The sequence below is a fragment of the Manacus candei genome, unplaced genomic scaffold (assembly GCF_025592945.1).
Source record: "Manacus candei isolate 608988 ecotype Guabito, Panama unplaced genomic scaffold, ASM2559294v1 h1tg000117l, whole genome shotgun sequence".
NCBI classification, from domain to species: Eukaryota; Metazoa; Chordata; class Aves; order Passeriformes; family Pipridae; genus Manacus; species Manacus candei.
Genome location: NW_026138165.1, coordinates 562660 through 633119, shown reverse-complemented (window position 1 = coordinate 633119; position 70460 = coordinate 562660). Strand labels below are relative to the sequence as shown.

Genomic DNA, 70460 nt, shown 5'->3' with positions numbered 1-70460 from the left:
GGATTGGCAGCACAAAGGAGAATTATTTCTGGCTCGATGGGCCCATGACGCCTCCGGTCACCAGGGGAGAGATGCAACATACAGATGGGCTCGTGACCGAGGGGTGGACTTAACCAAGGACATTGTCTCACAGGTCATCCATGACTGTGAGACATGTGCTGCCATCAAGCAGGCCAAGCGGGTGAAGCCTCTATGGTATGGTGGACGGTGGTCAAAGTACAGGTATGGGGAAGCCTGGCAAGTTGACTACATCACGCTCCCCAAAACCCGCCGAGGCAAGCACTACGTACTGACCATGGTAGAAGGAAGCACTGGATGGTTGGAGACATACCCCGTGCCTCATGCCACTGCCCGGAATACCATTCTGGGCCTTGAAAAACAAGTCCTGTGGCGACACGGCACCCCGGAGAGAATTGAGTCTGATAATGGGACCCATTTCAAGAATGGCCTTATAGACACCTGGGCCAAAGAGCACGGCATTGAGTGGGTGTATCATATCCCCTACCATGCACCAGCTGCTGGAAAAGTTGAGCGGTGCAACGGACTGCTGAAAACCACTCTGAAGGCACTGTGTGGGGAGACTCTCAAACACTGGGAGCTGCATTTAGCAAAGGCCACCTGGTTGGTCAACACCCGAGGTTCCATCAATCGAGCTGGCCCTGCCCAATCAGAACTTTTGCATACTGTAGATGGAGATAAAGTCCCCGTGGTACATATGAGAGGAATGTTAGGGAAGACTGTTTGGATTAGTCCCACCTCAAGCAAAGGCAAACCCATCCGAGGGATTGTTTTTGCTCAGGGACCTGGTTCCACCTGGTGGGTAATGCAAAAAGATGGGGAGACACGTTGTGTACCACAAGGGGACCTAATTTTGAGTGAGAATGGTCTGTAATGTTTCATTGTATATATATATATATATAGATAGATAGATAGATGTATATAGTTTTAAAGGGATATAGTTTTTAAAGGGGGTTAATTTGGGCATGACATGGATGGCATAGAATAAGGGGTGGATAATGTCCTAGTTAGGACAGCTGAGATCAGTTCATCATGGTGGGTGTAACCCAAAACTGTATTCTATAGCCTTCCATGTCATTTCCCAGAAACTAGACTATTGTTGTCAATAGACCATTCGCACCCTCTGCCCATAGAGCATGGTGGGTGTAACCCAAAACTTATTCTATAGCCTTCCATGTCATTTCCCAGAAACTAGACTATTGTTGTCAATAGACTATTCGCACCCTCTGCCCATAGAGCATGGTGGGTGTAACCCAAAACTGTATTCTATAGCCTTCCATGTCATTTCCCAGAAACTAGACTATTGTTGTCAATAGACTATTCGCACCCTCTGCCCATAGAGCCTGACTCCTCAGGCTATAAACTAGGTGTTAAGAGGCCTGTGAGATAGAAGGATGTTTCTGTCCTCACACCCTTTGTGAACTCCCCGCCCTGAGGAGAGTACCAAGCATTCCTGCCTGAACTCGTGGGATCCAGAGGACGGCTGCATCTCATCGCTCTCAACCAGACTTAGACCACCACTGGACTGCGATCACCACTTCTGGCCAGACTGCAGCAGCTCTCCCACCAGCAGGTTCTTCCCCTCTCCCTTTACTTTGGACTCAAACAGGGCCCAAGGAACACCACTTTGTTCAGGCCCCAGGGTACTGGGTTACACATTTGGGTTTTTGTGGGTTGAGACCAATTGTTTGCTTGTATTATTGTACTTACTGTATTATTTTAATAAATTGTTATTCTGACTTATAATCTCTCCTTTGAGTTGGGTTCATTCCCCCTGCTGGTTAACTTTTAAACCAGCACACCATGGTAACTGACCATTGCAATGGGAGTGTATGATGGTTGCCATGGTAACCGACCCTAGCAATCTCTCCTAGTTGCAAGAACCGGGACCAGTTTATCACTGGGTGGCTACAACCAAAACTGTGTATTCTACACCCTCTGTGGCATTTCTGATGGACTCTTAACAATGGATCTGTTGCAGCAGCTGCCCAGGGACCACCTGACACCTCAGCCTACCAGCTGGCTGGGAAAGAACTGTGCAAGGAGTGTTCCTTTGTCTTCACACCCAGGACTCAGCTGGGATAACTCCCCTCGGGGAGGCATTAGCACCTTCACCCCCAGCCTGAGGGGTCATCTCTGCCAATGGGCCGCCTTGGACTGGCAGAACAGGCAGCTGCACACCCAGACCATCACATGCTCCAAAAATACCCCGTGACTCACAGAGTTAAATCATCCATTGGGAAACTCCCCGCCCTGGGGGAGGTGCTGGACATCCCCACCTGAACCTGAGCACATTTACTCTTGGGCTTTGGGGACTTCTGCTACCACTCGTGGGATGGAGAGGAGGACCAGAACTCCAACAGGACTGGGATTGGCACTCTCCACAGGACTGCCATCATTACCTCAACACAACTGCCACCATCATCTGCACCAACAGCTTTCCCTTGTCCTTTGCACCCTGGGGGGCCACGTGGTGCTCAGCACTGTTCTGTTCTTGTCCCAGGGTGATAGCTTATACAGCTATTTGTGTGGGTTAGAACCAGTTTTCTCTGTATCATTGTATTTCTTGTCATCTTCTCAGTAAATTGTAAGTCTGACTTGTAATCCCTCGGGTGGGTTCATTTCTCCCTCCGGTTTACTTTTAACCCAACACACGATGGGAACATACGATGGTTGCCATGGTAACTGACCGTGGCAAGGGGGCTCAGTGCCGTTGCCCACGGCTTCCACTTCTGCAAATTGGCTTCATTCACCTTCTCCTTCAGCAGCCTCAGCCACTCGTCATGGGGGGCCCCACACAGCAGCTTCCCAGCTCCGTGAGGTTCTGCAGCAGCCCAGGGTTCCTTTGGCCCCACAAGGTCCTGCAGTGTCCCGATGGCCCCTCGATTTCGTGAGGCTCCACAGTGTCCCAGGGTCTCCCTGCTTCCATGAGTTTCCCCAGTGTCCCAGGTTTCCTTTGATTCCACGAGACCCAGAGGTGAAGCAGTGGTCCCTTCATTCCACGAGGTTTTGCAGTGTCCCGAGGGCTCCTTTCTGCTGTCAGGTTCTGCAGAGTCTCAGGTTCCTCTGTTTTCAGGAGTTTCTGCAGTGTCCCGATGTCCTAGTTAGGACAGCTGAGACCAGTTCATCACTGGATGGGTGTAACCCAAAATTGTGTATTCTATGGCCTTCCATGCCATTTCCCAGAAACTGTTATCAATAGAGCATTTACACCATCTGCACATAGAGCCTGACTCCTCAGGCTATAAACTAGGCATTAAGAGGCCTGCAAGATAGGAATATGTTCCTGTCCTCACACCTTTTTATGGAATACCCCGCTCTGAAGGAAGGACTGAGCATTCCTACCTGAACTGGAGAATATATAAACTTGGAGTTTTGGAACCTTTTTTACCACTCGTGGGATCCAGAGGAAGACTGCAGCTCACCACTCTCAACCAGACTGAGACCACCACCCTCAACTGGACTGCAATCCCCACTTTTGACCAGACTGCACCAGCACTCTCACCACAGGTTTTCCCCTCACCTTTTCCTTTGGACTCAGGGGGCCCAAAGAACACCACTCTGTTCATGCCCCAGGGTGCTGGGTTATATATTTGGGTTTTGTGGGTTAAAACCAATTGTTTGTCTGTATAATTGTACTTATTGTATTATTTTATTAAATTGTTATTCTGACTTATAATCTCTCTTTTGAGTTGAGTTCATTTCCTATTTATTCTTGCTTTGGTTTTCTCCTTCTTTCATATGCTCTAGTTTTATGGGAGAAATTTGCTTGAACCATGCATCACCACAGAATTCCAACATTTTACTGAGGGGAATATCTGGAGGAATATAAGAGTTGTCACCCTTTTTGCCACATCCCCTATCTGGATTTTTGCCCCTCATGGGCACTGGCCTTTTGTGCCCCTTGGGCATTTTCCTTTTGCTTTCCCCCAGTTCCCACATTTACTCACTGGTGAGATTCCTCAGTCTTTCCCTGTGGACTCCTTTCCAGATTATGACATTTCCTTACCCTTTCTTCCCCTCTCGCCTGTCTCTGGACCGTCTCAGGAACCCGATGAACTGTCCCATTCTGGCCACAAATGAAGGGAGTAGATCACCAAAGCTTCAAAGCAGGGGCTTCCCTATCCCTTGCAGCTGCTGGGTTCTCTTGTTCCTCAGCAAACTATACAGATGCTTCAAAATGGGGGTCAAAGGCTGCTTCAAAATGGGGGTCAAAGGCTGCATAAACTGTAACTTTCTACTCTACTGCTAAACCAATTAGGACTGTAGTACAACTTTTGCAAGAACAGTCTTATTATTACTTATACCAGGCAGGAAGTTTCCAGCACAGGATGAATTGTCTTTGTTAGTCTCTTCTTTATCTTGTGGTTACTTCACATGTCCTTGGAGGGCTCTAAATTCTGGATTCCATGTGTCCAGATTTTAGTTCCCCCAGGATTTCTTCATTGAAGCTTCTCATGGTTAGTTTGGCAAAACTTAAAGTTTCAGTGGTCTAATGATCAACTCTGACAGTAACTGTCTGTGAAAACAAGCTTGGCACCAAACTGACTGAAGTGGGAAATTTCTTGATCGAGGTGTTTGTTCCCTCTGGAGCCTCCTTTTGCTACGAGGGGATTTCTCTGATGGTTCCCTGTTGGCTTCCATTATCCCAGGAGTCCCTGGCTCATCTCTGTGAGACATCAGCTGTGCTCCAGTGTGGCTGTTCCATCTCAGAGTCACCTCAGAGGGGCCCTCACGGGTACCTTGTCCCTCTAAGTTTTTTCATGTTATCCCACAGAATTCCCAGAACAAGCCTGATCTTGTGCCCCTCCCCCATCATGTCCAGTGTAGAGCCCTGGGACACTGTGGAACCTCATGGAACCAAGGGGCCACTGTGACACCACAGGGCTCATGGAACCCAAGGGACCCTGGGACACTGTGGGGGCTCATGGAACCAAAGGGACCCTGGGACACTGTGGGGGCTCATGGAACCAAAGGGACCCTGGGACACTGTCAGGAGCCTCGTGGTGCCCAGGGCTGAGGAATCCCGTGGGTGCAGGTGGCTCAGGGAGCAGCTGCAGTTGGAGCTGTGGGATGAGCTCTGGGTGAGGGGCCTCAGACCAAAGGCCGTGAGCTGCTGACCCTGGAGACACAGCAGGAGCCCAGGACTCAGCAGGAAGAGCGTTTTATGTGCTTGGAGTGTGAGGGAATAAAACCTCATGGAGTTTTTTTAGGGGGTCCCTCCTTGACGCACCAGCTCAGGCTGTTTTTGTGTTTCTTCACAAGAAATAAATTGTTTTATTGTTTCTAAGACATGAGACTCTGCCATGGGAAACCTGGGGTGGAAGCAGTGAGGAAACCTGGTCTGACTGTGAGAGTGGGGGGTGTGGGGAGTCACAGGGGACCCGTCGGGTCACTGGAGCTGCTGCTGCTGGGAAGGGGCCTGAGTGTCAGCAGTGCCAGTCTGGGCTGGTGGGAGAGTGACTGCCAGGGAGTCCTGGGAATGGTGAGCCTGGGAAGTTCCCTTAAGAGTGTGAGGGGGATCTCGTGTGCAGAGACCCCCAGGAGCCCCCTGAGCCGCTCTGCTCATGGCAAGGATGCAGAGGAGGCAGAGTTACTGAACACCTTTGCACTGACAAGACCTCAGGGATCTCTGGCCCGGGAGACCAGGCTATAGGAATGTTGGAAGGAAGATCTTGCCTTGCTCAAGGAAGATTGGGTCAGAGAACACCTCCAAAAACTCTACCCCAAGTCTGTGGGACACTTGATGAGCTCCTGTCACCAAGGGGACCCTGTGACACTGTGGGACCTCGTGGTTATCAGTCTCTTCCAAATGTTCTGTGCAACCACAGAGAGGCAAAACAGTGGAGCTTGAGCGTGTTGATCCAAACTACTCCCATCTCACCTGAAGATGTCCCTGCTAACAGAGGTCCTGTGTGTTCCCTCTGCTCTCTGGGCACTTGCATCCTTTGAGAGCTGCCCATCACTGTGGTAGCCAAGAGCACAGGGCAGGGGATCCCCTGGAGGGGGAGCAGAGACATCTTTCATGGATCACCTTGCTCAGAGCCCCATCCAACCTGGCCTTGACTGTTTGCAGGGATGGGGCATCCACCACCTCCCTGCAAATGTCTTCCTGTGTTTCATTCTCATCATCAAATGTTTATTCCCTCTCTCTAGTTTGAACCTCCCCTCTTTTAGTTTAACTCCCTCACCCCCTGTCCTATTGTGACAGGCCCTACTGAACCCTTTGCCCACATGTCTCTAAAAAGCTGCCTTGAAGTACTGGAAGGCCCCAAGGAGGGCTCCCCACAGGCTTTTCTTCTGCAGGCTGAAGAGCCCCCACTCTCTCAGTCTGTCTCCATGCAAGAGGTGCTGCAGCCCTGGGATCCCCTGGGTGGCCTCCTCTGGAAGTGCCCCAAGAGGTGCGTGTCTTTGCTGTGCTGAGGAGCCCACGGAGCTGCAGGAGATGCCAGGGCTGGCAGGGGAATCCCCCCAAGCCATTGCCATTGCGGGTGGGTGCGTTGCAGACAGCCAGAGGAGCCCAGAGCTGGAGGCAGCACTGCAGGGGGGTCTCAGCTGAGCAGAGCAGAGGGGCAGAACCCCGTGGATGTGGGAACACACACACCCAGACAGACACAGAGCATTTGTTTTGCTGCAGGGGTTTATTGATACTTGCAGGGAAATTGCCAGGGCACCCAGGGGATCAGGGGGGTCCTCCAGGGATGATCATCTCCTCATGCCACTGGAGGGGGCCAGGACAGGGGTGTCACCACCACTTCCAGTCCTGAAAGACAGAGCCCCAAACGTCACCCCCGGTGCCCACAGGGACATGGGAGGGGCCCTGTCCCCACCCTGTCTGTCTGCAGGGAGCTGGGGCAGGAGAAGGGAATTGGATGCTGAGATCCATGTGGCCCCCAGAGCCCCCCAGCCCAGGATGCTCTGACACCTCCCCGAGCCCCTCCCTGCCCTCCCGGTGAGCCTGGGGGTCTGCAGAGCCCCCAGTGCAAGACCAGGCTTGGGGGCAGCTCTGTCCAGCTGCCCCGGGACACGGAGCAGGGACAGCCCCCTGCGTGTCCCTCTGCTGTCCCCAAGCTCTGCCCACTGCAGAGGGCTCAGGGACCCCCCAGGGCCCTGCCAGGCTCCTTTGGGGGGCTGAGGAGCCTCCCATATTTCTCACCTGGACATGCAGAGAGGCAGCCGAGCGTCACTCACGCAGCAGTTCCACCAGGTCAACTATGGGGGGCTGGGGACAAAGGCAGGGTTAGAGACACACTGGGGTAAACTGGAACACACTGGGATGTACTGGGGCACACTGGGCTTGACTGGGGCATACTGAGATGGACTGGGGCACACTGGGCTGGACTGGGACACACTGGGATGTACTGGGGCACACTGGGCTGGACTGGGACACACTGGGATGCCGGGGAGGGTCATGACCATGAGAGGGGAGGGTCTGGGCCCAGCAGAACTCGGGGTACCCACCTCAGACCTCTTCACTCGATGGAGATCCAAGGTTCCCTGTAGAGAAAGCGGGAGGTGTCACTGGTCACTGGGGTGTTCCCAGGCCCAGGAGGGATGGGGGGACTACATTTCCCCCCATTTCCCACACTGGGGACATCTCAACTCCAGGACTTACCCCAATACATCCACCTACTTCTATTCGCCCGATTGACTGGGGAAGGAGAGCAAAGGTTTAAGCAGGATTAGCCCCTGTGGGGTTGTGGCAGACACACGGGTGTCCCCAGACCCCCTAGCCCATGGTTGGTTTCTCCTCTGAGGAGGAAAATCCCTTCTGCTCCCCCCAGCCCCACTGCACCCAGTTTCCCCCGGGATCCCTGTTCCTGCAGGGCCCAGGGTGGGGATGGAGACAAGGAGAGCCAGGGGAATTCAGGGCCTGCAGGAGGGTGGGGGGAGGAGGAGGGGACCCAAAGAGGGTGAAGTGGGGGGAATTGGGATCCCACAGGATGGGCATTGGGGTGTGGAAGGGATGGGACTGTGGGGGATGCGGGTGAGTTGGAAGGGATTGCAGTGGAGGGGACCCAGGGAATGAAGCAGGGCAGGGGTGGGGGCAGGAGAAATGGGGAAGGGGAGAAAACTGGAAGGGACTGGGAGGGAGTTTGGGACTGAGGGGTCAAGGAAGGGGATTTCTGAACACGAGTGTCATGGGCACTGGGAAAGGGAAAGGATTAGAGGAGAAAGAGGGGAAGAAATGGTGTGGGAATGATGCCCAGTGTGTGTGTGGTGGGGTGGACTGGGGTGTGTGGGAATAGAGTGGGGGCCCTGAGGAAGGGGCCTCCCCAGTGCACACTGGGGTGGACTGGGGAGCACTGGGATGGCCTGGAGGGTGGTGGCCACCAGAAGGGAGGGTCTGGGCCCAGCACAAGCCCTGGTACCCACCGGGACGTCGATCCCGAGCGCCTGTAGAGAGACAAGGAGACATCACTGGTCACTGGGGTGTCCCCAGTGCCAGGAAGGGATGGGGGGCCCAAAGTGCCCCCCACTTCCCACACTGGGTGCCCCCCAACTCCCAGACTTACCCCCCCGCATTGGACGCCACTGGCCTCAATGGGCTGCAGGAGGAGAGCAAAGGCTTGGTTGGGGTTGGCCTGGTGGGGCTGGGGGGACACGGGTGTCCCCACCCCCTCCAGCCCCGGCTGCCCCCCGGGCTGAGCGGGGCTCTTTGGGATTGCGGCTCCCAGGCAAGTTGGGGACACCAGTGCAGGGGGAAAGGCAAGGCATTGAGGGCAAAGCCTGGAGGAAAGGCCCTGGGAAGGGGCCATGGCAGGGCATTTCCCAGTTGGTGCCAGTTCAGCCTGGCCAGGCCTTGTCCCACTTGAGCCCAGGGTGGAGCTTGGGCCTGTTTGTCCTCCTTGGACTCCAGTGGGGCTTGGCCCAGTTCCACCCAGTTTGGGTTGGGCCTTTGCCTTGGCTGGGAAAGAGAGGAGATGGTGGGGAGATGCCCAAGGGGACCAAGAGGATGGGATGGGGAGGCCCAAAAAGGTGGGATTGGGGGTCAGAAAGAGCAGGAAGCGTTGGGACTGTGCCAGGACGGAGCCGAGTGCAAGCATCCCGTGAGGAAGTGGAGCTGCAGCAGCAGGAGTTGAATTGTGGGAAGGGGAAGGATAGAGGGAATTGTGGCCAGAAGAAAGTGGCCTGGCCCGGGGCTGGGGGTTCTGAGGAGTGCTGGGGGAGCCCCTGGATTGGGAAGGGGCCCATCCCTGAGCCCATGGCCGTGGCATGGGGACCTCACCTTGGCATCTGCCGGGGGGCTCAGCAGGATGGTGAAGAGCAGGGCCACGCTGAGCACAGCGACCTTCATCTTCCTCTGGGCCTGGGCAGCGCTGGCTGAGGCTGCACAAGGGCAGGAGCACATTTATCCCTGCCGGGACTCCTCCCTGCCCCCTCCCCGAGAGCCCCCGGGGCAAAGCCCGGCTGGGCACAGCCCCCAGCCCTGGCCACAAGCCCAACCCTGGCACAGAGTCCATCCCGCCTGCGGCACCCATCCAGCCACCTTCCCCGGCATCCCTCCAGCTTCCTGCACGGGGCAGCTGCCCCTGGAAGGGCCCAGGCCCCAGGGGGTGCCAAGGGGGTGGGCAGGGAGCTGAAAGCAGCTGTATACCTTTGGGGACAATCCCACACAACACAATCCATCCTCCAACAGCCCCCAAAGCCTGATCCCCCCATTTCCTCCTGCCCATCCCTTCCAGAGCTTCCCCTCTGGGACACCCCAAAGCTCAGCCCAGCCCTAAACCCGGCGTGTCTGAGCACAATTGTCCCTGTTCCCACTCAGCCCCTTGGTTGAACGCAGAGCTGGCACTGACCCCCTTTTGGGGCACCAGGAGCCCGGGATCAGGGAAACAGGGAGCTGGGAGATAAAGGGGCTGACGGGCAATGGGCACAGCTGGGTGACTGGGATCTCCAGTCTGGGCAGGCACTGGGGAGCACTGGGCAATGCTGGCCCTGGTACACAAGGGCTGGGCCCAGGGAAGTGCTTGGGTGGTGGCAGTGCCCGGCTCCAGCCCATTTGTGGGCACTGCAGCCCCCAAGTGGTGCAGGCCCAGCCACGGCCTCCCCGAGCAGAGCCCAGAGGGGCAGATGCCCTTTGCTGGCCCTGCCCCTGTCCCAGCTGGGCACACCGTGTCCTCCCGCATCAGCCGGGCCCCGCTCTGCTGAGCTGGCCCAGGCAGGGGGGGCCAGGCACTGGCAGCCCAGCAGGGCTCTGGCTCCACACTGGGCTGGCCCTGGCACACAGCTGCCCCAGTGCCCCTGTCCCCAGGGATGGCCCTGCCCTGCCCTGGGCCCAGCGCTGGCCCTCAGCAGGATGGCACCTTCCCGCCCCACTCTCCCTCCCTCCCCACCCGCCTCACAGGCCCCTCTGGGCTGGGACCCCCGTGGGCACAGATCAAGGACAGCCACTGAGCGGGGGCTCCCGGCACCTGCCACAGCCTCAATTCTCCACTCACCTTTGGCCACATTTCTGCAACACCTTCCATCCTTACGGGCCCCTGACCACACACAAGAGACCATTGTGGGGCAGCTGGGAAAACATCTCAGCTGAATGACTTGACTGTTTGCCTTGCATTTTCCCCAGGAACCGGCAGTGACCTGGAAGATTTTCCTTTTGCCCTTTTCTGCTTCGTACCTCGTTTGTTGGATAATTGAGGAACGTTGACTGAGGAGGGGCCCAGGGGAGGTGAAGCCGCTCAAGAAGGAGGCATTTACAGCCCCTCAACACCAAAGGTCCCACTCTGGACCATCCAAATTGTGACATCAGCAGCTCACTGGAAGAGGGAAATGTCCCCAGTGTGGTGTTTGAGAGAGAGATGGACGAGAGACGTGAGCAGGGTGCCTGAGGTGCAGCTGATCCCCCCTGGACTGTCTCCTTCCTTCCCCCGAGCAGGGCTGGCAGCACCTGGGGAAATTCCTCTTGTTCCTGCAGTCCCTGCTGTGGGATTTTTCCCACCCTCTGGTTCCAAATGGATTTGGGGCCTGGCCGTTCTCCTCAGGCCGTGACCCGCAGGGAGGTGTTGTGGTGACTCTCAGAGGGAAAGGGGAGGAGAAAAGGGGGCCCTGTTCTCCCCACATTTACGTCTCCCTTCCCAATTTCCTGGTGCCCTCAGCTTCCCAGAGTCCCTCAGTAGCTGCACGAGGAGGACACCAGACTCAGCAGGAGGTGTCTGTCCTGTTGTCCTGGTTTTGACTGGGATAATGGACTGGTTTACAGTCACTGCCCACAACAGGGACTTGTCTCAGCACAGAATCCTGGAATCATGGACTGGTTTGGGTGGGAAGGGACCTTAAAGTTCATCCCGTGCCACCCCCTGCCATGGGCAGGGACACCTTCCACTAGCCCAGGTTACTCCAAGCCCCGTCCATCCTGGCCTTGGACACTTCCAGGGATGGGGCAGCCACAGCTTCTCAGGGCAACCTGTGCCAGGGCCTCCCCCCTCACAGGGAAAACTTTCTTCCCAATATCCCCCCAAACCTGTGCTCTGTCAGTGGGAAGCCATTCCCCCTTCTCCCATCCCTACAGCTCCTTGGCCAAAATCCCTCTGCAGCTCTCTGGGAGCCCCTCGAGGCACTGGAAGGGGCTCTAAGGCCTCCTTGGAGCCTTCTCTTCTCCAGACTGAACAATCCCAATTGTCCCAGCCTGTCCCCAGAGCAGAGGGGCTCCAGCCCTCAGAGCATCTTTGTGGCCTCCTCTGGATCCACTCCAACAGGTCCATTCCTCCTGATCTGGGCCCCCCGAGCTGGAGGTAGCACTGCAGGTGGGGTCTCACCTGAGGGCAGCAGAGGGGCACATTCCCCTCCTCCCCTGCCCCGGGATGAGCCCCGCACACGGGGGGTTTCCGGGCTGGCTCGTGTCCCATTTGTCACCCACCAGCACCCCCAGAGCCCTCTCCCAGCAGGGACTTCCATCCCTTCCTCCCCCAGCCTGCACCGATCCCGGGGCTTGCCCTGACCCGGTTGCACCACCTTGGTCTTGTCCAACCTCAGCAGATTCCCGTGTGTGCCGGGAAACGGGGGGAAGGGGAATTCACCCGACTCTTGGGGATTTGTTTGTCTACTGGTGCCCCAGGGAAAAACAAAACCCTGTCAGTCCCACCTAGTCTGTCCCATATTCCACCCAGGAACCCTCCACCAAACAGATCCACCAGCTGGGGGGAATTCCAGGGCCCTTTTTGGGGACTGACACGTCACAGCCAAAGGAAAACCCCTCAGTGGATATTTCCACCAGTTACTCCAGCATCAACAAAACTGGCAGCACCTTTATAAAGGACTCCCTCCAACAGTCTGAGGAATAACACTCTTTATTAATACAAATTGGCACAGGCTAAAGGTTCGTGGTGGTCAGGGCCAGGGTCTGGCTGCAGAAACACACTTCAAACAATGTCAAATTGTTGTTAAAACAAAGCAAAGCACAACCTCTAAACCAAACCAATCCACAACTACATTAGGAAGCAAAAGCCAGCTCTAGTCCTTCCAAGCAGTGACTAACACGCAGAGCTGACACTTCCCAACCAGCACAGGCGTCCCTGAGGGGGAGGAAGGCAGGTTCAACCCCTCCATTGATCCCAGGAGTTTCAGTGGAAATCTCCCACAATTCTTTCCCCATTTCCAACTATCTCTTATGCTATTTTTAAGGTTTTGGAGAAGTTTGAAGGTTTGTAATGAGAAGTGCTGCAATTGTTTCTGGGTGCCTGGGGAGCTTTGTGGGGCATCGTGACCTTATCCCAGCTGGGAAGCAGCAGCTGGAGTCTCTTTGCTGTCCGGGAAGCAGCAGCTGGTTTTCCTCTCTAATTCCTATTCTGTGTTAACTTTTAGCTTATCTCTCTCTCCACACTCTGGGACCATTTCTCTGGCCTGTCCAGGTCCCCCTGGATACCATCCCTTCTCTGGCCTGTCCAGGTCCCCCTGGATGCCATCCCATCCCTCAGGTGTGTCACCTGCCCCGCTCAGCTCAGTGTCACGGGCTCAGGGTGCCCTCCATCCCTTGGCCTCCATCATTAAGGAAGATGCCGGATACTGGGGCCAGGAGTGAGGAATTGGAGGGTGTGGAGTCCAGCTGGGGATTCCTTGCTGGGGATAAGGACAGTGGGATTGGGAAGGGGGCAGCAGTCCTCAGCCTCTGGAGGTGTCTCCTGCAGAGAGGGAAGGACAGGAATGGCTTGGAGAAAGATCTTGCAAGCTCCCGGTGCAGGAGGTGCCCAGGATGAGATGGAATTCCCTGTGCTGGAGGCAATCACATCCCCTTGGGGTGCAGGGGCTGTAAATGCCCCCCCTGAGCGGCTTCACCTCCCCTGGGTCCCTCCTCAGTCAACGTTCCTCAATTATCCAACAAACGAGGCACGAAGCAGAAAAGGGCAAAAGGAAAATCTTCCAGGTCACTGCTGGCTCCTGGGGAAAATGCAAGGCAAATAGTCAAGTCATTCAGCTGAGATGTTTTCCCAGCTGCCCCACAATGGTGTCTTGTGTGTGGTCAGGGGCCCGTAAGGATGGAAGATGTTGCGGAAACGTGGCCAAAGGTGAGTGGAGAATTGAGGCTGTGGCAGGTGCCGGGAGCCCCCGCTCAGTGGCTGTCCTTGATCTGTGCCCACGGGGGTCCCAGCCCAGAGGGGCCTGTGAGGCGGGTGGGGAGGGAGGGAGAGTGGGGCGGGAAGGTGCCATCCTGCTGAGGGCCAGCGCTGGGCCCACAGATGTGATGTCATACGAGTGATGTGATGTCACAGGAGAGATGTACTGTCAGAGAGGAGGATGTGATGTCACAGGAAAGATGTCATGTCACAGGAGAGATATTATATGATATGATGGATGTGACATCGTATAGGAGCTGTGATGTCACAGGAAATATGTAATGTCACAGGAAGAGTGTGATGTCATATGATGGAAGTGATGTCATAGAGGAGGATGTGATGTCAAAAAAGAGGATGTGATATCACAGGACATATGCGATGTCACAGAGGAGGATGTGATGTCATAGCAGAGATAAGATGTCATATGATGGATGTGACATCATAGACGAGCTGTGATATCACAGAGAGGATGTGATTTCACAGAGGAAGGATGAGATGTCGTGGGAGGATGTGATGTCACAAAAAGGATGTGATGTCATAGAGGAGGATGCGATGTCACAGCAAGGATGTGATGCCACAGTGGAGGATATGATGTCACAGGAGAGATATGGTGTCATATTGTTGCCCGTAATCCAAAAGAAACACAAACCAACAGAGTGCCAGTTTATGCGGTGCTTTATTCGGGGCCCCGGCAACCTGCGGGCTAACGCCCCAAGTCAGGATTCCACCGACCCTCATTTTCAGTTCAGCTTTTATACACAAACAAGTTTAAGTGCAGTTTCCACGGCAAAACAGTTACAGTTTCCACAGCAAACCAGGTGCAGTTACAAACAAGCTCATACTTCATACTGATAACAATTAATGATCATCTATTCTAATCGTAAATCTTACTTAAGCTGTCTTACCCCTAGAAACTGATTAACAGACCCTTACCACATCCCAGGTAACAAATCATTATATACATGCTTGACTTAATCCTTTGATTATTGTTGCCATCTCTTCAGTACATTCCACACTCACAAACAAGGTTGCTAGCTTACTACTTTGAAGCATTGCTTTCTGGGCCTACTGTCCTACTAAGCCTTAGCCATTCTACTACTAATTTAAATTGCTTTGCAACATGTCCCCCCTTTTGAGCGTTCTTCAGGCTTTGCTTGCAAGGATGCTCAAATACAGCAATCTTCAGGCTGTAGTTTCTTGATAGGCAGGAGGTGATCCATCTTGCGGTGAGATTACTTCTTTTCTTGTTATGGCTTTCATGATGCGTCTCATATGTTGACCTTCTTTTATAATCGTTCCTAAAAGACACTTATAAACAGTTATGGCTATGACAATAATTATTACAACCAGAATTCCGTACTGGATAACAGAAGATATCCATCCTGACACATGAAGACCTAGGGAGCTGAATAATTTTCCTATCCAATTGTGTTCTGCTTCCTTTTGTAGTTCATGAACATTCTCGTCAATTTGTTCGAGTTGATAAATGTCCTTTTCAACTTCTTGAGTGACATTTGGGATGTGTACACAACAATGCTCGTTCTTTGCATGCAGGTAGCCACAAACTCCATGTTCTTTGAGTAATATCAGGTCTAATGCCATGCGATTTTGTATAATCATTCTAGAGGTGGCTTGTAATTGTAAATTTAGATCTTTAAATCCTTTCTTAGTGACTGCTGCTAACCTTTCAGTTTGTCCCATTAATTTAAACAGCATCTCTCTGTTACGGTATGTTGAGATTGGTGCAAACAGAGACTCTAAGGCCCATCCAAATTTAACTCCTGCTGATGGTTCATGCCAATCTCCCAACCCCAAATCATCAATATCTTTACTAATTTCTCTTTTTCCCCGTGGTTGTATTTCTACTGATGTTAACTTATCTTGCTTCCAGAACAGACAGAGAGTAGGTATCCCCAGTGTGACAGGTACAACCGGACCATCTATTGGCATGTGGGTGGTCCACTGGCCATGCCCCATTACCCACACTAAATTTCCTGGACTCCTAACTGTGGTGGTACGGCAATCAATGTTTTTCACAGATCCCTTAATAGTATGATTATATCCCCGACATTCACATCCTAACTGTAGAAGTGTTTTGACTGGTATTAAACCTATTTCATCGTCTGGGGTATCACATGTGTATATCCGAGTACAATTCCAATTTTCTTTTGTGCGTGTGTCTGTCCTCCAATTATGATTTCCTCTATTTCCTGTAGAATAAGTTTGATTCTTTTTCCCTTTCCAGTAAATGCACCACTGTACTTTTCCAATATAACTATAAGTCTCTAATAGGCTGGGTCCCCAAATTGTTTGCCACTCTTCCATGGTTGTAGAGCTAGTAATATTTTGACATACTTGTTCTTGTTTTTCTCGTTTTATTTGAGCCGGAACTTTAGAACATGGGTATTTTACTGAATCTGTAACTAAACAAGATCCTTTTAGTTTGTCAATGTTTTCTTTTGTTACCCATGTTCCAACTACTACCCATTGGAAATATCCAGACATCTGTTCACGTTGTTTTTTGGTCATTTTGTCTCTTAATAAACATACATCTGTCATTTCATTCCATGTTTTGGTTACAAATCTGCAATTCCATGTAGTATTCTTAAACGTTTTAGGAATTTCTGGCACTGGAATTATTCCCCATGGGATTGGGTCTCCTGCAGCATGAGGCATAGGGAGACACGCAGTGATTTTTGTGACATTCTGTACTTTCCCAAAATCACGAATTAGGCCTACGACTAGGTTTTCTTGTCCCACTTCTCTATCTGGAATCTGCAGGTTACTTACTTGCCGGGTTATTCTTTCAGTCCTTATGTAGACGGCAGTAAGTCCAGTATCCCACCAGTCATCTCTATTTATCCAGCAAGTATATTGGCCCTCATCTTCTCCTCTTCGTACTTCTTTGATTTTCAAAACTATTGCATCTGCCCTCTTTTCAATCTGATGTCTCTTCCCGACTTTCAAGTTCTGTCCTTTAAACCACCACCCATATTCAGAATACTGTCCTTCTGGAATTTTACAACTTAGAGTCAGATTTCTTCCTTCCAGGGCCGGATAAACACTGTATTCTGGTCTGACTCTTACTCCTTGATGTAGTACAGCCACTACTGTCCTTATCCCATAATCTTTTTCTTCTCCACATGTGACCACACAAAGAAATGTACCTTCTGTCTTTCCTATTCTGGGATTAGAAATATTCAGCCACCCTTTACCTCCCTTACTATTTGACCACCAGCTAACTCCTTGACTTTGTGATTCCCAAGATTGATTTGTTATATTCAATTTCCACCATTTTACTTTAACTGACTTTTGACAATTATCAAATTGGAAAGTACAATTGATTTTTAAGGGAGGACCATCCCACATGTCCGATTGTTTCCTAGTGGGTATAACTCGCACTTTGGTCGCCGCTTTCTGAGTCGTGTTTATTGTCCGTATTTCTATATTTCCATAATCAAAACTTTCCCAAATCCAAACTACACACATATATGTACCTTCCATAGCTTTAGACACCTTAGGTACCTGCAGAACAGTGTAACCCTTTTGTTGTGCAGCATCCCAAACTGTTGTCACTCCTTCTGTCATCTTGATCTCTCCATCTCCACTTGACTTTGACATCTCTCAATTCAGCTCCCTGGTCATCAGAAAATAAACAGGTTAAGTTTACATCAGTAACCTCAGGTACCAGCAAGTAAGGGTCAGGGGTTTCAATTTTCACAAGGGTCTCTGCCAAACCTATCAGTTAAGACTTTTAAGTGGTAGCTCGAAACACCATCTTTGTCGGAGAGAGGGGCTCTACTGACCACGAGACGGGAACCTTCTTGACCCGAGTGTAATGGATCCAGCTGTCGATTCCCTCGACTTTCACCGCTGTGTAAGTGGTCATTATCACCTGGCGAGGACCTCCCATGTTTCTTTCAGCGGCTCCACCGACCAGTTTCTCACGTAGACATGATCTCCCGGAGAAATGTCATGCACTGGATTCTCCAGGGGCAGAGGTCGATTCCACTGCAATGCTCCTCTGAGGGTTGTGAGAGTCTTATTTAAAGATAACACATAATTAAACACTGCTTGATCACCTACTATATGAGGATCCCCTTGGTAGGTAGCTGCATGATAGGGTTTGCCATACAATATCTCGTATGGACTTACTCCTATTCTCTCCCTCGGTTTGATCCTAATTCTCAACAGGGCAATGGATACTGCTTGGGGCCACGGAATCTTTGCTTCCTGACAGATTTTCTTCAATTGACCTTTCAATGTCTGATTCATCCTTTCAACCTGTCCACTAGACTGTGGTCTCCATGGCGTATGGAGATTCCACGTTATTCCTAATACAGCCGACACATCTTGGACTATCCCTGCTATAAAGTGCGGTCCTCGATCAGAGGACAACCCTAGGGGAACTCCAAATCTTGGGATGATTTCCCTCAGGAGAGTCTTTACCACTTCCTTTGCCTGATTAGTCCTACAAGGAAAAGCCTCAGGCCATCCTGAAAAGGTGCAGACATATACTAACAAATACTTATAGGATTGGGCCTTAGGCAACTCAGCAAAATCTACTTGCCAGTAATCTCCCGGTAACTGACCTATCTGTAATTTTCCCATCTGCACCTGCTTCCTGACTACTGGGTTATTCTTTATACACGTAGGACACATTGCATTTACCCTTTTTGCCAATGTTAACATCTGGTTTGAGAGAACCTCATTTTTCAAAAATTTTACCAATGCTTCTGCACCCCAGTGGCACTTATTGTGTTCTGTTTCAAGCACTGCTTTCATTATTCTGACAGGTAGAATCACTTGTCCTATGGGGGAAATATACCACCCTTTAACATTCTTCCTTGCATTTGTCATTTGAGCTAATTTCTCATCTTCCTGTGAATAATATGGTTTTTCTTCCATATATGCTATTGCTGGATTATTTCGAACAGGCAAAAGAGCCATCTGAGTCCATACTTCTCTCGCGGCTTGTTTAGCCGCTTGGTCAGCTTGTCGATTACCTTGAAATTCTCGTCCGGGGTTAGTCTGATGTCCTTTGACATGCATTATTGCTACTGCTGAGGGCTTGTGTATTGCCTCTAGCAATTGTAAAACTTCTTCTCGATGTTTAATCGTTGTCCCCTGAGAAGTAAGAAGTCCTCTCTCTTTCCAGAGTGCTCCGTGAACATGAACTACTCCAAAAGCATATTTGGAATCAGTCCATATATTAACTCTCCTTCCTTGGCTTAATATTAAAGCTCTCACTAATGCCCATATCTCGGCCTTTTGTGCAGACGTACCTGGGGGTAGTGCATTTGCTTCTATCACCTGTTGTAGAGTGACCACTGCATACCCAGCATACCTGGTGCCATTCTCCACAAAGCTAGATCCGTCAGTGAACAACTCCCAGTCAGGATCTGTCAATGGCTCGTCCTTCAAGTCTCTTCTGCTCGCGTAGACTTGTTCAATGGTCTCTACACAGTCATGCTCCAGGATACCTTCTTCCTGTGTAGACCTAAGGAATTCTGCTGGGTTGAGATGGTTAGTGATTTTCAGTTCAACATCATCTTGTTCTCTTAACAAAGCTTGATACTGTAACATTCGGCTAGATGAGAGCCAGTGCCCCCCTTTTTGTTCTAAAACTGTTATGACCATGTGGGGCACGTACACTACCATGTGTTTTCCCAGAGTCAATTTTCGTGCTTCTTGTATTAAAGTAACCGTCGCTGCCACAGCTCTGAGACACCCCGGCCATCCCCCACTTACTGCGTCTAGCCGTTTGGAGAAATACCCGACCGGTCTTTTCCAGGATCCTAGACGCTGAGTGAGGACTCCTAGAGCCATTCGTTGTCTCTCGCAGACATAGAGCTGAAACTCCTTGGTTGGGTCCGGCAGTCCCAGGGCAGGTGCTTCCTGGAGGGCTCTTTTCAATTCCTGGAACGCTTTTTCTTGCTTCGTCCCCCAGGTCAGCTTGGGCTCCTTTACTGCTTCATATAAGGGTCTGGCAGTTAGTCCAAAGTTGGGAATCCACAGTCTGCACCATCCGACCATTCCTAAAAAAGATCTCAGTTCCTGATTATTTCGGGGCACAGGGATAGAACATATTGCTTGAACCCTATTTGTTCCTAAGCGCCGGGTTCCTTGGGAGATTTCACATCCCAGATAAATAACTTTCTGTTTTACTAGTTGTGCTTTTTCTTTTGAGACTCGATAGCCTGCTTGTCCCAGCATGTTTAACAGTTCAATGGTTAATTGACGACAGAGTCCCTGTTCTGTAGCTCCTAAGAAAATGTCATCTACATATTGCAGTATTATATATGAAAAAGGAGATTCTTTTACCTGAGTAGTCTTCCATTCCTCAAGTTCCTTTGCTAACTGATTACCAAATATCGTGGGTGAGCATTTGAATCCTTGTGGTAATCGAGTCCAAGTAAGCTGTCGCTTCCGTCCAGTCTCTGGGTTCTCCCATTCAAAGGCAAAGATTTTCCAACTTTCCCGTGCCAGTGGTATGCAGAAGAAGGCATCCTTTAGATCAATCACTGTAAACCACTGAAATCTCTCAGAAACAGATGTTAACAAGGTATAAGGGTTAGCTACAACCGGGTGGATATCTTCTGTGATGAGATTTACTGCTCTCAAGTCTTGCACTAACCTGTACTTACCGTTTGGTTTCCTTACCGGAAAAATGGGAGAATTGAAATCTGACTCACATTCTTTTAATATCCCTAAAATTAAAAACTGTGTGATCATTGGGGCTATTCCTTTCCTGGCTTCTAAACTAATTGGGTATTGTCGCACTCTAACGGGTTGTGCTCCTTCTTTTAATTCTATTCTAACTGGAATAGCAGCTTTAGATTTTCCAGGGACCCCTGTTTCCCAAACCCAAGGTACCACAGTCCGTTCTATTTCCTGAGGTATCTCTTCCTTTTGTACCTCTTTCACAACGAAAATTTTCGCTAAGTTCTCTTCCAGAATTTCCATTTTGACCCTCCCTTTTTCAAATATAATTTTAGCTTGCAACACTGAAAGCAAATCCCTTCCTAGTAAACATTCAGGGCTGTTAGGCATATACAAAAATTGATGATCTAATTCTTTTCCTCTAAATTTGATATCTAAAGGTCGCAGAAACGTCTTTTCTTCTACCTGTCCTGAAACTCCTACTACCCATGCAGTTGAATCACTTAGTGGCCCCATCAATTTATTCATTGCCGAAAAACTAGCTCCAGTATCTATCCTAAATTCTGTCGGCTCCCCCTCTACTTCTAAAACAACCTTTAAGTCTGAATCTAGCCGGCTTTGACCTCGGTAATTCCCTAACATAAACGCTTGGGTGACACCTTGTGGCGTGCCCATACCAACAGGGTTTTGTGGATTTGCAAAGCTTTGAGGACTCCACGGATTCATTCCATTTCCAGCATTCAATGGGCATTCGTTTTTCCAATGTCCTTGTCCTTTACAAAGAGCACACTGATTTGGTCCTATCCTACCACGTCCTCCCCCATACTGATTTCCAAATCCCGATTGATTGTTAAATCCTCTACCCATTCCTCCCCTTCCTCTATTACCACGACCTCTTCCTCTATGGCTACTGGCCCCATTGTTCCCTCCTGGAGCTTGCAGGAGTGCTAACAAGCTTGTCTGCTGCTTCTTAGTAGCTTCCTTTTCCCTATTATTGTACACCTTCCATGCCACCTCTAATAATTTTTCCAAATCTCTTGTCTCTGCTCCTTCTAACTTCTGAAGTTTTTTCCTAATGTCTTCTTGTGCTTGTCCCATAAAAATCAATGCTAATTGCAATTTCCCTGATTCAGCTTCAACATCTAAATCTGTATATTTCCGAGCTGTCTCTTTTAACCTCTCCAAAAAGGCTGAAGGGGATTCCCCCTTATCTTGCTTTACTGAGTATAATTTTGACCAGTTCAGCGTTTTTGGTGTCCCACTTCGTACTCCCTCTACCAATAATTCTTGATAAACTCTTAACCTTTTATAATCTTTGTCTACCTCCAGATCCCACTCGGGATCCTCTTGCGGTACAAAATCATTCACGTTTCCCCGTACCCCCCGGGGCAAAGTTTTTATTCTTTCTTTCGCTTTTTCCACCATCACCCTTAATACCATTTCCTTTTCTGTTGAATCCAGAATTGTATCTAACAATACCTGTAAATCATTCCAGTCTGGATTTTGAGTTTTTATAACCATTTTTATAATACGAGCCACCCGCTCCGGGTTTTCTCTATATGTTCCAGCTGACTGTTTCCAAATTAATAAATCACTAGGTGAAAAAGGAACTTTTACCATGACTTTCTTTCCGTCCGCTCCAATTGCCTCCCGCAAAGGGGCCATCAATCTAGGGGGGGGGAGCGACACATCTGCCTCCCTTCCCCCTCCCCGTCTCCTTTCTCTACTCCTTCCCCTTTCTTTTCGCCCCTTCCGAGTCCGTTCTGCTAGCGGAGTTCTATCAAAATAACATCCTCGTCCTTTCATTTCTTCCTCATCCGAGGACGATTCTAAGGGGGGCATGGTGGGTGACCATGCCCTCACACTTGAAGGGAGACTATCTCTCGGGGCGTAAATATCGCATCAAGGGGGTTATAATTTCCAAAGTCAGTGATCCATTTCTAGGCCATTGCATTCCTTCTGTCTCATATTGAGGCCATACATTATTACAATAATCAATCAATTGTTTCCTGCTTAACTCTTGTCCAAAATTTCCTTCCTTCCAATGTTTTAACAAGCAACCAAGCGGAGAATCGCTAGGGATATCTTTTTCTGCACAAGGTAGTGCTCTAAAGGTTTTAAATGGTATCATACTGGCTCACACACACACCACAATCTGAATTCAACATCAAATTCACAATAACACAACGATACAAAGCAATACGTTTTACGACCAGCACGATAACACAACAATATAAACCAATAACATATTCCAAAACCAAAACCAACTCGCCAATTCTCCCTCTGAGTGGCGAGTGCTGGTACAGCGCGGCTTTCGCTACGTCTTACGACCAGCGCCTAGGCTTCCCAACCGAGGTACCTTTAGCCCAACCAAGCGGGAAACTCATTATCCCGTCTTATAGGCAGGCTCCCAACCAACAAACGTAAAAGAATAAAGCACCTCCGGGCTTACCTGAATGGTCGTCCGGCAGGCGCAGGGTCGGGTACGGGTCGATGTCTCCCCAGAAATCACCTTGTTGCCGGCATGGAGTGGATCAGCTCGTGAGCCGCCCCAGCTACCCCCGGAGTCCCATACCTGGGTCGCCAGAAAACTGTTGCCCGTAATCCAAAAGAAACACAAACCAACAGAGTGCCAGTTTATGCGGTGCTTTATTCGGGGCCCCGGCAACCTGCGGGCTAACGCCCCAAGTCAGGATTCCACCGACCCTCATTTTCAGTTCAGCTTTTATACACAAACAAGTTTAAGTGCAGGTTCCACGGCAAAACAGTTACAGTTTCCACAGCAAACCAGGTGCAGTTACAAACAAGCTCATACTTCATACTGATAACAATCATCTATTCTAATCATAAATCTTACTTAAGCTGTCTTACCCCTAGAAACTGATTAACAGACCCTTACCACATCCCAGGTAACAAATCATTATATACATGCTTGACTAAATCCTTTGATTGTTGTTGCCATCTCTTCAGTACATTCCACACTCACAAACAAGGTTGCTAGCTTACTACTTTGAAGCATTGCTTTCTAGGCCTACTATTCTACTAAGCCTTAGCCATTCTACTACTAATTTAAATTGCTTTGCAACAATATGATGGATGCGACATCATACAGGAGCTTTGATGTAACAGAGGTAGGATGAGATGTCACGGAGGATGCCAGAGTAACTCATGGAAATATACACTGAGAGGTTTTCCCTTTGACTGTGACGTGTCAGTCCCCAAAAAGGACCCTGGAATTCCCCCCAGCTGGTGGATCTGTTTGGTGGAGGGTTCCTGGGTGGAATATGGGACAGACTAGATGGGACTGACAGGGTTTTGTTTTTCCCTGGGGCACCAGCAGACAAACAAATCCCCAAGAGTCGGGTGAATTCCCCTTCCCCCGTTTCCCGGCACACACGGGAATCTGCTGAGGTTGGACAAGACCAAGGTGGTGCAGCCGGGTCAGGGCAAGCCCCGGGATCGGTGCAGGCTGGGGGAGGAAGGGATGGAAGTCCCTGCTGGGAGAGGGCTCTGGGGGTGCTGGTGGGTGACAAATGGGACACGAGCCAGCCCGGAAACCCCCCGTGTGCGGGGCTCATCCCGGGGCAGGGGAGGAGGGGAATGTGCCCCTCTGCTGCCCTCAGGTGAGACCCCACCTGCAGTGCTGCCTCCAGCTCGGGGGGCCCAGATCAGGAGGAATGGACCTGTTGGAGTGGATCCAGAGGAGGCCACAAAGATGCTCGGAGGGCTGGAGCCCCTCTGCTCTGGGGACAGGCTGGGACAATTGGGATTGTTCATCCTGGAGAAGAGAAGGCTCCAGGGAGGCCTTAGAGCCCCTTCCAGTGCCTTGAGGGGCTCCCAGAGAGCTGCAGAGGGATTTTGGACAAGGAGCTGTAGGGATGGGAGAAGGGGGAATGGCTTCCCACTGACAGAGAGCAGGCTTAGGGGGATAGAGGGAAGAAAGTTTTCCCTGTGAGGGGGGAGGCCCTGGCACAGGTTGTCCTGAAAAGCTGTGGCTGCCCCATCCCTGGAAGTGTCCAAGGCCAGGATGGATGGGGCTTGGAGTAACCTGGGCTAGTGGAAGGTGTCCCTGCCCATGGCAGGGGGTGGCACGGGATGAACTTTAAGGTCCCTTCCCACCCAAACCAATCCATGATTCCAGGATTCTGTGCTGAGACAAGTCCCTGTTGTGGGCAGTGACTGTAAACCAGTCCATTATCCCAGTCAAAACCAGGACAACAGGACAGACACCTCCTGCTCAGTCTGGTCCCCTCCTCGTGTAGCTACTGAGGGACTCTGGGAAGCTGAGGGCACCAGGAAATTGGGAAGGGAGACGTAAATGTGGGGAGAACAGGGCCCCTTTTTCTCCTCCCCTTTCCCTCTGGGAGTCACCACAACACCTCCCTGTGGGTCACGGCCTGAGGAGAACAGCCAGGCCCCAAATCCATTTGTAACCAGAGGGTTGGAAAAATCTCACAGCAGGGACTGCAGGAACAAGAGGAATTTCCCCAGGTGCTGCCAGCCCTGCTCAGGGGGAAAGAGGGAGACAGTCCAGGGGGGATCAGCTGCACCTCAGGCACCCTGCTCACGTCTCTCGTCCATCTCTCTCTCAAACACCAAACTGGGGACATTTCCCTCTTCCAATGAGCTGCTGATGCCCCAATTTGGGTGGTTCAGAGTGGGACCTTTGGTGGAGAGGGGCTGTAAATGCCCCCCCTGAGCAGTTTCACCTCCCCTTGGCCCCTCCTCAGTCAACGTTCCTCAATTATCCAACAAAGGAGGCACGAAGCAGAAAAGGGCAAAAGGAAAATCTTCCAGGTCACTGCCGGCTCCTGGGGAAAATGCAAGGCAAATAGTCAAGTCATTCAGCTGAGATGTTTTCCCAGTTGCCCCACAATGGTCTCTTGTGTGTGGTCAGGGGCCCGTAAGGATGGAAGGTGTTGCAGAAATGTGGCCAAAGGTGAGTGGAGAATTGAGGCTGTGGCAGGTGCCGGGAGCCCCCGCTCAGTGGCTGTCCTTGATCTGTGCCCACGGGGGTCCCAGCCCAGAGGGGCCTGTGAGGCGGGTGGGGAGGGAGGGAGAGTGGGGCGGGAAGGTGCCATCCTGCTGAGGGCCAGCGCTGGGCCCAGGGCAGGGCAGGGCCATCCCTGGGGACAGGGGCACTGGGGCAGCTGTGTGCCAGGGCCAGCCCAGTGTGGAGCCAGAGCCCTGCTGGGCTGCCAGTGCCTGGCCCCCCCTGCCTGGGCCAGCTCAGCAGAGCGGGGCCCGGCTGATGCGGGAGGACACGGTGTGCCCAGCTGGGACAGGGGCAGGGCCAGCAAAGGGCATCTGCCCCTCTGGGCTCTGCTCGGGGAGGCCGTGGCTGGGCCTGCACCACTTGGGGGCTGCAGTGCCCGCAAATGGGCTGGAGCCGGGCACTGCCACCACCCAAGCACTTCCCTGGGCCCAGCCTTGTGTGCCAGGGCCAGCATTGCCCAGTGCTCCCCAGTGCCTGCCCAGACTGGAGATCCCAGTCACCTGGCTGTGCCCATTGCCCGTCAGCCTCTTTATCTCCCAGCTCCCTGTTTCCCTGATCCCGGGCTCCTGGTGCCCCAAGAAGGGGGTCAGTGCCTGCCCTGCGTTCAGCCAAGGGGCTGGAGTGGGAACAGGGACAATTGTGCTCAGACATCCTGCCTTTGGGGCTGGGCTGAGCTCTGGGGTGTCCCAGAGGGAAAGCTCTGGAAGGGATGGGCAGGAGGACATGGGGGGATCAGGCTTTGGGGGCTGTTGGAGGATGGATTGTGTTGTGTGGGATTGTCCCCACAGGGTATGCAGCTGCTTTCAGCTCCCTGCCCACCCCCTTGGCACCCCCAGGGGCCTGGGCCCTTCCAGGGGCAGCTGCCCCGTGCAGGAAGCTGGAGGGATGCCGGGGAAGGTGGCTGGATGGGTGCCACAGGCGGGATGGACTCTGTGCCAGGGCTGGGCTTGTGGCCAGGGCTGGGGGCTGTGCCCAGCCGGGCTTTGCCCCGGGGGCTCTCGGGGAGGGGGCAGGGAGGAGTCCCGGCAGGGATAAATGTGCTCCTGCCCTTGTGCAGCCTCAGCCAGCGCTGCCCAGGCCCAGAGGAAGATGAAGGTCGCTGTGCTCAGCGTGGCCCTGCTCTTCACCATCCTGCTGAGCCCCCCGGCAGATGCCAAGGTGAGGCCCCCATGAACGGGCCATGGGCTCAGGGATGGGCCCCTTCCCAATCCAGGGGCTCCCCAGCACTCCCCAGCACCCCCAGCCCCAGGCCAGGCCACTTTCTTCTGGCCACAATTCCCTCTCTCCTTCCCCTTCCCACAATTCAACTCCTGCTGCTGCAGCTCCGCTTCCTCACGGGATGCTTGCACCCGGCTCTGTCCTGGCACAGTCCCAACTCTTCCTGCTCTTTCTGACCCCAAATCCCACCTTTTTGGGCCTCCCCATCCCATCCTCTTGGTCCCCTTGAGCATCTCCCCACCATCTCCTCTCTTTCCCAGCCAAGGCAAAGGCCCAACCCAAACTGGGTGGAACTGGGCCAAGCCCCACTGGAGTCCAAGGAGGACAAACAGGCCCAAGCTCCACCCTGGGCTCAAGTGGGACAAGGCCTGGCCAGGCTGAACTGGCACCAACTGGGAAATGCCCTGCCATGGCCCCTTCCCAGGGCCTTTCCTCCAGGCTTTGCCCTCAATGCCTTGCCTTTCCCCCTGCACTGGTGTCCCCAACTTGCCTGGGAGCCGCAATCCCAAAGAGCCCCGCTCAGCCCGGGGGGCAGCCGGGGCTGGAGGGGGTGGGGACACCCGTGTCCCCCCCAGCCCCACAAGGCCAACCCCAACCAAGCCTTTGCTCTCCTCCTGCAGCCCATTGAGGTCGACAGCGTCCAATGTGGGGAGGTAAGTCTGGGAGTTGGGGGGCACCCAGTGTGGGAAGTGGGGGGCACTTTGGGCCCCCCATCCCTTCCTGGCACTGGGGACACCCCAGTGACCAGTGATGTCTCCTTGTCTCTCTACAGGGAGGCGTCATCGGCGGCCCGGTGGGTACCAGGGCTTGTGCTGGGCCCAGACCCTCCCCTCTGGTGGCCACCACCCTCCAGGCCATCCCAGTGCTCCCCAGTCCACCCCAGTGTGCACTGGGGAGGCTCTTCCTCAGGGTCCCCACTCTATTCCCACACAGCCCGGTCCACCCCACCACACACACACTGGGCATCATTCCCACACCATTTCTTCCCCTCTTTCTCCTCTAATCCTTTCCCTTTCCCATTGCCCATGACACTCGTGTCCAGAAATCCCCTTCCTTGACCCCTCAGTCCCAAAGACCCTCCCAGTCCCTTCCAGTTTTCTCCCCTTCCCCATTTCTCCTGCCCCCACCCCTGCCCTGCTTCATTCCCTGGGTCCCCTCCACTGCAATCCCTTCCTCCTCACCCGCATCCCCCACAGTCCCATCCCTTCCACACCCCAATGCCCATCCTGTGGGATCCCCAATTCCCCCCACTTCACCCTCTTTGGGTCCCCTCCTCCTCCCCCCACCCTCCTGCAGGCCCTGAATTCCCCTGGCTCTCCTTGTCTCCATCCCCACCCTGGGCCCTGCAGGAACAGGGATCCCGGGGGAAACTGGGTGCAGTGGGGCTGGGGGGAGCAGAAGGGATTTTCCCCCTCAGACCAGGGGCCAACCATGGGCTGGGGGGTCTGGGGACACCTGTGTCTCTCCCCCAGCCCCACAGGGGCCAATCCTGCTTAAACCTTTGCTCTCCTTCCCCAGCCAATCTCGGGACAAGGAGGAGGTGGATGTGTTGGGGTAAGTCCTGGAGTTGAGATGTCCCCAGTGTGGAAAATGGGGGGAAATGTAGTCCCCCCATCCCTCCTGGGCCTGGGAACACCCCAGTGACCAGTGACACCTCATGCTCTCTCTCCAGGGAGGCATGGATATCGGTCGAGTGAAGAGGTCTGAGGTGGGTACCCCGAGTTCTGCTGGGCCCAGACCCTCCCCTCTCATGGCCACCACCCTCCTCAGAATCCCAGTGTGTCCCAGTCCTGCCCAGTGCGCCCCAGTACATCCCAGTGTGTCCCAGTTCAGCCCAGTTTGTCCCAGTGCAGTCCAGTTCGTCCCAGAACCAGCCCAGTGTGTCTCTAACCCTGCCTTTGTCCCCAGCCCCCCGTGGCTGACCAGGTGGAGCTGATGCGCCAGTGACGCTCGGCTGCCTCTCTGCATGTCCAGGTGAGAAATATGGGAGGCTCCTCAGCCCCCCAAAGGAGCCTGGCAGGGCTCTGGGGGGTCCCTGAGCCCTCTGCAGTGGGCAGAGCTTGGGGACAGCAGAGGGACACGCAGGGGGTTGTCCCTGCTCCGTGTCCCGGGGCAGCTGGACAGAGCTGCCCCCAAGCCTGGTCTTGCACTGGGGGCTCTGCAGACCCCCAGGCTCACCGGGAGGGCAGGGAGGGGCTCGGGGAGGTGTCAGAGCTTCCCAGGCTCAGGGGCTCTGGGGCCACATGGATCTCAGCATCCAATTCCCTTCTCCTGCCCCAGGTCCCTGCAGACAGACAGGGTGGGGACAAGACCCCTCCCATGTCCCTGTGGGCACGGGGGGTGACGTTTGGGGCTCTGTCTTTCAGGACTGGAAGTGGTGGTGACACCCCTGTCCTGGCCCCCTCCAGCGGCATGAGGAGATGATCATCCCTGGAGGACCCCCCTGATCCCCTGGGTGCCCTGGCAATTTCCCTGCAAGAATCAATAAACCCCTGCAGCAAAACAAATGCTCTGTGTCTGTCTGGGTGTGCGTGTTCCCACCTCCACGGGTGCCTTCCCGTGTCCATGTGTGTTCCCACGTCCCCTGGGGCACCCGGTGGTTTGGGGGCACAGCGGGAAACAGGGTCTGACTGGGGCTGTCCAAGCACCGTCCCCAAGGAGCACAGCTTGGTGTCGGGGCAGGGGAGGGTCAGGGACAATCAGCCAAGGCCCCTCAGTCCTTCCCTGGGCTCTGGGAGGGATGGGAAAGGGGATCAAAGGAGCCAGCGGGTGTCAAATGCCCCCAGATCTCAAGGGCCAGGCTCGGGGCTGAAGAGATGGAGAGCAGCCCTGCATCCAAGGCCATGGGGATAGTGGGGGATGAAAAGCAGGATGGGAGCCAGCAATGGGAGCTCACAGCCCACAGCCCCCCATGTCCTGGGCTCATCCCACAGCGTGGGCAGCAGGGCAGGGGGGTTCTGCCCCTCTGCTCCGCTCAGCTGAGACCCCCCTGCAGTGCTGCCTCCAGCTCTGGGCTCCTCTGGCTGTCTGCAACGCACCCACCCACAATGGCAATGGTTTGGGGGGATTCCCCTGCCAGCCCTGGCATCTCCTGCAGCTCCATGGGCTCCTCAGCACAGCAAAGACACGCACCTCTTGGGGCACTTCCAGAGGAGGTCACCAAGGGGATCCCAGGGCTGCAGCACCTCTCGCATGGAGACAGGCTGAGAGAGTGGGGGCTCTTCAGCCTGCAGAAGAAAAGCCTGTGGGGAGCCCTCCTTGGGGTCTTCCAGTACTTCAAGGCAGCTTTTTAGAGACATGTGGGCAAAGGGTTCAGTAGGGCCTGTCCTAATAGGACAGGGGGTGATGAAGTTAAACTAAAAAAGTGCAAGTCCAGACCAGAGATAAAGAAGAACTATTTTCTAGTGAGAATGCTGAAACACAGGAAGACATTTGCAGGGAGGTGGTGGATGCCCCATCCCTGCAAACAGTCAAGGCCAGGTTGGATGGGGCTCTGAGCAAGGTGATCTAGGAAAGATGTCTCTGCTCCCCCTCCAGGGGATCCCCCGCCCTGTGCTCTTGGCTACCAGAGTGATGGGCAGCTCTCAAAGGATGCAAGTGCCCAGAGAGCAGAGGGAACACACAGGACCTCTGTTAGCAGGGACATCTTCAGGTGAGATGGGAATAGTTTGGATCAACACGCTCAGGCTCCCCTGTTTTGTCTCTCTGTGGTTGCACAAAACTGTCAGAAGAGACCGATAACCACGAGGTGCCCCAGTGTCACAGGGTGCCTTTGGGTCCCTGAGGCCCTGCATTGTCACAGGCTTCTCCTTGCCATCAGGAGGCCAGGAAGTGTCCGAGGTGCCCCAGGGCACCAGGAGGTCCCGCAGGTCAAGGGGCAGCCTTGATTCCATGTGTCCCTGGAGTGTCCCAATGTCCCCATGGCTCCAGGAGGCCCCGCTGTGTCACAGACCAGCAGCATTGGGCCGATATCAAAGGACCCAAAAGCGATGTCACTGTGAACTCTTGAGGGCTGGAAGGAACTGGGGAGACCCGAAGGCCCAAAAGAGCCGGGGAGAGCCGAAGGCCGAGCCGTGCCCCGGAGCCAGACAGAGCTGAGAAACAAAAGGAGCCAGGAAGACCTGGCAACACCATCCCGCCCCGGCCCCGCATTTCAGGATCAAGAAATAGGTTTGTCCAAAAGCAGGTGGGGTGGTGGGAAGGGGCAGAGGCAGCAGAGCCCAGCGCAAAGCGAGCGGCTCCAGGCACGGCTTCTCCCGCCCGCCGGGAGAGCACAGGGGCAGGAGCCCTTTGCCGGGTCTGGCTCCCGGCGCTGCCGGCGCTCGGCGGCTTTGGGGTTTGGCTTTGGGGTCTGACGGGAGGAATTATTGCTCTGGTGGTGGGTGGCAGAGGGGCTGAAGGACTGGGCACGAGAGGGATGCCTGTCCCGTCAAGGGACAAGTGCACAGACAGGGATCAGGTGTTCCCGCTGGGCTCAGACACCAGGTCTGTCCAGCAGCACCCAGGGAAGGGAGGGAGGATCATCGTGCTCCGTTCCATCACTGTCACCAGGTCCAGTCACAGGGCACAGACAGCAGGTGTAGTGGGTTGGCCCTGCCTGGACACCAGGGACCCCCTAAAGCCACTCTCTCACTCCCCTCTGCAACTGGACAGAACAGAGGAAAAAACCAGCCAAGGATTCATTCATGAGCCAAGAGCTGGCAGAGGTCACTTCCTGATCACCTTCATGGGCAAAACAGACTCCAAGGGGGGATATGAACTGATGCAGAAAAACCTTGGAATAACAGAACTGCTCAGAGACTTGGCATCTTTAAGCAGCAAGGTATTTGTTTCTTCAGCACTGGGAGCAAGGCAGCTCCCTGACCTTCCTGGCGTTGTGGAAGACCCCCCTTCTCTGCAGGATCCAGACTGGGGTGGGGGGTTTGGGAGGGCTCAGGGATCTTGCGGGGGGGAGGGTTGGGGGTCCCAGCAGTGGTTTTGGGGTCCCAGGGGTGGTTGGGGGGTCCCGGGGGTTGTTTGGGGGATATTTTGGGGGTCCCCCTGAGCTTTCCGGCGTTGTGGAAGACCCCCCTCCTCTGCAGGATCCAGGCTGGAGGTGGGGGGTCTTGGGGGTCCCTGGTGGATGTTGGGGGTCCCAGGGGGGTCAGGTTAGTTTGAGGGTCCCAGGGGTGGTTTGGGGCTCCTGGGGGAGGTCAGGGGGTGTTTTTGGTGGTCCCCCTGACCTTCCTGGCATTGTGTAAGACCCCCCCTTCTCTGAAGGATACAGGATGAGGGCGGAGGGGATTGGGGTCCCTGGTGGATGTTGGGGGTCCCGGGGGGGTTGGGGGTCCCAGGAGAGGTTTGAGGGTCCCGGGAGGGGTTGGGGGGATATTTTGGGCGTTCCCTGACCATTCCAGGTTGGGCACTTGAGGCCGTGGGTGCAAGCAGGGAGGGGGGAGCACCCAGGGGGGTCCCTGTGACCCCCAGGGCCAGCGAGGAGCTCCACTGCGGGTTCAGGGTGTCGATCTGCACCTGGGTGATGTCACCGTGATGCCATCAACAACCACGGTGATGTCATAGACACACGGAGTGATGTCATCGACACACGGAGTGATGTCATCACACAGCTACCCCCAAATGTCAGCGCCTTCCCCTGTGACGTCACTACGTTCCCCTGTGACATCAGCACTCTCCCTATGACATCAGCACATTCCCCTGTGACATCATTGTGTTCCCCTATGACATCACCATGTTCTCCTGTGACATCATCACATTCCCCTGTGACATCACCAAGTTTCCTATGACATCTGTGTTCCCCTATGACATCCCCATGTTCCCCTATAACATCACCATGCTTTGCTATGACATCACCATGTTATAATCTATGACATCACCACATTCCCATATGACATCACCCTGTCCTCTATGACATCACCACGCTCCCCTATGACATCCCCACGCTCCTCTGTGACATCATCAGGGAGGGGTACGTGGAAGAGGCGGCTGGGGGGAGGGGCTGCCCCATGACCACCAGCCCCTGGTTGTAGCTGGAGAGCCTGGAGGCCGTTCTGTTCCCGTTGGACAGCAGGATGTTCTTCCTGTGGCACCCCAGGAACGTGGGGGGGCACAAGGGAGGTCACGGGGGGGTCACAGTTGCAGATGGGCCCTCTCACTGCCCTCCCACTTCCTCCCAGTACCTCCCAATCCCACTCAGTGCCCCCACAGTCCCTCCCCATGCCCCCCAATTGCTCCCAGTCCCCTCCCAGTCAAACACAGGTCCTCGCAGTTTGTCCCACTCATTCCCTTCCCAGTCCGCCCCAGTCCTTCCCAGTCTCCCCCCAGTCCCTCCCAGTTCCCCCCAATTGCTCCCAGACCCCTCCCAGTCAAACACAGGGCCTCCCAGTTTGTCCCACTCATTCCCTTCCCAGTCCGCCCCAGTCCTTCCCAATCTCCCCCAGTCCCTCCCAGTTTCCCCCAGTTGCTCCCAGTCCCCTCCCAGTCCCCCTCAGTCCCTCTTTATCCCTCTCAGTCCCTCCCAGTTCCCCCCAGTTCTCCCCACTCCCCCCCAGTCCCCACAGTGGTGAATGTGATGTCACAGGGGAGGATGTGATGTCAGAGGGGAGATGTGATGTCATGGGAAGGATGTGATGTCATAGGAAAGATGTGTTGTCACAACAAGAACGTGACATAAGAGGGATGATATAGTATCACAGGAAGGATGAATGTGATGTCACAGGGACGATGTGATGTCAAAGAGGAGGATTGGATGTCACAGGGGAGCTGTGATGACATGGGAGAGGATGTGATGTCACAGGGGAGGATGTGATGTCACGGGGAGGATGTGATGTCACAGAGGATGTGATGTCACAGAGGAGGATGCTCCCGAGTCTCTGCAAGCAAGGGGGGCTGGCACTGACCCCCTTCTTGGGGCACCAGGAGCCCGGGATCAGGGAAACAGGGAGCTGGGAGATAAAGGGGCTGACGGGCAATGGGCACAGCCGGGTGACTGGGATCTCCAGTCTGGGCAGGCACTGGGGAGCACTGGGCAATGCTGGCCCTGGCACACAAGGGCTGGGCCCAGGGAAGTGCTGGGGTGGTGGCAGTGCCCGGCTCCAGCCCATTTGCGGGCACTGCAGCCCCCAAGTGGTGCAGGCCCAGCCACGGCCTCCCCGAGCAGAGCCCAGAGGGGCAGATGCCCTTTGCTGGCCCTGCCCCTGTCCCAGCTGGGCACACCGTGTCCTCCCGCATCAGCCGGGCCCCGCTCTGCTGAGCTGGCCCAGGCAGGGGGGGCCAGGCACTGGCAGCCCAGCAGGGCTCTGGCTCCACACTGGGCTGGCCCTGGCACACAGCTGCCCCAGTGCCCCTGTCCCCAGGGATGGCCCTGCCCTGCCCTGGGCCCAGCGCTGGCCCTCAGCAGGATGGCACCTTCCCGCCCCACTCTCCCTCCCTCCCCACCCGCCTCACAGGCCCCTCTGGGCTGGGACCCCCGTGGGCACAGATCAAGGACAGCCACTGAGCGGGGGCTCCCGGCACCTGCCACAGCCTCAATTCTCCACTCACCTTTGGCCACATTTCTGCAACACCTTCCATCCTTACGGGCCTCTGACCACACACAAGAGACCATTGTGGGGCAGCTGGGAAAACATCTCAGCTGAATGACTTGACTGTTTGCCTTGCATTTTCCCCAGGAGCCGGCAGTGACCTGGAAGATTTTCCTTTTGCCCTTTTCTGCTTCGTGCCTCGTTTGTTGGATAATTGAGGAACGTTGACTGAGGAGGGGCCCAGGGGAGGTGAAGCCGCTCAGGGGGGGCATTTACAGCCCCTGTACCCCAAGGGGATGTGATTGCCTCCAGCACAGGGAATTCCATCTCATCCTGGGCACCTCCTGCACCGGGAGCTTGCAAGATCTTTCTCCAAGCCATTCCTGTCCTTCCCTCTCTGCAGGAGACACCTCCAGAGGCTGAGGACTGCTGCCCCCTTCCCAATCCCACTGTCCTTATCCCCAGCAAGGAATCCCCAGCTGGACTCCACACCCTCCAATTCCTCACTCCTGGCCCCAGTATCCGGCATCTTCCTTAATGATGGAGGCCAAGGGATGGAGGGCACCCTGAGCCCGTGACACTGAGCTGAGCGGGGCAGGTGACACACCTGAGGGATGGGATGGCATCCAGGGGGACCTGGACAGGCCAGAGAAATGGTCCCAGAGTGTGGAGAGATAAGGCTAAAGGTTAACATAGAATAGGAATTAGAGAGGAAAACCAGCTGCTGCTTCCCGGACAGCAAAGAGACTCCAGCTGCTGCTTCCCAGCTGGGATAAGGTCACGATGCCCCACAAAGCTCCCCAGGCACCCAGAAACAATTGCAGCACTTCTCATTACAAACCCTCAAACTTCTCCAAATCCTTAAAAATAGCATAAGAGATAGTGTGAAATGGGGAAAGAATTGTGGGAGATTTCCATTGAAACTCCTGGGATCAATGGAGGGGTTGAACCTGCCTTCCTCCCCCTCAGGGATGCCTGTGCTGGTTGGGAAGTGTCAGCTCTGCGTGTTAGTCACTGCTTGGAAGGACTAGAGCTGGCTTTTGCTTCCTAATGTAGTTGTGGATTGGTTTGGTGTAGAGGTTGTGCTTTCCTTTGCTTTAACAACAATTTTGAGATTGTTTGAAGTGTGTTTTTGCAGCCAGACCCTGTCCCTGACCACCACGAACCTTTAGCCTGTGCCAATTTGTATTAATAAAGAGTGTTATTCCTCAGACTGTTGGAGGGAGTCCTTTATAAAGGTGCTGCCAGTTTTGTTCATGCTGGAGTAACTGGTGAAAATATCCACTGAGGGGTTTTCCTTTGGCTGTGACGTGTCAGTGTCCGAAAAAGGGACCTGGAATTCCCCCCAGCTGGTGGATCTGTTTGGTGGAGGGTTCCTGGGTGGAATATGGGACAGACTAGGTGGGACTGACAGGGTTTTGTTTTTCCCTGGGGCACCAGCAGACAAACAAATCCCCAAGAGTCGGGTGAATTCCCCTTCCCCCCGTTTCCCGGCACACACGGGAATCTGCTGAGGTTGGACAAGACCAAGGTGGTGCAGCCGGGTCAGGGCAACCCCCGGGATCGGTGCAGGCTGGGGGAGGAAGGGATGGAAGTCCCTGCTGGGAGAGGGCTCTGGGGGTGCTGGTGGGTGACAAATGGGACACGAGCCAGCCCGGAAACCCCCCGTGTGCGGGGCTCATCCCGGGGCAGAGGAGGAGGGGAATGTGCCCCTCTGCTGCCCTCAGGTGAGACCCCACCTGCAGTGCTGCCTCCAGCTCGGGGGCCCAGATCAGGAGGAATGGACCTGTTGGAGTGGATCCAGAGGAGGCCACAAAGATGCTCGGAGGGCTGGAGCCCCTCTGCTCTGGGGACAGGCTGGGACAATTGGGACTGTTCAGCCTGGAGAAGAGAAGGCTCCAGAGTGGCCTTAGAGCCCCTTCCAGTGCCTCGAGGGGCTCCCAGAGAGCTGCAGAGGGATTCTGGACAAGGACCTGTAGGGATGGGAGAAGGGGGAATGGCTTCCCACTGACAGAGGGCAGGCTTGGGGGGATATTGGGAAGAAAGTTTTCCCTGTGAGGGGGGAGGCCCTGGCACAGGTTGCCCTGAGAAGCTGTGGCTGCCCCATCCCTGGAAGTGTCCAAGGCCAGGATGGACGGGGCTTGGAGTAACCTGGGCTAGTGGAAGGTGTCCCTGCCCATGGCAGGGGGTGGCACAGGATGAGTTTTAAGGTCCCTTCCCACCCAAACCAGTCCATGATTCCAGGATTCTGTGCTGAGACAAGTCCCTGTTGTGGGCAGTGACTGTAAACCAGTCCATTATCCCAGTCAAAACCAGGACAACAGGACAGAGACCTCCTGCTCAGTCTGGTCCTGCCCCCCCTCTCGTGTAGCTACTGAGGGACTCTGGGAATCCAAGGGCACCAGGAAATTGGGAAGGGAGACGTAAATGTGGGGAGAACAGGGTCCCCTTTTCTCCTCCCCTTTCCCTCTGGGAGTCACCACAACACCTCCCTGCGGGTCACGGCCTCAGGAGAACGGCCAGGCCCCAAATCCATTTGGAACCAGAGGGTGGGAAAAATCCCACAGGCGGGACTGCAGGAACAAGAGGAAATTCCCCAGGTGCTCCCAGCCCTGTTCAGGGGGAAGGAGGGAGACAGTCCAGGGGGGATCAGCTGCACCTCAGGCACCCTGCTCATGTGTCTCGTCCATCTCTCTCTCAAACACCACCCTAGGGACATTTCCCTCTTCCAATGAGCTCCTGCCCCCACAGTTTGGATGGTCCAGAGTGGGACCTTTGGTGGTGAGGGGCTGGAAATGCCTCTTTCTTGAGTGGCTTCACCTCCCCTGGGCCCCTCCTCAGTCAACGTTCCTCAATTATCCAACAAACGAGGCACGAAGCAGAAAAGGGCAAAAGGAAAATCTTCCAGGTCACTGCCGGTTCCTGGGGAAAATGCAAGGCAAATAGTCAAGTCATTCAGCTGAGATGTTTTCCCAGCTGCCCCACAATGGTCTCTTGTGTGTGGTCAGGGGCCCGTAAGGATGGAAGGTGTTGCGGAAACGTGGCCAAAGGTGAGTGGAGAACTGAGGCTGTGGCAGGTGCCGGGAGCCCCCGCTCAGTGGCTGTCCTTGATCTGTGCCCACGGGGGTCCCAGCCCAGAGGGGCCTGTGAGGCGGGTGGGGAGGGAGGGAGAGTGGGGCGGGAAGGTGCCATCCTGCTGAGGGCCAGCGCTGGGCCCAGGGCAGGGCAGGGCCATCCCTGGGGACAGGGGCACTGGGCCCATCTCACGCTCCCCCCCCAGGCCGCCACTGCCGCTGCAAATTCGACCAACAGCCCAAGTAACTGGGGATACTGGGAGGGACTTGGAGGGGATTGGGGTCACTGGTTTAACTGGGAGGTCACTGGTTTAACTGGTGTAACTGGGGGGTCACTGGTTTTAACTGGTTTAAGTGTTTTAACTGGGGGGGTCACTGATTTAACTGGTGTCACTGGTTTAACTGGGGGGTCACTGGGGTAACTGGTTTTAACTGTTTTAATTGGTTTAACTGGTGTCACTGGGGGGTCACTGGTGTCACTGGTTTAACTGGTGTCACTGGGGGGTTACTGGTGTCACTGGTTTAACTGGTATAACTGGGGTCACTGGTTTGAACTGGTTTAACTGGTGCCAGGACGGGGGAACCAGACGAGGTCGAGGGACCCCTGAGACAGTCCGTGAGATGTGAGTGGGGGAGGGGACTGGGACCCCAAAACCCCCCCCGGGACCCCCAAAATCTCCCAAAACCACCCCAAAATCCACCCCGGGACCCCTAAAACCCCCACAGGACCCCAAAATCCCTGAAAACCGCCCCAAAATCCACCCAGGGACCCCCAAAATCCACCAAAACCGCTCCAAAATCGTCCCAGAACCCCTCCAAAATCCTCCCTGGGACCCCAAAATCCACCAAAACCGCCCCAAAATCCTCCCTGGGACCACAAAATCCCCAAAAACTGCCCCAAAATCCACACAGGGACCCCCAAAATCCACCCCCGGACCCCCAAAATCCACCAAAACGACCCCAAAAACCCCCTTGGGACCCAAAAAACCCAACCTGGGACCCCCAAAATCCCCCCGAAACGCCCCAAAATCCACACAGGGACCCCCAAAATCCTCCCAGGGACCCCAAAATCGCCCAAAACTGCCCCAAAATCCACCCTGGGACCCCCAAAATCCACCAAAACGACACCAAAAAGCCCCCTTGGGACCCAAAAAAACCAATCTGGGACCCCCAAAATCTCCCCGAAACGCCCCAAAATCCACACAGGGTCCCCCAAAATCCTCCCTGGGACCCCAAAACTGCCCCAAAATCCACCCAGGGACCCCCAAAATCCTCCCTGGGACCCCAAAACTGCCCCCAAATCCACCCAGGGACCCCCAAAATCCACCAAAACCACCCCAAAATCCACCCTGGGACCCCCAAAATCCACCAAAACGACCCCAAAAACCCCCTTGGGACCCAAAAAACTCAACCTGGGACCCCCAAAATCCCCCTGAAACACCCCAAAACCCACACAGGGTCCCCCAAAATCCTCCCTGGGAGCCCAAAAACCCCCAAAACTGCCCCAAAATCCTCCCTGGGACCCCCAAAATCGCCCAAAACCACCCCAAAATCCACCCCGGGACCCCCAAAATCCTCCCTGGGACTCCAAAATCCTCTAAAACCGCCCCAAAATTCACCCCAGGACCCCCAAAATTCACCAAAACTGCCCCAAAATCGTCCCAAAACCGCCCCAAAATCCTCCCTGGGACCTCAAAATCGCCCAAAATTGCACCAAAACCCCTCCCAGGACCCCAAAATCCCTGAAAACTGCCCCAAAATCTACCCAGGGCCCCCCAAAATCCTCCCTGGGATCCCAAAACTGCCCCAAAATCCACCCCGGGACCCCCAAAATCCACCAAAACTGCCCCAAAATCGTCCCAAAACCCCCCCAAAATCCTCCCTGGGACACCAAAATTGCCCAAAACCACCCCAAAATCCACCAAAACTGCCCCAAAATCGTCCCAAAACCACCCCAAAATCCTCCCTGGGACCACAAAATCCCTGAAAACTGCCCCAAAATCCACCCCGGGACACCCAAAATCCACCAAAACTGCCCCAAAAACCACCCTGGGACCCCCAAAACCTCCTCTGGGACCCCCAAACCCCCTCCAGATCCCCCCAAAAATCCCCCCAAACCCCCTCAAGACCCTCCAAAATCCCCCCAAAACCCCTTCAAGAGCCCCAAAAATCCCCCCAAAACCCCTTCAAGACCCCCCCAAAATCGCCCTAAAACCCCTTCAAGACCCCCCCAAAATCGCCCTAAAACCCCTTCAAGACCCCCCCAAAACCCCCCCAAAATCCCCCTAAAACCCCTTCAAGACCCCCCAAAATCGCCCTAAAACCCCTTCAAGACCCCCCTTTTGGGGGGATCTTGAGGGGATTTTGGGGGGTCTGGGGGGGGGGTTGGGGGGTCCTGAGGGGATTTTGGGGCACCTGGTAGGGGTTTGGGGCAACTGGAGGGGGTTTTGGGGGGTCTTGAAGGGGTTTTGGGGGGGTCTGGAGGGGTTTTGACGGATCTGGGGGGGTCTGGAGGGGGATTTGGGGGGTCCTGAGGGGGTTTTGGGGGGTCCTGAGGGGGTTGGAGGGGGTCTTGAAGGGGTTTTGGGGGGTCTCGAGGGGGTTTTGGGGGGTCTTGAGGGTATTTTGGGGGGTCCTGAGGGGGGTTTTGGGGGGTCTGGGGGGTCTTGAGGGGTTTTGGGGGAGTCTGGAGGGGATTTTGGGGGGTCCGGAGGGAATTTTGGGGGGTCTGGGGGGGATTTTGGGGGGTCCTGAGCGGATTTTGGGGCGACTGGAGGGGATTTTGGGGGGTCTCGAGGGGTCCTGAGGGGGTTTTGGGGGGTCTGGGGGGGGTTTTGGGGGGTCCTGAGGGGGTTTTGGGGGGTTTGGGGGGGGGGTTGGGGGGTCCTGAGGGGGTTTTGGGGGGTCTGGGGGGGGTTTTGGGGGGTCCTGAGGGGATTTCGGGGGGTCCGGGGGGGGTTTTGGGGGGTCCTGAGGGGGTTTGGGGCGCCTGGAAGGGGTTTGGGGCGACTGGAGGGGGTTTTGGGGGATCTGGGGGGTCTGGAGGTGCATTTGGGGGTTCCTAAGGAGATTTTGGGGGGTCTGGAGGGGTTTTCGGGGGTCTTGAAGGGGTTTGGGGGGTTTATTGGGGGGTTTATTGGGGGGGTCTGGAGGGGGTTTGGGGGCTCTGGGGGAGGGGCTGAGGGATTTTGGGTGGCCCTGAGGGGATTTTGGGGAATCTGGGGTGGATTTTGAGGGGTCCTGAGGAGATTTTGGGGGGTTCTGAGGGGGTTTTGAGGGCCTTGAAGGGGTTTTGGGGGGTCTGGGGTGGATTTTGGGGAGTCTTGAAGGGGTTTGGGGGGTTTATTGGGGGGGTCTGGAGGGGGTTTTGGGGACTCGGGGGGGGGGCCTGAGGGATTTTGGGGGGTCTTGAAGGTGTTTTGGGGGGTCTTCAAGGGGATTTTGGGGGGTCTGGAGGGGATTCTGGGGGGTCCTGAGGGTTTTGGGGGGGAATTTTGGGGGGTTCCGGGGGGTCCTGAGGGGGTTTTGGAGGGTCTCGGGGGGGAATTTGGGGGGTTTGGGGGGTCCTGAAGGGATTTCGGGGGGTCTGGGGGGGATTTTGAGGTGTCCTGAGGGGGTTTTGGGGGGTCTGGGGGGGAATTTTGGGGGGTTCCGGGGGGTCTTGAAGGGGTTTTGGGGGGGTCTTGAGGGGGAATTTGGGGGGTCCTGAGGGGAATTTAGGGGGTCGGGGGGGGATTTGGGGGGTCCTGAGGGGGTTTCGGGGGGTCCTCAAATCCCCCCCTGGGACCTCAGAAAATGGGAGAGAAAAACGGGGTAAAAATGGGAATAAAAGAGGGAAATTTGGGGGAAAACGGGGCAAAAATGGGAATAAAAGGGAGAAATTGGGCGAAAATGGGGCAAAAATGAGAATAAATGGGGCAAAATTGGGGGGAAATGGGGCAAAACTGGGGGAAAATGGGGTAAAAATGGGAATAAATGGGGCAAGAATGGGAATAAAAGAGGGAAATTTGGGGGGAAACGGGGCAAAAATGGGAATAAAAGGGAGAAATTGGGGAAAATGGGGTAAAAATGGGGCAAATTGGGGCAAACTGGTCGGAACTGGGTCCAAACTGGGCCAAACTGGGCCAGAGTGGTGCCGCGGGGGGTGGGGGAGGGGCGGCCCCGCCCGCGTGGGGGATTAAAGGAGGAAACGCGGCCCCGCCCCTCCCCCACCCCCGCCCCTCCCCCACCCCGGGCACAAAAACCCCCCCCGGGAGGGACCGGGAGGGAAACGGAGAGAGATGGGGGAGAGGTGAGGGGGAAACGGGGCGGAAATGGGGCGGAAATGGGGGGAAATGGGAGGAAATGGGGCGGAAAGGGGGGGAAATGGGAAAAAAGGAGGAGAAAAGGGGGGAAATGGGGGGGAATGGGGGGAAAATGGGGGGGAAATGGGAAGGAAAGGGGGAGAAAAGGGGGGGAAATGGGGTGGAAATAAGGGGGAAATGGGGGGGGAAATGGGGGGAAACGGGGGGGAAATGGGGATAAAAATGGGGGAAATGGAAGGAAAAAGGGGAAAAGGGGCGGCAATGGGGGAAATGGAGAGAAATGGGGGAAATGGGGGGAAAAGGGGAGGAAATGGGGGGAAATGGGGCGGAAATGGGGGGAATGGGGGAAATGGGGGGGAAATGGGAAGGAAAGGGAGAGAAAAGGGGAGGAAATGGGGGGAAATGGGGGGAAATGGGGAAGGAAGGGGGAAAATGGGGGGAAATGGGGAGGAAATGAGGGGGAAATGGGGGGAAATGGGGAGAAATGGGGAGAAATGGGGGGGAAAAGGGGCAGAAATGGGGGGGATGGGGGAAAATGGGGGGAAAGGGGGGGAATGGTGGGAAAAAAGGGGGAAATGGGGGGGAATGGGGGGAAAGGGGGAGGAAATGGGGGAAATTTGGGGGGAAAGAGGGGAAAATGGGGGGAAATGGGGTTATGGGGGCAGAAAAAGGGGCAAAAGAGGAGAAAAAGGGAGGAAATGGGGGGAAATGGGAAGGAAAGAGGGGAAAAAAGAGGGAAATGGGGAAAATGGGGGGAAATGAGAAGGAAAAGGGAGGGAAATGGGGAGGAAAGGGGGGAAGAGAAAAAAGGGGGAAAAGAAGAAAAAAGGGGGGAAGAGAAAAAAGGGGGAAAAGAGGAAAAAAGGGGGAAAGTGGAAAAAAGGGGGAAATGGGGAAAAAGGGGGAACTGGGGAAAAAAGGGGGAATGGGGAAAAAGGTGGAAACAGGAAAAAGGGGGAAAAGAGGAAAAAAGGGGGGAAAGAGGAAAAAAGGGGGACAAGAGGAAAAAAGGGGGAAATGGGGGGAAGGGGGAGGGGCCAGTTTGGGGGGGAGGGGCCAGTCGGGTCACCTGTTTGTGTCCCTCCCCCCCCAGGGCCGTGACGTCACTGCTGCTGCTGCTGCTCTCAGGTAACGGGGACACACCTGGGGACAGGTGGGGACACACCTGGGGACACACCTGGGGACACCTGGACACACCTGGGGACACACCTGGGGACAGGTGGGAACACACCTGGGGACACCTGGGCACACCTGGACACACCTGGGGACAGGTGGGAACACACCTGGGGACACCTGGGCACACCTGGACACACCTGGGGACAGGTGGGAACACACCTGGGGACACCTGGGGACACCTGGGACAGGTGGGAACACACCTGGGGGGACCTGGAGACACCTGGGCACGTGAGGGGACACACCTGGGGGGACCTGGGGACAGGTGGGGACACACCTGGAGGGGACCTGGACACACCTGGGGGGACCTGGACACAGGTGAGGACACACCTGGGGTACCTGGGGACAACTGGAGGGACCTGGGGACATGAGGGGACACACCTGGGGACAGGTGAGGACAGGTGAAGACACACCTGGGGACAGGTGGGGACACCTGGACACACCTGGGGACACACCTGGGGACAGGTGGGGACAGGTGGGACACACCTGGAGTAGCTGGGGACACACCTGGACACACCTGGACACACCTGGTGGCCCAGGAGGTGCCGGTGTCCCCACGGAGGTGACACACCCGGCGTCCCTATGAAAGTGCCACGCCCGCTGGCCCAGGGGACACACCCGCTGGCCCAGGGGACACACCTGGTGGCCCAGGTCACTATGGAGGGGACACACCCGGTGGCCCCAGTAGATGCCACCCCTGGTGCCAGTGTCCCCACACTCCATGTCCCCAGGAGGTGCCACCCCCATGTCACCCCAATATCCCCAGGTGTCACCCCCATGTCCCCAGGTGTCCCCAGGTGTCACCCTCTTGTCCCCAGGTGTCCTCAGGTGTCCTCAGGTGTCCCCCCTGTGTCCCCAGGTGTCACCCTCATGTCCCCAGGTGTCCTCAGGTGTCCTCAGGTGTCCCCCCCGTGTCCCCAGGTGTCACCCCCTTGTCCCAGGTGTCACCCCCTTGTCCCCAGGTGTCCCCAGGTGTCACCCTCATGTCCCCAGGTGTCCCCAGGTGTCACCCAAATATCCCCAGGTGTCACCCCCCTGTCCCCCAATATCCCCAGGTGTCCCCAGGTGTCACCCCCCTGTCCCCAGGTGTCACCCCCTTGTCCCCAGGTGTCCCCCCCATGTCCCCCAATATCCCCAGGTGTCACCCCCATGTCCCCAGGTGTCCCCAGGTGTCCCCAGGTGTCACCCCCTTGTCCCAGATGTCACCCCCATGCCCCCAGGTGTCCCCAGGTGTCACCCTCATGTCCCCAGGTGTCCCCAGGTGTCACCCCCATGTCCCCAGGAGGTGCCACCCCCTGTGTCAGAGGTGTCACCCCCTTGTCCCCTGGTGTCACCCCCTTACCCTCAGGTGTCCCAGGTGCCACCCCTGTGTCCCTCCTGTCCCCAGTTGTCACCCTCATGTCCCCAGGTGTCACCCCAATATCCCCTGGTGTCACCCTCTTGTCCCCAGGTGTCCTCAGGTGTCCCCAGGTGTCCCCCCCGTGTCCCCAGGTGTCACCTCTTGTCCCCAGGTGTCCCCAGGTGTCCCCCCCGTGTCCCAGGTGTGACCCCGTTCCCCCCCCAGGCCCGGCTCTGTCTGAGCCGGAGGAGGACGAGGGTCGGATCATCAGGGGGTCCCCGTGTCTGCCCCGCTGTCCCCTGCAGGTGCCACCCCCCTGTCCCCAGGTGTCCCCAGGTGTCCCCAGGTGTCCCCAGGTGCCACCCCCGGTGTCAGAGGTGTCACCCCAGGTGTTCCCATGTCCCCCCAGGCCCGGCTCTGTCCGTGCCCCCCGAGCCCCTCCCGGAGGACGAGGGTCGGATCATCGGGGGGTCCCCGTGTGTGCCCCGCTGTCCCCTGCAGGTGCCACCCCCTGTCCCCAGGTGTCACCCCAGGTGTTCCCATGTCCCCCCAGGCCCGGCTCTGTCCGTGCCCCCCGAGCCCCTCCCGGAGGACGAGGGTCGGATCATCGGGGGGTACCCGTGCCGGCCCCTCTCCCGCCCGGCCCAGGTGCTGATTTACGGCCCCCTGCGCTGCGGGGGGGTCCTGGTGAGACCCCGATGGGTCCTGACAGCGGCTCACTGCAACAAAAGGTGAGACCCCGAGGGCCCCAAAGCCCCCCATTTATCCCAAAGCCCCCCATTTATCCCAAATCCCTCCAATGTCCCCAAATCCCCCCATTTATCCCAAATCCCCCCATCTGTCCCAAATCCCCCCATTTATCCCAAATCCCTCCATTTATCCCAAATCCCCCCATTTATCCCAAATGCCCCCAATGTCCCCAAATCCCCCCAATGTCCCCAATCCCCCCATTTGTCCCAAATCCCTCCAATCTCTCCATTTATCTCAAATCCCCCCAATGTCCCCAAATCCCCCAAACATCCCCAAAACCCCCAATACCCCTAATCCCCCCATTTATCCCAAATTCCCCCAATACCCCAAATCCCCCCATTTATCCCAAATCCCCCCAATATCCCAAATCCCCCCAATGTCCCAAATTCCCCCAATGTCCCAAATCCCCCCATTTATCCCAAATCCCCCCAATGTCCCCAATATCCCAAATTCCCCCAATGTCCCAAATCCCCCCATTTATCCCAAATCCCCCCAATGTCCCCAATGTCCCAAATCCCCCCAATATCCCAAATCCCCCCCTGACCCCCATCTCTTTCCCCTCCCCTCCCCAAAGGGGTCTCCGTGTCCGGCTGGGCGAGGACGAGCTGTGGCGGGAGGAGGGGTCGGAGCAGGAGCGGAGGGTGATCCAGGGCATCTCCCACCCCGAGTTCGACCCCTCCACCCTGGACAACGACCTGGCGCTGCTCCGGCTCGACCGGCCCGTCCGGCTCGGCCCCGCCGTGGCCACCATGCCCCTCCCCCGCTCCTGCGCCCCCCCCGGCACCCCCTGTCTGCTCTCGGGGTGGGGCACGGTCACCTCCCCCCAGGGTGAGAGAGGGGGAAATAGGGGGGAAGGGGGGGGAGTGGGGGGAAATGGGGGAAAAATTAAGGGGAAAATGGGGGGAAATGGGGAGAAATGGTGGAAAATGGGGGGGAAGTGGGGGAAAATGAGGGGAAAAGGGGGGAGATGAGGGGAAATGGGGGAAAATGAAGGGAAAATGGGGGAAAATGGGGGAAATGGGGGGACATGGGGGGGAAGTGGGGGAAAATGGGGGAAAAATTAAGGGGAAAATGGGGGAAAAATTAAGGGGAAAATGGGGGAAAATGGGGGGAAATGGGGGGAAATGGGGGGGAAATGGGGGAAAAATTAAGGGGAAAATGGGGGGAAATGGGGGGGAATGGGAGGGAAATGGGGGGGAAATGGGGGAAAAATTAAGGGGAAACTGGGGGGAAATGGGGGGGAATAGGAGGGAAATGGGGGGAAAATGGGGGGAAATGGGGGAAAGGGGGTGGAAATGGGGGGAAAATAAGGGAAAATGAGGGGAAATGGGGGAAAATGGGGGGAAAATGGGGGGGAAATGGGGGGAAAATGAGGGGAAAAGGGGGGAGATGGGGGGGAAACGGGGGGGGAAACGGGGGGGGGGGAGGAAGGTGTCCCCTCCCCCCTTGACCCCTCCCCCCTCCCGTTGGCCCCTCCCCCCGCCCGCAGTGACCCTCCCGGGCCGCCTGATCTGCGCCGACATGCTGGTGCTGCCGGACCGGCTCTGCCGCCAGGCCTACCCCCAGCGGGTCACCCCTAACATGTTCTGCGCCGGCGTCCAGAACCGGCGCGTCGACTCCTGCCAGGTGACACCCCAAACCCCCCCAGAAATAGGCCACGCCCCCCCAAATTCGCCCCGCCCCCCCCAGTCTCCCCTCCCCCTGCCCGAATCCAAACCGGACGGATTTGGCACCAAATTTAAGGGGTTTGACCTCAAAATCAGGACTGAGCCACGCCCAGGAAGTCAAGACACGCCCACGAACTCGAGGCACGCCCACAAATGCGAAACACGCCCACAAATTCAAGACACGCCCCCAAATAGGCCACACCCATAAATTTGCCCCTCCCACCCCGAAGTGAAACCCAATTAATTTGGCACCAAAGTTGGGGGGTTTGGCCTCAAAATCAGGCCTGAGCCACGCCCACAAACTCAGGACACGCCCACAAGCTTAGGACATGCCCTCTAGACTAGGCCACACCCCCAAAGTCTCCCCTCTCCCTCCCCAAACTGAAATGTGATGAATTTGGCACCAAAGTTGGGGGGTTTGGCCTCAAAGTCAGCCCTGAGCCATGCCCAGAAAGCCAAGACACGCCCACGAACTCAGGACACGCCCACAAGTTTAAGACATGCCTCCTAGAATAGGCCACACCCCCAAAGTCTCCCCTCTCCCTCCCCAAATTGCAACGTGATGAATTTGGCACCAAAGTTGGGGGGTTTGCCCTCAAAATCAGGCCTGAGCCACGGCCGGAAAGCCAAGACACGCCCACAAGCTTAAGACACGCCCCAAAATAGGCCACCCCTCTAAATTTGCTCCTCCCACCCCAAATCGAAACCCAACGAATTTGGCACCAAAGTTGAAGGGTTTGGCCTCAAAATCAGCCCTGAGCCACACCCAGTAAGTCAAGACACGCCCGCGAACTCAAGACACGCCCACAGCCTTAAGACACACCCCCTAGAATAGGCCACGCCCCCAAAGTCTCCCCTCCCCCTGCCCGAATCCAAACGGGATGGATTTGGCACCAAATTTAAGGGCTTTGACCTCAAAATCAGGACTGAGCCACGCCCGGGAAGTCAAGACACGCCCACGAACTCAGGACACACCCCCAAGCTTAAGACATGTGCCCTAGAAGAGGCCACGCCCCCAAACTTGCCCCTCCCCCTGACCAAATTGCAACCCTCCCCCCCCAAGTGTCCCCTCCCCCACCCTCAAAGTGTCCCCTCCCCCCTCAGGGTGTGTCCCCTCCCCCCCCAAGTGTCCCCTCCCCCCTCAGGGTGTGTCCCCTCCCCCCCCCAAGTGTCCCCTCCCCCCTCAAAGTGTCTCCACCACCCTCGGGGTCCCCCTTTGACCTCAGGGTGTCCCCTCCCAAAAATGTCCCCCCCAAAAGTGTCCCACCCCCAAAGTGTCCCCCCACCCTTTGGGGTGTCCCCTCCCCCCCCAGGGCGTGTCCCCCTCCCCCCTCAAAGTGTCCCCCCTGTCCCCCCCCTTTAGGGTGACTCGGGGTGACCCCTCTGACCTCGGGGTGACCCCCCTGACCTCGGGATGTCCCCTCCACCCCCCACTTTTAGGGTGACTTGGGGGGTCCCCCCCTGACCTCGGGATGTCCCCTCTGACCTCGGGGTGACCCCCTGACCTCAGGATGTCCCCTCTGTCCCCCCCCCTTTTAGGGTGACTCGGGGTGACCCCTCTGACCTTGGGGTGACCCCCCTGACCTCGGGGTGACCTCTCTGACCTCGGGGTGACCCCCCTGACCTCGGGATGTCCCCTCTGTGTCCCCCCTGTCCCCCCCCCTTTAGGGTGACTCGAGGGGTCCCCCTGACCTCGGGGTGACCCCTCTGCCCCCTCCCCCCTTTAGGGTGACTCGGGGGGTCCCCCTGACCCCGGGGTGACCCCTATGCCCCCTCCCCCCTTTAGGGTGACTCGGGGGGTCCCCTCTCGTGCAACGGGACCCTCCAGGGCATCGTGTCCTGGGGGCTCCAGACCTGCGCCCTGCCCGGGCACCCGGGGGTCTACACCAGGGTCTGCCGGTACCTGCCGTGGATCCAGATCACCATGGACACCAACTGAGGGACACTGGGGACACCCTGGGGACGTGGGGACATGGGGGGGACATCGTGGGGACACCCTGGGGACGTGGGGACATCGGGGGGGACACGGGGAGGGGGGACATGGGGGTCAGCACCAGGGTCTGCAGGTACCTCCTGTGGCTCCAGGAGACCATGGACAGGGATTGGGGGACACTGGGAACACGGGGGGGACACCCTGGGGACGTGGGGACATGGTGGGGACACGGGGGGGATATGGGGAGGGGGGACATGGGGGTCAGCACCAGGGTCTGCAGGTACCTCAGGTGGATCCAGGAGACCATGGACAGGGACTGGGGGACCTTGGGGACACCCTGGGGACACCCTGGGGACACCCTGGAGATGTGGGGACATCAGGGGGACATGGGGGGGACACAGGGAGGGGGGACATGGGGGTCAGCAGCGGGGTCTGCAGGTACCTCAGGTGGCTCCAGGAGACCATGGACAGGAATTGGGGGACACTGGGGACACCCTGGGGACATCCTGGGGACACCCTGGGGATGTGGGGATATCCTGGGGACACCCAGGGGACACCCTGGAGATGTGGGGACATCGTGGGGACATGGGGGGGACACGGGGAGGGGGACCATGGGGGTCAGCACCGGGGCCTGAGCTGGCTCCAGGACACCATGGACAGGGATTGGGGGACACTGGGGACACCCTGGGGACACCCAGGGGACACGGGAGGGACACGGGGACACTGTGGAGAACATCTTGGCCACCATGGAGAGCATCTGGGCCACCATAGAGAAGATCTGGGCCATCGTGGAGGACAGCTGGGCCACCATGGAGAAGATCTGTTGGTGGGGAGTGGCTGTAGTTACTTCTTTACTTATGTATTTCTTTTATTTTGGGACGTGGGAGGTAGAGGGGGCCGGAGAAGGGATGTTGGGGGGTAGCGGGCTGGTGTTGTTTGTTTCCCTTTTCCAGCACTGCATTTTGGTTTGGTTTGGTTTTTGCTTGTCAGTTTTTCAATGCAATAAATCTCTCCAGACATGGAGCTGCCATCCTGCAAAGGCCGGGCCCCCCCACTGCTGCAACGCACAGACACAGAGAAATAGATACAGACACACAGAGACTCCCAGACATACACACAGACACACACACACAGAGTGTAGGTGCAGAAAACCTTCCAAGAAACACCGAGGATGGAAAACCTTAATGCCCACTCAAGGAAACTCTCGCTGCCAGGGAAAAGCTTTAATGTGGGAAGAAACAACTTTCTCCTGCAGGGTGCTGCGATGTTTTCTTTATCTGCTGCCCGGAGGTAACTCCCTTGCTCCGAGCGATAAAATCCTCACAGAGGTGCCTGGGCCCCCCCAGGGGGGTCAGGCGGGTCCCAAACCCAGGGGAGCACACAGCCTTTCGGGGTTTGTCGCTCACGCCAAAGGGGTTGTTCCAAAAGCCCCCAAACAGGTTTCTGCTCCGGCTTTCTTGGCCAGCTTTCCCGCAGTGTTCTCGGCCGTCCCAAACAAACAGTGTTCAAGCTCCGGGCCCGGCCCGGTGCAGACACAGCCCCTGCCGCGCTCTCCCTCTCCTCCCCCGCCGCCTTTCAGGCCCCGCGCACGGGTCGGGGCCGCCCCGCCCTCCCCCCTCCCAGCGGCGGTGCCGGAGCGGGGCGGCCAAGGCGGTCCCCGCGCCCCGGGGCGGCGGCAGCGGCAGCGCCGGGGCGAGGAGGAGGCGGCGCGGGGGGAGGCGAAGGCGTTCGGCGCTGGGCGCGGAGCCCGGAGCAGAGGGGAGGCCGGGCACGGGCCGGGGGCGCTGCCGGCGGGGCCGGGCGGGGTCTCCGTGCGAAGCACAGTTGGGGTCGCGTCGCTGGGAGTCTTTTCGGTGTCGTGGGGTCGCCCCGATAGGGGAAAATGTTAAGTTGCTGTGGAGAAGATGTTACGCTGCTGCCGCTAAGGGGAAATCGAAGCTGCAGAGTTGAACAAGTGCAGCTCGCAGGGCCCGGGGCTGTCGCTAAGAGAGCAGCCGTGTGGGCGGGGAGCAGCCAATGGGGAGGTGCCCAGAGGCAGCCAATGGGAAAGCTGCGGGATGGCGGGAAGGGGCGGCCAATGGGAGAGCGCGCGGTGCAGCCAAGCGTAACCAATAGACAACCGATGGGACACCGAGCAGCCAATGAGGAGCTGCCGCCAGGGGAGGGTGCTGAGAGACTGCGCATGCTCCGAGAGCGAGGGACCAGTTCGGAGAGAGGAAGACTCTGAGCCTTCATCCCCTACGACCACCCGAGACGGCCACGAGAGAGAAGCGCGCGGGCGCCAGAAGGCGTGTGCCGAGATTGACCTCGAACACCGCCCAGTCTCGGGTAGGTCATGAATATGTAAAGTGCGCGATGAATATGTATGCCGGAGTTGTAGACAAGGGGAGCTGTGAGGGGGGAGGGTGTGCGCCTGTTAGTTGGAGGTGTTTTCTTTTCGTCCTGCGCTGTAACAAACAAATAGCGGCTTAATAGGACCTGTGGCTATTGGGTTTTACTACGGTCGGCTTTTCCCGGCCTCAGTTCCGGCCAGCCAGGCAGGAGCCATCCTGTGCTCGGCTGCAGACTCCGCTGGAGGCAGGGACTCCCTGGGGCGCCCTCGAGATTTCGCCGAAGGGACTCCTCACTTCACTGGGCTCGCTGCGGGAGCAGACGGGAACCTCTTGCGACCAGTTGAAGGTATTTTTTTCGTATAATTTGTTTTCGGGTGACCGGTCATTGGAAAGTACCTGTAAGCCGCTTTCTGTTTCGGAGTTCGTGTGTGCCCCGGTAAATTGTTTCTGTTTCGGAGGTCGTGTGTGTCCCGGTAAATTGTTTCTGTTTCGGAGTTCGTGTGTGTCCCGGTAAATTGTTTCTGTTTCGGAGGTCGTGTACGGTGTGTAAGGCAAAGCTTGTGGGTCTTAATAAATTATTTCAGAAGTTTGGTGAGTGCAGAGTGTGTGAAGTATAGCTCTCAGTGTCTGGTGTAGGTGGTGTGAGAGAAGTTTTCTTAGTGTCTTGTAGCACGGATTTTAATCAGCATGTGTTGGCATCTGAGTGTCTGGCGTAAGTGCTGCGAGTGAGAGAAGATTTTTCCTTGTCCTGTAGCAGCGATTTTAATGGGCACGTGTTGGCATCTGAGTGTCTGGTGGGCATATTGTGAGAGAGGTTTTGTTATTGTCTTGTAGCACCGCTTTTAATCAGCACGTATTGGTGTCTGAATGTCTGGTGTAGCTATTGTGAGAGCAGTGTTCTTGTGTTCTAGCAGCGATTTTAATCAGCAAGTGTTGGCATCTGAGTGTCTGGTGTGGGTGCTGCGAGTGAGAGAAGGTTTTTTTCTTGTGCTGTAGCACCGATTTTAATGGGCAAGTGTTGGTATTTTATTGTCTGGGTTAGATGCTGCGAGTGAGCAAAGTTTTCTTTTTGTCTTGTAGCAGCGATTTCAATGGGCACGCGTTGGCATCTGAGTGTCTGGTGGGAGTGAGAGAAGTTTCCTTAGTTTGTCTTGCAGCATCGATTTTAATCAGGAGGCGTTGACAACTCAGTGTAGGTGCTGTGAGAGAAGTCGTTATTGTCTTGTGGCAGCGATTTTAATTACAAAGTGTTGGCATTTCGGTGTCTGGTGTAGGTAGTGTGAATGGGAAAAGTTTTCTTATTGTTTTGTGACCCGAGTTTTAATTAGCACCTCTTAACATCTTAATGTTTGCTGGAAGCAGTGTGGTAAGAAAAGGCTTTCTTATTGTTCTGTAGTGCCAATTTGAATTCGCAGTTGTTAACATCTCAGTGTCTGGTGCAGGCAGTGTGATTAGGAGTTTTTATTTTCTGTGGCAGTAATTTTCATCAGCTTCCCAGTATTTATTTCCCGCAGTTCCTAACTTAAAAAGCAGTTGTATTTAAGGGTTGGTATAAGGAAAGGTGGTAGAAAAGGACCTGTAAATTACTATGGGAAATAGCCAGAGTAAGAAAGTTGTGAAAAAGAGTCCTGTGGGCTGTATTTTAAGCCATTGGAGAGATCTGGATGGTGTGAGTGGAAGTGGTGTCAGTAAGGCTAACACGATTAAATCTTGCAGATAATGGTGGCTTTTGTATAAATGAAAGGAGGGAGAAAGTTGGCTGCCGAATGGAACTTTAAATTATAATACGGTTTTGCAATTAATGTTATTTTTAAGGTGTAATGGAAAAGGGAATGAGGCAATATGTGGAGATAGGTTTTTCTGTTTGAGAAACCATCCAGAATGGCAGAGAGATTGCAGGATAAACGTTTCACTCCAGGATTCCTTGCTATTACCATTAGAAAAGGACAGGGGGAAAGAGAACCAAAAGATAAAAAGGTGCTGCTCATCATGCAGCATCGGGCAAAGGTGCTTTCAAACAAGAAAAGGGAGAGGCCTTAAGTCTGACGGGGTTATAGATCCGGAAGAATTGAGAGCACCACACCCCCAGTTACCCCCGAGGGACTTGAAGCCCCTGCAGTGGCATCAGGAGATGAATCTAGCAGTGATGACAGGGAAGCAGGAGCCAGCGGCAGCACCCCCATCACCGCACAGGAGGAGTAAAAGGAGCCCAAAGCCCCCAGCTCCGGGCCCCCCTTGGGCAGGGAGTAGGACGGGCAGGAGAGTTGGTGAGAGTAAAGGTCCCTTTTAGTGCAGCAGATCTTGATAATTGGAAGGAGGTGGTTAAGGGATACCGAGATGATCCCGATGAAATAGAAAACGTTTTGAAAGGACTGTTAGAAACCAATATTCTGATTGGTCAGATGTTGATTTAATGCTTAATGAGATGACTGTCTGCGATTGCCTTTGTTCACAGGCGAGCCAGAGTGGTGTCCCTTTGGCCGTGGAGAGGAGAGGAGCAGATGAAAGACTAAAGCCATTGAAAAAGCCCGAACCCCATCCGGATGGAAGACACTCCTCTAGCGGCCAGGCCAAGTCCATTCCCGGAGCCCAGGTGTACCAGGCGAACCCAGGAACGGGGAGCAGGCCTACCTGCGGCAGCGGGATCCGCCAGGCAGGGGGAAACGGGGCACGGGAGTGGGATGCCATGTCTGCCCCACCCAGCCCAGGCGTGCCAAGGGTGGGTGGCCCTGGCTCGAGGGCCACCAGGTCTCCTGTGTGGTGGGAGATGGGAGCAGCCGGAGCCCTGCACTGATCAGCGAGGGGCCGCCTGCCACTGCCACCCCCTGTGACGGTGGGTTCCCCCATCGCAGCCCAGCCCCAGCCCCGCGGATCCCCACCGAGGGAAGCAAAAGCCTCCAGGGGCTTCCCATGTGCACTCCCATTGTTACCTGGTCCCTGGAGCCCAGGTGCTTGGTGCCAGAAGTGAGAGCCCCCCTCGGGGCTCGCCCCCCCACCTCAGTGGGTAAGTGACAAAACCATCAGAGTAGCGTGTGCCCGGCCTCCTCCTTGTTCTCCACCTCTCATGTCTCTTGACAGCACCAGGCTGGAGTCAAGCTCCACAGGGTCTTCTTTCCTCAGTGATTCAGCCCAGCCAGTTCCCTTGGCTGTGGTTTTGATGGACAGTCAGTGGGGACAGTGGGAATCTCGTTCCTCCATTCATGCTCATCACTGATTAAACGGGGAGGTATTTGGCTATTCATCAGGCACATATAATAGTATATGTAATTTCTGTCTCCTCTTTTTCTGGATTAAGCGAAGGTGGCCTGTCAAGCTTGGTAAAATTTTGTCACAGATTAGTGGTATGTGCCACATGCCACCAATGGTCTGATTCCATTGTCGTCCCCACCTACTGTCCAGGTCAGATTTAACTGGATTGTGGTGACCTTGCCTTCACAGCACTCACTTTAAGTGCTGTGAAACTTTGTTGTGAACTAAGAGGATACAGCAGTATGTGTTTTAGTCACAAACATTGTACAATATCTACAGAGGTAAGGAGTGCTCTGGAGGGCAGGGCCTGGGCTGTCTTCTCTTTCCTCCATTTGGAGAAACACAGGTCCCTCAAAAGTTCCTCATTTCTACGGTGCTGGGGGTCTGTGCTTAAATGAGCACTCCCACGACTTCTTAGAAGGAATTGGTAAGGTCATTTTATTGTAGGATGGGTAGTATACGAGGCACAGCTGAACAGATCAGGAGAAAGAACAGAAGAGCCTCTTAACACAAAATGGCTCCAGCCTTAGATACTTTAGGGTAGGGAAGGTGCTGGAATAAGGGGAGGAGTTAAGGCAGAGTATGCAAATTCATGGGCAATCAGAACACAGGATATATATACATAGGGAATAAAGCTCAATATATATAAAATCTTATCACGTACAATGGACTAAATACAGAATTTATAATTTTAACTCCCCAACACGGTACCATTTCCCCTGTGCTCCAAGGGGAAAGCCCATAAATACAGTGTCTGCTGCGTTTGTCAGATCCTAAATTTGTTGGTATTTCCCTAGTTTTTCCATTGCAGCCTCTTCCGAAGATGTGTCAGTGTCACAGTGACATCCACCACGTGTGCTTGGTTGTCCTTCACAAATATGAGGTGCCATTTATGTAACTTGTTGTTATCTCTTCTGTGTGGTTCCTGAAACACCACCCAAATTTTCTGTTTAGCTTCCTTTGATAAGATATCACAGATACAGTTGTACCTTTTAAGTCTTGCCTCCTGCAAGGCTGGGCAATTCCCAGTGATATGGGAGCATGTTTCCTTTTCAGCCTGGCAGTGTCTGCAGGATTTGATGTGCCTTGCTTGTCTACCCGTTGCCAGGAACTCTCTTGTGGGGTAAACGTTGGCTCTCAATTGCAGTGCTGTTCTAGGCTTCGTGTGGGTGATGCCTCTGTAGTTGTTGATCCCAAAGTTGCTGGTCCCACCCCTTTCAAAGTTAGTAATGCCCAGGTGCTGGGATACCAGCTTGGTCCATTTTGCAAATTCTGATGCTCTCCAGTTTCAGGGTTTCAGAAAGCTGATCTTCAGAGTGGGTACCTCCCATTCCAATGTTCTTTTCTCATCTCCATCATTGGATAGTTGGATTACTGGTTTGGTTTCCAATATTGTTGGCTGTTTCCTTTGTCTTCTCCAGCTTTTGTCCATAGCTTTTCATCTACTTGTTTGATTCCTTTTATTTTCAGAATTGTTTTGACTGTTTCATCTGAAGACTGAACCAGTCTCTGCCATCTTTGGGCTTGTGCACTTGGGATCAATCCTGTCAACCTGGTGATACCCAAACCTCCACCCCTTGTGCTTGAATTTAGGATGATGTGAGATGTGCTCAGTGGCAAATGCAACTATTCCTTGGCAGTGGATCGTATCTGTAGGTCCAGGGACTGGAGGAACCCTACTTTCACATCAGTGTGGGGCCTGAGTAGGTTAATGTGGGGATGGGATAAGTTTTGCAGATGTCAGTTTTCTGTAATGGTTTCAGCGGTGCCTTATTGATCCATTGTGACCAATTTGCTAATTTTGCAGATAGTTCTGGTGTATCTCTACCAGTCCAGGGGTCAATCTGCCGGCCCAGATATTTCTCAGAACTACCGGGTTCAATCCCATTGAGGGGTGTGCAGTTAAGGGTCTGTGCTGGACAGTCACTGACGGTGTACGAATCCTTAGTTGGCTTGATGTAGAAGCCGTGGCACTTTTCTCCCTGTGTCCTGAGACCAGTAAGTTTGCAGAAGGTCTGTAGGATTTTGATGTTGTTTTTTATGCCTTCCCAGGATCCATTTAATAGGATCAAGTCATCAGTGAAGGGCGTTGCTGTTATGGTGTTCCCTCCCTGTTGGTACCCTTTTCCACACTCTTGCAGCTTGCACAGCAGAGGGTCTACAGGCAAATTGAATAGAAGCAGCGCCATTGGATCACCTCGTTTCACACCACTTTGTATGTGGATGTGATCTGTGCGTTCATTCTTTGTGTCTATACATGTGTAGATGTTCTCATCCATGTTCTTAAACAAGGTGATAATAGGAGGGTCTACTCCCTTCTGTTTCAGACCCCTTAGGATGTGTTGATGGCTCACGGTATCAAAGGCCTTTGCGATATCAACCAATAGCACTCGCAGTTCTCTGTGTCCTTAGCATTTCAAATTAGCAGTTGTAACAGTTTGGGATTTTTGGAGCATCCTGCCTGTCTTCTAAATCCTCTCTGCCTGAGATTAATGGGGTATGCCTTGGCCAGCTTTGCTGTCATTGTTCTGGAAAAGAGGCTTAAAATGATTGATCCAATGGTAATGGGTTTCTAGTTGCTGATGTCCTTCAGGCGTTCCGGTCTGGTTGACTTTGGTATTAAAACAAGCAGCACCTCACCATGTCTGGTATCTGCTGATGCCAGCCATAGATGGAAAACTTCCATGGTCTGGTATCTGCTGATGCCAGCCATAGATGGAAAACTTCCATGGTCTGGGAGTGGCGAGGGTCCAACTGCCACTGCCACCCTCTGTGACGGTGAATGGCGAGTCGATAACTAAGTGATTCCAGGTGGAGGTGAGAAACTGGAATACTTTATTGAAGAGTGAAATGTAATTTAAGGGTCTTGGGGGTTGGACATGTTAATGAGGAGGACAGGTCATGATAATAAGGGAATTCCACAAGTTTTTACTGCAGTTACTTAATTGATTAATCTTTCCCTCAACCAGGATTACATGGGGGGAAGAGGATAAAGGGTTTAAACATGGTCTGATAACGCCATCTCAAAGTCCTTTCTTATTTTGCTGCAGGAGCCAGACTAAGCCACATGGTTGTACATCACCAGGTCTTGTGAGGAAGGTCCAGTCAGGTCCCTCAGGTCATGGGATTTCTCTCAGTCCCTGTTGTTGAAGGTTTACTGCTCAAGACCACTAAGCCCCTTTCTGCTGACAGCTGGGTTTGGCCTCCCACGTGCCCTGCTGTTGGTGCCAGGCCCCTGAGCCCTGGGCATTTGGTGCCAGAAGCGAGAGCCCCCCTCGGGGCTCACCCCTCCCTCACTGGGTGAGTGACAAAACCATCAGAGTAGTGGTATTTCACCGACGGCCGGGACGCCAGTGGGCAGGTCACCCTGCACTGCCGAGCACGTGCCCGACCTCCCGCTTTTTCTACAGCTCTCATGTCTCTTCCTGCGGGGGGTCCGTGCTTAAATGAGCGCTCCCACAACTCATTAGGGTGGAACTGGTAAGGTGATTTTATTGTCGGGAGAGTAGCAGATGGGCACAACTGAACAGATTAGGAGGAAGAAGAGAAAAGCTCAAACACAAAATGGCTCCAGCCTTATATCTCCCAGGATAGGGAAGGTGCTAGAACAAGGGGAGGAGTTAAGGCGGAGCATGCAAATCATGACTATATAAGGAAAAAATATAAATATGCATAACACTGCAGCATAATCTAACCCATCAGAACACAGGAGTCACATACATAGGGAATAAAGTATGATACATGCAAAACCATACAATGCACAATAGACCAAATACAGAATTTATAATTTCCAATTCCCAACATCTTCCCAGACTAGAGTCAAGCTCAACAGGATCTTATTTCTCTGCTGATTCCGCCAAGCCCGTTCCTTTGGCTGTGGTTTCACTGTATAATAGGTAGGGATAGTGGGAATCTCCTTCATCCATTCATGCACATCACTGATTAGATGACAAGGTATTTGGCTATTTATTGAACACGTAGAAATATATGTTCTTTTTCTGGGTTGCATGAAGGTGGCCTGTCCACCTTGGTCAGAATGGTAGAATTTTGTCCAGAAGTCAACGTTATGTGACACGTGATGATCTGAGTCCCAGTTGTCATCCCCACGTACTGTCTGCCCTGATCTAACTGGCTTGTGGCAGCCCTGCAGCCGTAGGTATTGCTTAACTTTATTGTAAATTAAGATACAACAGTATGAGCTATTTTTGCCTTGACTATGCCATTAGCTCGCAGATAATGTGGTGTGTGGAATACCCACTGAACTCCTTCTTCTTTGGGCCAGTCTTGGACTGTAGCTGTGAAATATGACCTGTTGTCTGATTGAATTGACACAGGTTTTGGGAAGAAACTGAACCCTGCTTTAAGAGCTTCCAGAGTGTTTGCCCCAGTTGCTGGAGGGAAAGCCTCGGCTTGTACCAGTCCTGATCTAACTTCCACTCCTACCAACACATATTGCTTTCCTTCTGATTCCCAAAAAGGTCCAGTATAGTCCACCTGCCATGTGTGCCCCGGTCTCTTCCTGTCTCTTATGTGCAAGGGAGGTTGTTGTAGGGGATGATGCTCTAGTCAGACTCGACACTGTTCCCATGCAGATATGCAGGTATGAGCCATCTCAGGAGTTACTGCCGTCCTCTACTTCCTGCTTGTTTGTATAGATCTTGTGCCCCTGTGTGCTTTTGCTTTGAGTGCAACCACTCTAATAATTGGTCCCAGTTTTCTGCTGGAGTTTTTACGTGTGGTGGGGCTAGTCTGGCCAGTTCATCTGCCTTGTCATTCCAGTGGCTAGTTGGGATTTCAGTCTCTTGGTGAGAGGCTACTGTTGCCTAAAATGAAAGGAAAATTCTCTGGAGAGTTTGTTGAAGTAAGGCAGAGAGCAGGTCTTTATTTAAGGCCTTAAGGTGCATAAAATACATTCATCACACACATGCAGAATAGCTGTTACAATTTTATGATGCTGGCTAATTATCCTATCTAACCATTACATCCTGGCCCAAAAACTGTACATCCCCCCTCCCGCCTTCAGGCCCTCCCCTAGGCACACCTCCCCAAATTGGGTTGGTGGTCCCAAGAAAAGAAGAGTTGGTCCCTCCTTCATCTTCATCATCCCTCTCTGTCCTGCTCGACCCTCTTTCAAGGATCCTGGGTGTTCTCTACTAGTTTAGTCTAAAACTTGATAAGGGGTGATCAAAATCTAGAATGGTGATAAAAGATTGTGGCCTTAGATACTTCCTAGAGTTAATTTTAGATATAATACTGTTAAATTAGAATAGGCCTTGCTTGCTTGTGTTAATTCACAGACAGGATATAGTTAAGTTTATAATGAGAACTGTAACAGGAGCAGAAAACCTTGGGGTTTCGATAAGGGGCTTTGAGGCTTAAGAAGAGGGACCTTGAAGACTGCTAAGAAAGGTTCCTAGAGATGATACCAGTTTTGAGGTAATTGGACAGTGCCAGCTCAGCAATTCTTAGCAAAGGTGAAAAGTTTAGAGCCAAGGAAGACTCTTACTTCATCTAAAAGACCCCCAAATGAAGACCCTCAAGGGGCATTCCGAGGCGGAGTTGGAGGTGTGGTGTATGTTAATGATTTCCCCTCCCAATTGTCAGGAATTTGCTGACTGTATCTGTAACACAATTAATGTATATGTAACATTGTATGACATAAAAGGGCCAAACAAAGGGAGTAGGTGTGCATACTGGGTGGAGATATTCCCTATGCACCCTGTGCCTGAATAAACATACCTACTCAGTACTCTCTGTGAGTTTTGGGGTTTGTTTCCACAAGTCAAGTTATATCAAACAATGTGTTATGTTGTATATGATGTATAAAGGTACATCTCCTCCAGATTGGATGTTCTTGCTAAAATCTTTCTTTGGAAAAGAACATTAAACAGAGTTTCAGGAATTTGACACAAAGGGTAGTTAGAAATGACACTAAATTGTAAATACTAGGATCTAAGGATCATGCTGCAGGCCTTTTAATTTGGTCTAGGGAAGTGAGGGTGTCCGGGGGAATCCAGACCATTCCTCCTCTCCACCATATTCCCAGGAGTTTCACTTCTTGCGAAGGCAGTTGTACTTTTTCAGGAGGGAGATGTTTAATAATGTCTATTTGGGTTGACTGTCCAGGTGCAGTTTCATCTCCTGCTACCAAAATGTCATCAGTGTATTGGTATACTTTTACTCCCTGTGCAAGAGGAATGAATTACAATTCTGGTGCCAGAGTGTGGTGTGGTAGAGTGGGTGAATGCTTCAGTCTTGTGGGAGGCAGGTTAAAGTGTCCTGCTGGCTTTCCCAGATGAAAGCAAAACACTCCTGATCTTGGTCCCACAGGGGAAGCATAAAAGACACGTCTTTGACATCAACAGTGGCCATGATTTGGTGGTTTTGATCATGTATGGTAGCCATTAGTTCAGCAATATTTGGGACTGCTGCAGTAAGGGGCCCTGTGTTTGCATTAAGGCGTCGGTAGTGCCCAGTTAATCTCCACTTGCCTTTTGGCTTGCGAAGTGGCCAATTCTTAATTAGAGATGGATGTAACTCCCCCAGACCAACGCTTGTGGGGAGATCTCTGCCCTCAACCTCAAGGAGTGACTTTGGGGGTTCCCCAGCCAAGGCAGGAATCTCCACACACCCCTCCAAGGAGGGTTCTGTTGTAAGAACCTGCCCCTGTGAAAGGGGACTGGCCCTTTCGGTAGAAAGGGATGGACAGACAGTCACTGGACTCCAGGGGTTGCCTCACCATCAGGGGCTTCATTCAGAGTGGAAGCAGCGGCAAAAGCTCTTCCCCCAATGGGGGGCACTCAAAGGGCTTCCCTTACCGGTGGGTCCGTTGGTGTTTGGTCAAGGCAGACCTGTGAGTGCAGCTCTTCCCACCCTTGTAGGGCCTCCCCTGGTGTGGCTGCGCTCGTGGGTGACGGGAGTGCAGTTCTGATTGAAGCCCTTCCCGCAGTGGGTGCAGCGGAAGGGCCTCTGCCCCGTGTGTGTCTGCTCATGCCTGAGGAGATGTGAGCTGTTCCTTGCCATGGTCCGTGGGAGGAAGGGAAATGGGACCGGGCACTGCAATAAAGGTTCTGACACAGCTGAGGTCTCGTGCAGCAATGCCACTTTATTCAGGGAAAACAAGGGTTTAAATAAAGCGGGTCTGAGGGGCGGATTCTAAACTGGGGAGGCGCAAGAGATTGACAACTCAGGGAAAAGTGTGATAGGGAGATAGGGGAAAGGTGGGTGGAACTCCCAGGTCTCTAAGGGAATGGGCCAATGGTAGCTCTCCCTGCACTGTGGCACAATGTAACCAATCAGCGGCAGAGGAGCGGGAAAACAGGGGAGACAGGGTGACAAACAACTTTGGGAGGGAAAATCTAAGGGAGAAATGGAGACAATATGAAGGTATGACAGAATTCATAAAATTTAATGTGATCGATGAAACGAGGCCATAATTTTGGGTTGCAAGGAAATAAAATATTTATTAATGCCAACAAGCAAAAACGGCCAGCCAGGCGACTTGGAGGAAACCTCAGTTCCTGCCACAGTCCGCAAAAGGGGAACAGAAACAGCACCGGTTATATCCTCTGTTGACACCTCCCCCCAAAGTCATGTCGTTGGTTCATTGGTGGAGGTCTCGCGGGCTGCCTTCTGCTTGGTTCCCTCTTCGCGGGCCAACCTGAGGTTGGTTCCTCCGTTCGCGGGTAATCACCGTTGCTGAGGGGTGTCCACCAATAATGTCAGGGTCATTAATTCTATGGGGCCGTGGTCCTGGAAATTTCCATTGGGATGACAACTGATCACCCGGACTCCTCGTGGTCTGCCCCCTCCATATTAGGTCTTATTAGTATGCTTAAAACAAACATCTCCAAAAATATAACATGCAAAGTCATTTTCGTGTTGTGTTCTGCAGCTTACAAAACTTGTGGTTAGGTATTTCACAACATGTCAACTTATGATTCTGACAAACAATTAACATAATATAGTAACTTTATTAATGTTTCCTATTTGAACAGCAAATTTTTTTAGGTTACTTATAACAATCCCCCCTCCTAATTTCCTCGTAAATTTGCTGGTCAAATTCAATCACTGCCTCCCTAGCCACTTCTAAGAGGGAGGCCTGATCTTCACTAGAAGACTTCCCACTCATGTCTTCATATTGCTGCTTCATTGTTAGTAATTGCACAGTTTCAATTCTGTTCTTAACAAATGCTTTAACCTTGTTAAGGATACATGGTCCAAAAATTAGTGAAGCAAACAACATTATTAAAGGACCTGCTAAGGTTGAGATTAGAGTTGTTAGCCAGGGGAACTGACTATGCCAGGTATCTAGCCAATTTTTTGAAGCATCTTTTTCTCTTTTTCTTTGTAGTATCCCCTCACGCAGTTTGGTCATAGATTCCTTGATGATTCCTGAGTGATTAGCATAGAAACAACATTCTTCTCCTAGGGCTACACATAACCCCCCTTGCTGCAGAAACAGCAAGTCTAACCCTTGTCTGTTTTGCAAAACCACTTCTGAAAAGGAATTCAGAGAAGTTTCTAAGTACAAAATAGACTTCTCTGTTCTGTCCAAATCTTCATCCACTGCTGCCCTCAGGGCAGTCAATCCATGACCCTGTTGTACTAGGGATGCAGCTCCAGCCCCTGTGATTCCCAATCCTAAAATCATTGCAATTGTTACACTTATTGGTTCCCGCTTTTGTATTCTGTGCTTATTCATTTCCCAAAACTCTAAAACAGATTCTTCAGAACGATACAGCATATGAGGCAGCACAGTTATCTGAATACAAAACTCATGATTCTTTTTAAATGCAGATACAGACACACACGGGACTAAACCAGTTTTAGAACATATCCACCACTCACCTTGGTGTGGTATAGCCCACTTATTCTTTCCTTCTTCTAGTTTGTCTACTTTAGTACCACATAACTCATGACTATCTGGAGGGATGTTCCCAATACATGTCCCCTGTCCACTGACTTGTGACATTGTGAGACCAATTTCTCTTTCTCCCCACCTGCATTGATTTGGGTTATCCTCTGTACTGAAACTAAAGGTGAGGTTCAATCCCACCCCCTCGTAGAAGGGAGGTCCCACGTTGTAACATAACCAACAAGACTCAGTCATGTCAGGGTCTGTATAATTGATGACTTTATAAGATGCTTCTACCAGGTTTAACATTGATTCCACTCCCCCATGTGATACCTTTTCTTTTTCAAATGATCCAGTAGGAATGACCTGTGTACCTTTAGATTCCTGTGACATTGAATTAGTAAGGACTTTATCTACCTTTTCCCTTTCTTTTTCTTGACTGTTGTCTCTAGATTTCCTTATTTCCAAACTGGATCCTAGTAATTGGGAATAAACAGTTAATGGCTGTTTCCTTATTGTTACATATTCACCTGGGTCTGCGGACAGTCTGTCTAATCTCACTCCCCAGGTTCGTCCAGTCAGCCACCCTCGGTCCTCATGATTCAGAACTTGCACTTGTAAATACTCACAACTGGAGGGTTCATTAGGGAGTACAAACCCTCCAAATGCAGGGGGCTCACAATGTGGAGGTCCCCATTTTACTTGTAAGTACCTGTCTGGTCTTTCAGGTCTCCAGGCAGTGGCTATAGTCTCACAACCCCAATATCCACAGTGATAGTGCCCAGGATAATTGCAATATGACCTCCCCGGGTTAGAAGTTGGACACCAATATGTGGCTCCCTTATTTACTGTAACAGGGGGTTTTCTTCCTCCTTTGCCACATTCTTGGGGTGTATTAGCCATTAACAGATCACAAACTGTCACATTAAATTTAGGACCTATGGCAGTTATTGCCTTCTGAACAATTTTTGAATATTTTGACCTGATTAAAGTCCACTCAAATGGCTGGTGGGCACATCCCAGAGAACTCGCAAGAACTATTACAATAATGAGTGACGCCAGATTTTGCCCCATTTTGTTTGAGTCTCTTCCTTTCGCTCTCAGTGGTCTCTGCTTTGAGTCACCTACTTCCCCACACGTTTATCTCTCTGCCTTCCTTCGTCTGTTCCTGCGCAGGGAACAACGAGGTTTTAGGTTCTTCTCGGCAGCAGAGATATTCTTCAAGGGATAGACTCAACTTACTTGATTTTCCTCCACTGATTCAGGCTGAGACTCATCTATTTCAAGATTTTGGATTCTGTTGATTAGTCCTAACAATTCAACATACCTCCTTCGATTGGGTTTTTCCAATTTCCCGCCTTTTTTCCGCGCGGTCCCAGGGTCCCTCCTCCTCGACGCCATTTCGTTTTCGCCGCGATGATCTTCTCTCCCTCCCGCCATCTTGGGTGTCTAACTCTCTCTTCTCTCTCCCGCCATCTTGTGTGTCCGGATCTTTCTCCTCCCTCCTGCCATCTTGTGTTCCACCGTGTTCATTGTCTTTGTCTGTATGTTCAGTATTGGTCTTGGGGAGGCTGACATTCTTGCTCATCATCTGGTGCTGTAGCACCATCAGAACAAGCCTCCACGCTATAAGTGCTTCTTTCGCAATTCGGTCTCCTTTATCACTATCCCGCCAGAGGCTGTAGCCTAAGGCTAGCCATCTCTCCAAACTGGTGTCGTCTGTAATTCTGCAGCCTTGGCGGTCAAGCCACCTGGCGAGTGCTTTTGCAGATTTTTTATCGAGCGGGTGACTGTGCTCGATGACAAAGTCTTTCAGGCGCCGATAAACGAACTTTTGGGAAGTGGAGAGTGTGAGTCCCATGGTGGTGTTATGCGGATCTCAGCACGGTCTCCCGATGTAACGCCTTCCCTTTTGTTAAATTTGGTGGGTGTAGGTGTTGGGGCAAGGTGTGGAATGTCTTCGACAGCTCACCTGTCCAGTGCGCGACACATGCAGCTTCCTCGAAGCTCACAGCCGTCCGTCCTGTCGAAGAGAGCCGGCGGAGCGATCTCCCCTCCTGGAGTCGCCTGAGTCCAAGGGTTGACACAGGAGTTCTCTTAATATAAGAGACCTCAACTGTGCCCCCATATTGGGCGCCACTTGCCACGGCCCACAGGGAAAAGGGAATGGGGACGCAGCACTGCAATCAGGTTCGGGACACAGTTGAGGTGAGGGAAGCAATGCCAACTTTATTAAGGGTTACAGCGACTTAAATAGGGTAGGTTCAGGGGCTGGACTCAGGCTTGGGGAGGAGCAAGAGACGGGCAGCTCAGGGAGAAATACGATAGGATAACAGGGTAAAGGTGGGAGGAGTTCTGGTGTCTCTGGGGAAAGGGGCCAATAGGAGCTACCTCTGCACTGCAGCAAACCACAACCAATCACAGGCAGAGGAGCGGGAAAACAGGGGAGAACAAGGAGATAAACAAGTTTAGGCGGGAAAATGCGGGGAAGAAGGGGAGACAAAATGGAGGACATAAATTTTTAACAATAAACTGGGGTACATGGAACTTCATAACAATACAACAATAAACTGGGGTGAACTGGTGTGCAAGTTTCGAGCTGGCTTCCCGCCAAGCCCCCGAAACTCGACAACAAGGACCCGCTTCCCAGAGAGGGAAAAGAAACGACCCAAGCAGCCAAAGCTATAGCAAAAATATATACATATATATATTTTACATATGAGACAGATACACACAACGAGAATACCACACACCACAACTCCAGAAATCCCAAACAGGGAAGAGGGGGAGGGAGAAGGGAGAAGGACAAAAAGGGACAAAGACCGAGCAAGTCAACCAGCCAACTAAAGGCAAACTAGCCAAAATCTCACCACTTCCCTTTGAACAGGCAGGATGGCTAGACACGGCCCAGCACTCTCCCCTCACGCGTGGCAGATAACAGCTGTCACTGTAGGCCTCAGCTCCAGATAAGCCAGACCGAGACAGGGACCCACCGTTCTCGAACCTCGCCGGAAAGGAAGAGAGCGAGGTCCCTCCTGCTGGTTTTATTTATACCTCAAGTTACGTAAAGGAATAGCATGGAATACCTCCGTGATCACTTTCCTAGTTCCTTCCTGGTTACAAGCTGGTCTCCAGGAAGGCCTAGAGTGAAACTATCACAAATTGACAGCTGGAGGACCAATGGCAGCCCTTCCCCCACCTCCGGCAAAGTGTCTTTGGAGCATTTGGTTCTGCTGCTAACTCTGGACAATGCTTTTTGAAGGGACCTTTTTTCCCACAGTTAAAACAGGACTGGGATCCGGTGAGAGTGGCGGCTAATAGACGTGCTTCATGGGATCCGGAGCCAATGTTCTTGCAGGCTTCAATCATCTCAAGTAGGGAGGGGTCTTTTAAGAGCCTTTTGACAATCCTCGTTTGCTTTTTTGATTACCAATTTGTTAAAGAGGATGTCTCGACTTTCCTTTTGTTGGACTTGTCGGCTAATGGCCTCTTTCAATCTAGTAATGAAGTCCACAAAAGGCTCTTTTGGACCTTGGTTAATTAATGTAAATGAGGGAGTCTGGACATATGCATCTGCTACCCTCTTAACTGCTTCCAATGCCAATTCTTTAGATACATCCAAATGTTTCAGATCAATTCTAGACTGATCGTCCCTACTTGAGTAATGTCCTTGGCCATAAAGCATGTCTACAGGCTGTGTCACTGGTATTCCCCTCCTCTCCACCTTTTCGTTAACCTAAGTTGTAATTAGTTTCTTCCACTCCGTCTCAAAGACGGACGATTGCACGGTGGAAAAAAGCCCATTTGTAACTGCACGAATATCATAAGGTGTGAGTCTATAAGGTAAAAGGAATGATTCCAGCAGGCCAACCGTGAAGGGTGCTCCTAACCCATACTGAACAAGAGCTTTTTTAATGTGCTTCAGCGTTGGGTAAGAGATAGGCCTCCATTCTGGAGCTTTACCCTCCTCTAAGTAAATTGGAAAGGCCTTTAGGAAGTCCCTGTCATTGGCCTGAGCAGCCTCCTCCCTGAAAGACTTCCAGGTGTTTGGATGGTTTGCCTGTCTCTCAGGGGAGTGCTGCAAACAGTCCGAGTCGGTGTCGGATAACTGGTAGGTAGGGTAGGCCTCGGTGGAACGGGCCCTATGGGCACGGTCATGTTTGCGGAAGCTGGACTTGACCTTTGGCCTGGCCCCGCCCCTCCCTTCCCTTCTGTCCCGGGAGGGAGGACTTTCTGGGGAGGAGGTGGAGCTGGAGGGAGAGGCCGTGGGTGTGGGTGTGTCAGGGGTGGAGTCCCTGACACACGCAGGTGGAGGCAGAGGTGGCCTAGGGGGTGGTGCTGAGGGAACCCACCCCCTTCTTTCCCGCACTGGCGTTTCCCGCAGCAACTTTTCCCGCCTTCGCTCCTCGCTCCTCGCCTCCCTCCTTCCCAATGCCATTTGATTGGTGCTGTGACGCTGCCACGACCCGTGGGAAAAAGGGAATGGGGTCGAGCACTGCAAAGAAGGGTTCTTTACACAATGGAGGTCGAGGTGCAATGCCAAAGTTTATTGAGGGAACAACAACTTATATAGGGTAGGTTTTAGGGTGGAGTTTGGGTTAGGGAGGAGCAAGAGACTGACAACTTGGGGATAAAGGTGATTGGATAACTGGGTAAAGAGGGGCGGAGTTAGGGCGTGACTAAGGGAATGGACCAATGACAGCTACCTCTGCACTGCACCAAACACTGACCAATGGCAGGCAGAGGAGCGGGAAAACAGGGAAAAGGCGGGAAAACTGAGGGGAGGAGAAGGAGACAACATGGAGGACAATTTAAAAAACAACAACTGGGGGTACTCATGACAGTACAACAATACAGTGGTGAACTGGGAAGAACTGGGGTGAAACTGTCGCATTCATGGGGTGTCACATCCGGTATAAATGAGTCAAGTCCAACATATAAGTGTCCATTTATGGGTTGTAGATTCTCCTCCAGGCTTCGTATCTTTGCCACTCGTCTTCATCCCTTCCAACATGACGCAGCTTCATTCTCCCTCCTGCCATCTTGTGACTGATGAAATTTGTGTGCCGAGGTGATAGTCGTTTCAGTGGATGAGAGTGGATTAGCTGTCTCCTAGCTCATTGCATGCATTAATACCCTCCCATGATGGTGGTCTGATGGGAAAAGGAAAACTGATGAGCTCCCTCTGCCCTGGCATCAGGCGGGTGCAGGGTGTCCCTGCCCTTCCCTCTGTGCCATTTCCAGCTCCTGAGGGAAGCTGAACCCAGGATTCACGGAGCAGGGCAGGGCCAGGACTGCTGGGGCAAGCCCTGGCACAGCACAGCACTTGCACCCCCTGTGTTGGGAGCCAGGCAGAAGGACACCAACCTGAAGGGGATTTGGATCCCCATGGTGAACATATCCCTGCAAAATGTGTCATCATTTCTGCAGAGGGGGCACTGGAGGGATAAAAGACCAGCATGCAGAGCCTGTCCCTGCAGGAAAGACACAAGTAGCACGAGTGAGGCCCTGGTGCTGCGGAGCCCCTGCTGTGCCTGTGGGGGTGAGGGAACCACTCCTACTTGGATGCAGTCCCTGTGGAACCAGGCGGTTTTGCAGGCTGGGCACACCAGGGTGTGGAAGGTCTTTCTGTCCTCCACAGGCTCCAAGCAGATGAGGCATTGGGTGCCCGGCTCTGGAGTCGCCTCCACTGCCTGCTCTGGGCTGTGTGTGGGGCAGTAGGAGCTGGGGGGAAAAGGGGTGGGTGAGGTGAGAAGTGCTGGGCCCTTCCCTGGTGGTGGCAAGGAAGGGACAGGGGGTACCTGAATGGTCTGTGGAACTGAGTGACACAGCCTCCCTGCTTGGCACGGGGCAGGTGGAAGCTCAGGTCACAGTGTCTTCCACAGCAGGAAATGGTGGCCCCGCTCTGGCCACAGATGCAACAGCTCTGGAAAGAGCAGCCCTATCAGCAGCAGCCTCAGGGCACTCCCTCATGCCCGAGCGTCAACCGCGGCCGTTCCCAAAGCACCAGGCTGATATATAACAGTCTTTTGCTGTGGGAGTGTTCTGGGCTCCTGAACACTCCCTCCTCACCAACTTCCAGCAGTTGTTCGTTGTAGTCTCTCCTCATGAAGTCCAAGAAGATAGCTTTGAGTCCTTGCTCTCCTGCTGCTGGTGATCTCTCCCTCTCGGTGTCCCACCTCGGTTCGTAGGCTGCTGCAGTGTAGCTTATCAAACATACGTGTCCTGGAATCTTCATTCCTCTAAGTCAGTTTTTGGCTGCCCCCGGTCAGCTTCAGTGGGCAACTCTCGAGCCTCTCTTGGCCCGTCTCCCATTTCGCCTGGGATTCTTCTCCCAAGCACTGAGCTGATTTATCAGCCCGTCCACTTGGCTCTGCTCAAGTGCTGAGCCTCAAAATCCACCCCCCACCAGCCCAAATGCAGTGGGGGGAAAAAAAGCCCCCTAGCCTTGGCCACAGGCAGCTCGGTTCAGTTATGCACTGTCCCAGGCGTCCCGCAGCTGCAGGGGGGGAAAGAAGGCCTGACCTCCTCCCTCTTTCCTCAGGTGCTGTGAATCTCTTCCTTCACAGCACACACTCCAAATGCTGACTCTAGTTCCCCAGAGGGGAAGAGAGGGAGCCCAGCCACCCCCTGGCCTTGTCCACCTACACGCAGCAGACACCAACAGCAAAACAACCAAGACAGCACTGCCAACCGTTTCCGGTGCTGTGATATGTGATTTTGAGCAGAAGCGAACCACATGGACAGTGATTGGCTCTCCGGGGAACACTGCCCTGGCACCCAATCACCTCTGAGCCCCTCGAACTCTCACGGGGGGCCAATTTCAAACTGTGACATCAGGTTAGATGTTCTGACAGTGTGTGTTGCAACAGACTGAAGATGCACTCAGACAGCAAGTTGGCAGGCAAGGAACAACAAACACTTTCTTCACAGCAGGCTTAGTTTTATAGTCTTTTTCTTCTGTCCACGTGCAAATACCATATCTCATCGGTTATATGTTCTTGTCCAGGCCCATCCTCTAATAGGCGGTCGGCATCCCTTCGCGTGCTGGCAAGTCTCAAAACAACACCTGTTATTTACTGCAGTTCTTCCTCCTTTTCTGCTTTCTAAGTCTCAGTGTTTACGTTCTTTTACCACCTCACAGCTGTAACTGCCCAAATTCAAGGCCTAAGCTGTCTGCAGCCCAGTTGTTTCCCACAGGTGTGAGGGATGTCCAGGTCGACAGTACTCCCTCAATATCTGTGAACCTGTACCCAACTGTAGCCCGTGGGCAAGGCTTTGGGTAACAGACTTTGTGTAAGTTGTTACCTATAACACTTTAGTTTTAATTCTGTTGCTGGGTAGTGAATCTGGACGATAGGGAGAGAGAGGCTTTAACCCCTCCTCCCAACTGGGGCCGAGGCCGACTCAGTTACCTGTAAAGGGCATCCAGCGGGACCACGAGGAGGTGCGACCACTGCGGCTGAGCCCAGTCAGTAACTCTGCTCCCACCTTAGGAGAGTGATAGTTACTCCCACCGTTAACCTGCACTTCACTGAATTTCTTCCCTTTGCCACTGAGAGCTCTGGGCAGAAATCCCAGCGCGTCAGCCCCCGCCGTGGGCCTTGGCGATGCTTGGCTTTAATTAACCAGTCGGATTCCCCTGGTCCGCACCAGTTCCGAGCCTGGTGCTGAGCCCTGGCCAAGGTGGGGCCCTGGCGTGGGGCCCCCTCTGGGGACCCTCCCCCACCTGAACCGTGGAGCTGATGTGTCCCCACCGGGCAGAGCGGGAACCCTCCAGACCCAGAGGGTCCACCCTGGGGCGGAGCTGGCA

At 53.9% G+C, this 70460-nt stretch overlaps 1 protein-coding gene and 1 long non-coding RNA gene across 2 annotated transcripts; one reads left to right on the top strand and one right to left on the bottom strand.

Annotated features, from left to right (window-relative positions):
- Positions 1–43101: 43101 nt before the first annotated feature.
- LOC127461956 (kallikrein-14-like) lies at positions 43102–48214 on the top strand. Its single transcript, XM_051770167.1, has 6 exons — positions 43102–43219; positions 44268–44312; positions 44412–44589; positions 45183–45436; positions 46098–46234; positions 48062–48214. Exons 1-6 carry the CDS (start codon positions 43102–43104, stop codon positions 48212–48214), a joined length of 885 nt encoding a protein of 294 aa, XP_051626127.1.
- Positions 48215–67752: 19538 nt separating this feature from the next.
- On the bottom strand, positions 67753–68327 carry LOC127461979 (uncharacterized). The gene is made up of 3 exons (XR_007900252.1): positions 68209–68327; positions 68015–68121; positions 67753–67800 (listed from the first exon to the last, which is right to left on the bottom strand). It is a non-coding gene; the product is annotated as an uncharacterized LOC127461979 (long non-coding RNA).
- Positions 68328–70460: the final 2133 nt, after the last annotated feature.

What these genes read in the sequence shown, in the direction of transcription:
- LOC127461956 (XM_051770167.1), top strand. Translation starts at nt 43,102, where the DNA reads ATGAAAGTGCCACGCCCGCTGGCCCAGGGGACACACCCGCTGGCCCAG. An exon ending in CCCAGTAGATGCCACCCCTG is followed by an intron (nt 43,220 to 44,267) that starts GTGCCAGTGTCC and finishes ATGTCCCCCCAG; the next exon opens with GCCCGGCTCTGTCCGTGCCC. An exon ending in GCGGCTCACTGCAACAAAAG is followed by an intron (nt 44,590 to 45,182) that starts GTGAGACCCCGA and finishes CCCTCCCCAAAG; the next exon opens with GGGTCTCCGTGTCCGGCTGG.